The 72,089-nt window shown below is 43.4% G+C and overlaps 1 protein-coding gene and 1 non-coding gene across 4 annotated transcripts; one reads left to right on the top strand and one right to left on the bottom strand.

Annotated features, from left to right (window-relative positions):
* The first annotated feature begins 30,849 nt into the window (after positions 1–30,849).
* Positions 30,850–30,922, top strand: TRNAK-CUU (transfer RNA lysine (anticodon CUU)). The gene has a single exon. It is a non-coding gene; the product is annotated as a tRNA-Lys (tRNA).
* Positions 30,923–38,485: 7,563 nt separating this feature from the next.
* Positions 38,486–55,205, bottom strand: DDX3X (DEAD-box helicase 3 X-linked). Of its 3 annotated transcripts, none has more exons than XM_058714774.1 (17): positions 54,341–55,205; positions 51,200–51,257; positions 49,229–49,276; positions 47,322–47,454; positions 46,228–46,386; positions 46,050–46,149; positions 45,515–45,650; positions 44,189–44,274; positions 43,777–43,875; positions 43,507–43,667; positions 42,954–43,098; positions 42,731–42,875; positions 42,353–42,534; positions 42,149–42,266; positions 41,764–41,917; positions 41,302–41,459; positions 38,486–41,060 (listed from the first exon to the last, which is right to left on the bottom strand). In XM_058714774.1, exons 1-17 carry the CDS (start codon positions 54,383–54,385, stop codon positions 40,981–40,983), a joined length of 2,007 nt encoding a protein of 668 aa, XP_058570757.1. In that variant the 5' UTR covers positions 54,386–55,205; the 3' UTR covers positions 38,486–40,980. The 3 variants fall into 3 exon arrangements, with proteins under 3 accessions (XP_058570757.1, XP_058570759.1, XP_058570758.1); XM_058714776.1 differs by having other exon boundaries at positions 41,302–41,438; positions 54,341–55,204; XM_058714775.1 differs by having other exon boundaries at positions 41,302–41,441; positions 54,341–55,203.
* Positions 55,206–72,089: the final 16,884 nt, after the last annotated feature.

Below are 72,089 nucleotides of genomic sequence, written 5' to 3'. Positions count from 1 at the left end.
AGTCAGTTAAGCGCCTGGTTTCAGCTCAGGTCATGATCTCAAGGTTTCATGAGTTCAAGCCCCAAGTCGGGCTCTATGCTGGCAGCACAGAGCTTGAGATTCTCTGTCTCTCCCTCTCTCTGCCCGTCCCCCATTCGTGCAGTCTCTGTCTCTCCCAAATAAATAAATACACTTAAAAAAATGAATGAATAGATAAATAAATCTAGGCCTGGAGGTCAGAGATCCAAAGCATACGAAGGATTTGATTCACTGTTGTTCACTTGAAGAGGGAGGGAGCCACGTGGCAAAGAATGCCAGCAACTTCTATAGCTGAGTGCAGCCCAAAGCTGACCAGCCTGCAAGAGAGGCAGACCTCAGTCCTACAACCATAAGGAACTGAATTTCACCAAAAACAAGCTTGGAAGTAGACCTCTCCCTAGAGGCTCCAGACAAGAATTCAGTCCGGCTGACACTTTGGTTTTAACCTTATAATACCCTGAGCCGAGAACCCAGCCATGCTGTGCCACCTACAGAACTGTGAGCTAATAAATGGGTGTTGTTTTAAGCCACTGAGTTTGAGGCAATTTGTCATGCAGCCATAGAAAGCTAATGTGCTATGTTAAAAGGGTGTGGTGAAATAGCTGCATTCATCTGTTGCTGGTTGTCATGTAAATACATATAACATCTATGGAGGGCAAGTTGACAATATCTATGAAAATTAAAGTTGCTCATCCCTTTGACTCAGCAACTCCTTGTTTAAGAATTCATCCTACAGATACACTCACACACATGCCAGGTGATCTATAAACAAAGATATACATTGTAGCATTGTTGGTAACAGCAAAAGACTGTCTGCAACCTATGTATCTATCAATGGTAGGCTAGCCAAATACACAATGGAGTGGCTCCCAAGATGACGCCATGCGAGACACCCAGACATTGACCCCCAAGAATTATTTTTAGGTGAAAATGTAAGGTTTAGATGGTGTATAGAATGCTACTATTTGTCTGTAGCCAAAAAAATTAAAAGAGAAAAACATAACCATACATGTTCATAGATACATAGGATATTTCTGGAAGATACACAAGAAACACAAGGTTACCTTTACAGGAGGTGATCCATTGACTAGTGGACAGAAGAAGGACAACTGTTTCCATGTCACCTTGTTCTCTCTTTCCAGAACAAAGACGGTGTGTGTATTAGTTCAGAAAAAGAAATACAAACAAAAGAACAAGATTAGCTCTGCCCTTGTGGGTACTTGAAGAGAATAAAACTACATTTCTTTAAAGGAAGTAAGCAGGGGCGCCTCGGTAGTTCAGTCGGTTGAGCGTCTGACTCTTAATTCAGCCCAGGTGATGGTCTCGGTTGTGGGATGAACCCCATTGGGATCTGCACTGAAAGCAAGGAGCCTGCTTGGAATTCTTGCTCTCTCTGTCTCTGTCTCTGTCTCTCTCTCTCTCTTTGCCCCTCCCCTGCTCATATGTGCTTTTTCTCTCTCTCAAATAAATAAATATTTAACAAAAAATAAATAAGGGAGGCAAGGAGAAGGAAAGAAGGGAGGGAGAAAACTAGAAAAGACTAAGGCAAGACTTAACTGCCCCTCGCCCTCTGTTCAACTAAATATTTCTCCTTGATATCAACGCTTTGGCTCATTTTCAGACAAAGGTCCGCTTGCAAGTGCCTACAGAGACGTCCTCTGTGAGAAGGATGCCCTGCCAGTTCCTTGTGCTGAGTGTGCACCCATCTGGCTCCCAGCAGGTGCCCTATAAATACTTACCCGCCAGAATAAGCTAGCGTTTACTGCTGTTTTATCCACCTTCCCTCCCTCATAAAGGTAGGATGCCAATGTGGTTTTGTTCCGATGTTAATCGAAGATTTCTTTTTTTTTTTTTTTAGTTAAAGGCTTTATTTTTAGGTACTCTCTACAACCAAGGAAGGGCTCCAACTCGCAACCCCAGGATCAAAAGCTCTACTGACTGAGGCAGCCAGGCGTCCCCTTGGAAGATTTGTCGACATTCGCTAAAAAGTTGGAGTTTCAGTATTGGCTGCTTTTTTTCCAGCGGGCGCCAGCACGGTTAGAAGGCTGGGTAGAGGGTTTGCTCACGACCCACCAATTTTGAAATTGAGAACGGATTTGGGGGAGAACAGAGCCCGAGGTCGAGAGATACGAGATGAGGAAAGCCCACCGTAGGCCCGCTACGCTGAAGATCTGTGTCCCGCCCACCCCGACAGCTCGCACTCGCGCCCCCTGCAGGCTGGTGGTTCTATCTGCAACTCTCCGCGGTTTCTCATACCTACAACCCTTTCCACCTGTTGGCCCCTCCGCCTGGAATGCGAGCCCTTCTCTGTCTTCTTCGCCTGACCAATTCGGGCTTCTCATCCGACTCGGTTCAAGGCTTTTTGTTTGGTGAAACTCATACGATTTCTGGCCTAGGGGTCCCTCCTCTGGGCCCCCATAGCATCCGCATTCACATCCCTCTTGTCTTTGTTTCCCCTCCCCCCCCAAAGCAAACCCCGAGACAAGGATTTGGAAGCAAATAGCTTAGGTGACCCCAGGAATCACAAGTGATTTCCTTCCTTTAAAGAACTGTACTTTTGGGGCACCTGGGTGGCTCAGTTGGTTAAGCGTCCAACTCTCGGTTTTGGCTCAGTTCAGGATCTCACGGTTGGTGACAGCTCAGAGCCTAGAGCCTGCTTGGGATTCTCTCTCCTTCTCTCTCTGCTCCTCCCCTGCTTGCTCTCTATCTCTCTCTCTCTCTCAAAATAAATGAATAAACTTTAAAAAAATTTTTAAAAAGAACTGTACTTTTAAGGGCGCCTGGGTGGTGCAGTCGGTTAAGCGTCCGACTTCAGCCAGGTCACGATCTCGCGGTCCGTGAGTTCGAGCCCCGCGTCGGGCTCTGGGCTGATGGCTCGGAGCCTGGAGCCTGTTTCCGATTCTGTGTCTCCCTCTCTCTCTGCCCCTCCCCCGTTCATGCTCTGTCTCTCTCTGTCCCAAAAATAAAATTAAAAACGTTGAAAAAAAATATTAAAAAAAAAAAAAAAAAAAGAACTGTACTTTTATTCTCTTTGAGTAGGGAGAGTGAGACACAGAGGGAAGCCCAAAAGGATGAGTTTATGGGTTCATTAGCACCCTGGGCAGTTGGGGCTGAGGCCTGCTAGGGATCCTCTGAGAGGCCGGGAACACACCTCAAAACCATCACACTGGAGGACCAGGAGGCTGGGACATTTCTCTATCAACTTCCATGCCCTTTTGCTACCCCACACACACACACACACACACACACACTTCTGGTTGTGCCTCCAGGTGCTAAGGCTGGGAAGCTGAGAGGCAGGCCTCCAGGTAGAGTGGTCACCTGCCTACCAGAGCCGCAGCGGGGCTCAGGAGAGACGGGACAGGCCATTGCCAGCATCCTGCGGCACCGAGCCTAATGCTGGCACACGGAATGGTAAATTGGTTATTTTCTCCTTCCTGGCCCCTACAGACTGTAGTTTTCATCTCTGCATCCCCAGCGTCAAGCAGCACATTGTTACACATTTCGTGCTCAAAAACTATTGAAGGAAGGACGGAAGGAGGGAAGGAGGGACTGAACAAGCTTGAAGTTGATGTCAATGAGCACTGAGGGAGAAGAATGATTTTCGTCCTGCTAGGATCAAATTACAGCGGCTTTGGGGTGCCTGGGTGGCTCAGTGGGTTAAGCAACCGACTTTGGCTCAGGTCATGGTTCATGAGTTCAAGCCCTGCATTGAGCTCTCTGCTGTCAGTGCAGAGCCCGCTTCGGATACTCTGTCTCCCTCTCTCTGCCCCTCCCCTACTCTCTGTCTCTCTCAAAAATAAATAAACACACAAAAAAATTACAGTGGCTTTGAATGCCAGAATGTTGTCTACTTTAATAATTTGAAGGAACAACTTTCACAGACAAAAATTGGCAGAGGAGCGCCTGGATGGTTCAGTTGGTTAAGCGTCCGACTCTAGATTTCCGCTCAGGTCATGACCTCACAGTTTGTGAGTTCAAGCCCCGCACTGTCAGTGCGGAGCCTGCTTGGGATTCTGTCTCTCCCTCCAGCTCTCTGCCCTTCCCCCACTCACGCTGTCTCTCTCTCCCTCTCTCTCTCAAAATAAATAAATTTAAAAAACAAGACAAGTCATGAAAAGTCTCAAAACAACTTGGTAAATGAGACTGTCCATATCCACCTTGTGTCACAAGGATGAATACGCCATTATTTGTCATTTCTGTAATTTCTCGTGGTCTCAGGAAGTGACGTCCCCGTTATTCCCTTCTCAACCAGGGCCTTGACAATCCATCCCCAAACTTCTCTGTGAGTCCAAATAGACGGGCTATTTCTTTTTCATTTCCTTCTTCAGTCCAAGGGCTATTGAAAGTAACAACCAAGGCAAAAAACTAAAATGACCCCAGACAGGATGAACAAGAAGCAGCAAGTCGTGTGGAAATCAGGGCTGTGTGCCTAGCCACTGTCGTCCTCAGTTAATTGCCTGACACGCCCTCCCAGCCCAGTTCAGGGATCTGGACCCGGCAGGCCTGCCCACGCAAGTGACCTGCCCACCTGCCCTTGGGCGCTCCCACGGCCTCCGCCACTCTGGCACTCGGAATTGGCCACCCTGCCCAGGTCGCAACCACGGAAGTGGAAGGAAAATTAGTTGCTCCCTTGTCCTCTGGCCGGCAGCCAGGACCCAGGCTCCCTGATGACGGGAAGTGCTCCCCTGCGCTGTTGAAGGCCCTGACTCACCTCTCCCCCTACAATAGGTGTGGCTTCAGAAGGGACTCTACCAGTAAAGGCCTGGGTGGCCTGGGATCCAAGAGGAGTACAGTCTCCTCAGAAAAGAGCACATTCAGGGTGCCTGGGTGGCTCAGTCGGTTGGGCATCCGACTTCGGCTCAGGTCATGATCTCACGGCTCATGAGTTGAAGCCCCGCGTCTGGCTCTATTCTAACAGCTCAAAGCCTGGAACCTGCTTTGTATTGTGTGTCTCCCTCTCTCTCTGCCCCTCCCCTCCTCATCTGTTCTCTCTCTGTCAAAAATAAATAAACATCAAAAAACAATTTTTTTTTAAAAGAGAAGAGTACATTCAAGGCCTAGAGAATTCAGCTTGCCCATCGTCAAATGTAAGGCAAGCACAATGCCCAGAGGCATATGAGGAACACAGCTCTTACCACATGGGTTAGCCTAACTTGACCACCCAGCACAGCAGCAGATGTGCACCGACCACGTACAGAACTGAGCATCTGTCGTTGAAGCTGTGGCTTCCTCAAGATTCTTTGACACAGCACTTTTCCAGTTTTCCTGCTACACTTCCACTCTCTTCCATGACTGTCTTTTGTCCTCCCCTTGGCTGGGGCTGCTCTCAGGCTTCTGACCTAGTCTTCCCTAATGGATGGGTCTCCTTACCCTGTTTGTCAGTGAGTTCACCAAGCTTGGATTCAACAATCATTTTTTTTAAGGTTTTTTTATTTATTTTTGAGAGAGCAAGAGCAGGGAAGGGGCAGAGAGAGAGGGAGACAGAGAATCGTAAGCAGGCTCCGTGCTGTCAGCACAGAGACAGATGCTGGGCTTGAACTCAGGAACTGTGAGATCATGACCTGAGCCAAAATCAAGGGTTGGACACCCAACGGACTGAGCCAGCCAGGTGCCCCTCAAGGATCATTTTTTGGGAGCTCAAAATGTAGTTCACCTTTATACCACCCTTTCTGTATTTCCCAGGGGAGAACTTTCTAGAGGTTCAGTATATGTTGATCCCTACATTTCTACCTATAGCCTGACTCCCTGTTCTTGGCCTAAATCCAGGCAGAACAGAAATTTCTCTACAAGCCATGCAGCACAGGAGGGAAATCCCGGACAGCTACACTCCTCCCGGCTCTATCTCACCATGCTGTAGTGCCTAGACATTCCCATGTGGCCCCTCTGTGTGTTTGATGGCAGGGGACAATGCAGAACACAGTCTCCTCTCAGGGTCCCAAATGTGAATCTGACCAAAGGCTTCCTGCTTCTGGCTTCCCGTTCAACTTCTCCAACTTCTCACCCTTTCTCTGGCCATAAGCCCAGAAAAGTAACCTAGAGACCCACTGCCACTCCTCTCTTGGCCCTGCTTCCATGTTTCTTCCCACAATTCCTGTGGACCAGATGGGACAAATGTTGGACTTTCACTTCCTCTAGGTCACATCTTCCTACTCGAAAGCAACAGCCTGACCAATATTGATGGAAGGGGTAACATCTCTCCATCATGGAAGAACTACTGGGATCTGAACTCACCAGAATCATTTTTTTTTTATTATTGAGGTATAACTGACATACAACATTACATTAGTTTCAGGTGATTTGATAGTTGTATGTGTTGTAAAATGATCACCACAATAAGTCTAGGTAACATCCATCCTATACATAGCTACAAATTTGTTTTCTTGCAATAAGAACTTTTAAGATCCACTCTCTTGGCAACCTTCAAATATGCAATACAAGGGCACCTGGCTGGCTCAGTCAGAGGAGCATGTAACTTTTGATCTCAAGGTTGTGAGTTCGAGCCCCATATTAGGTGTAGAGATTATTTAAAAAATAAAATAAAATCTGGGGTGCACGGGTGGCTCAGTTAGTTAAGTGTCTGACTCTTGATTTTGGCTCAGGTCGTGATGTCACAGTTCATGAGTTCGAGCCCCACATTGGGCTCTGCGCCAACAGCAAGGAGCCTGCTTGGAATTCTCTCTCTCTCCCTCTCACTCTGCCCCTTCCCTGCTCATGTTCACTCGCTCTCTCTCTCTCTCTTTCTCGCTCTCTCTCAAAATAAATAAACTTTAAAAAAATAAAATAAAAATCTTAAAAAATATGGAAGACCGTATTATTAACTATAGTCACCATGCTGTACATTACATCCCCATGATTTATTTATTTTATAACTGAAAGTTTGTACCGTTTCACCCACCTCCCAACCCCCACCTCTGGCAAACATTACTCTGTTCTCTGTATCTATGAGCTCGGTTTTTTTGTGTTTTGTTTTTTTAGATTCCACATGTAAGTGAGATCGTATGGTACTTGTCTTTCTCTGACTTCTCTCAGCTAGCCTAATGCCCTCAATCCTTCCACGTTGCTGTCCCACATGGCAAGATTTCATTCTTTTTTGTGGCTCAGTGATATCCCCCTACATATATGTATGCCACATTTTCTTTGTCCCTTTATCCGTTGGTGGACACTTGGGCTGCTTCCACATCTTGGCTATTATAAATAATGCTGCAATAAACACAGAGGTGCATGTATCTTTTCAAATTGGTGTTTTTGTTTTTTTCAGGTAAATACCCAGACAGGGGATTGCTGGATTATAAGGTAGTTCTGTTTTTAATTTTCTGAGAAACCTCCACGCTGTTTTCCACAGTGGCTGCACTAATTTACATTCCCAACAGTGCACAAGGGTTCCTTTTTCTCCACATCCTCGCCAACACTTGTTTCTTGTCTTTTTGATAATAGTCATTAGAACAGGAGTGAGGATATCCCATTGTGATTTTGATTTGTATTTCCCTGACGATGAGTGACACTGAGCACATTTTCATGTACCTGTTGGCCATCTATATGCCTTCTTTGGAAAAATGTCTTTTTTTTTTTTTTTAAGCTCATTTATTTTTGAGAGAGAAAGAGAAAGTGTGAGTCGGGGAAGAGCAGAGAGAGAAGGAAAGAGAGAATTCCAAGCAGGCCCCACACTGTCAGTTTGGAGCCCGAAATGAGCTCGAACCCACAAACCATGACATCATGACCTGAGCCAAAGTCAGACACTTAACTGACTGAGCCACCCAGTCGCCCCTGGAAAAATGTCTATTCAGATCCTCTGCCCATTCTTGGTTGGATTGTTTGGGTATTTTTTTTGCTATTGAGGTGTATGAATTCTTTGTTTATTTTGGATCCTAGCCCTTATTCAGATATATGATTTGCAAATATTTTCTCCCACTCAGTAGGGTGCCTTTTCATTTTGCTGACAGTTTCCTTTGTTGTGCAGAAACTTCTTAGTTTAATGTAGCCCTACTTGTCTGTTTTTACTCAGAATTAATTTTTAATTCAGTCAAGAAATTTGGAAAAACCTTTTCCTCTGCCAAGCAAATGGCTCCTCAGACTTTCCAAGGAGAAGGTGGCCAAAATAGAAACTCAAGAGGGAAAAGTCCACTTGAATTCTTCAAAGTGTCCCCTCTGTTTCATATGGATTTTCTCAGTTACTCATCAGGACAACCTATGGGGTCATTACTATTGTTATTTGAATTTTACCCTTAGAAGAGTAAAGCACAGAGAGGTCATGTGACTTGCCCCATGTCACAGAGCCAATTGTGGGAGAGCCAGGATTGAAACCAGGTCGTGGTCTGACTCGGGAAGCAGCCATGTTTCTTCCTTCTGTGTGCACAATGTAGGCTTCTCTCTGATTCTACTCTTTCTCCCATTCTCCATTAGCCAATCTCATGCCAATTTCCTTTTTAAAGTCCTCTCCAAGGGGCGCCTGGGTGACTCAGTCGATTAAGCATCCGACTTCGGCTCAGGTCATGATCTCACAGTTCGTGGGTTCGAGCCCCACGTCGGGCTCTGTGCCGACAGGCTCGGAGCCCGGAGCCTAATTCGGATTCTTTGTCTCCCTCTCTCTCTGCCCCTCCCTTGCTCATGCTCTGTCTCTCTCTGTCTCAAAAATAAATAAAACATTAAAAAAAAAATTAAAAAAAAAAAAAAAACTTAAAGTCCTCTCTAAGACACTGTCAAGCCCCTGGCACAGACCCTCACTATTTTATTTCTCAATTCCTGCCCCAGGAATCTCTCTCTCTCCCTCTCCCTCTCTTTCTCTCTCATTTTAGTTTATTTATTTTGAGAGAGAGAGTGTGTGCGACCAAGGGAGGGGCAAAGAGAGAGAACCCCAAGCAGGCTCTGCACTGTCAGGGCAAAGCCTGACATGGGCCTCGAACCCACAAACTGTGACATCATGACCTGAGCAGAGATCAAGAGTAGGAGCGGAGATCAATAAACCACCCAGGCGCCCCCTGCCCCAGCTTTTCAATCGGCCTTTTACTGCCAGTCCTTGCCTTCAATGCATTTTTACATAAATGCCAGATTATTCCTCCTAAAACTCTGCTTTCTTTGCGTCGTTATAATCATCTTTGGCTCCACATCTCCCACCTCAGTGCTTCCTGGCTGGCACTCAGGGAGGACCCCAGCCCACTCCTCCAAGCCTGTCCTTCCCCAAACCCACAATTTCACCTTCCAGGTCAGTTCTAACAGACCCCAAACCATGCCAAGCTCATTGCCACCACCTCTGGACCTTTGCCAGTCCTGCCTGGAATTTGGCCCTCTGTCCTTTGTAAATCTTGCCCACCCCTCCCAGGTCACCTTGACCCAAACCATCCTCTCTCTCCTGACCTTCTTATGTCCTCCCCTCCAGGATCACATAGTTTGACACTGAATTGTCCCCTAAGAGACTCCTGTGTTGCCCCAGTGTGACTGTGAGCTTGCTCTTTGGGAACATGAGTGATTTCATACAATTCTTTGCAAGCCACTCCCTCCCTGACATTTAGGGTACTTTAGAAAAAGGCAGAACTAATCTTTGACAAAACAGGAAAGGATGTCCAATGGAAAAAAGACAGTCTCTTTAACAAATGGTGCTGGGAGAACTCGACAGCATCATGCAGAAGAATGAAATTAGACCACTTTCTTACACCACTCACAAAAATAAACTCAAAATGGATGAAGGATCTGAATGTGAGATGGGAAACCATCAAAACCCTAAAGGAAAAAGCAGGAAAAAACCTCTCTGACCTCAGCCGCAGCAATTTCTTACTCAACACATCTCCAAAGGCAAAGGGATTAAAGGCAAAATGAACTATTGGGACCTCATCAAGATAAAAAGCTTCTGCACTGCAAAGGAAACAATCAACAAAACTAAAAGGCAACTGACGGAATGGGAAAAGAGAGTTGCAAATGACATATCGGACAAAGGGCTAATATCCAAAATCTATAAAGAACTCACCAAACTCCACACCCAAAAAACAAATAATCCAGTGAAGAAATGGGCAGAAGGCATGAGTAGACACTTCTCTAAAGAAGACATCCAGATGGCCAACAGGCACATGAAAAGATGCTCAACGTCGTTCCTCATCAGGGAAATAAATACAAATCAAAACCACACTCAGATACGACCTCACGCCGGTCAGAGTGGCTAAAATGAACAAATCAGGAGACTATAGATGCTGGAGAGGATGTGGAGAAATGGGAACCCTCTTGTACTGTTGGTGGGAATGCAAACTGTTGCAGCCACTCTGGAAAACAGTGTGGAGGTTCCTCAAAAAATTAAAAATAGACCTACCCTATGACCCAGCAATAGCACTGCTAGGAATTTACCCAAGGGATACAGGAATGCTGATGCATAGGGGCACTTGTACCCCAATGTTTATAGCAGCACTTTCAACAATAGCCAAATTATGGGAAGAGCCTAAATGTCCATCAACTGAAGAATAGATAAAGAAATTGTGATCTGTATACACAATGGAATACTACTTGGCAATGAGAAAGAATGAACTATGGCCTTTTGTAGTAGCAACGTGGATGGACCTGGAGAGTATTATGCTAAGTGAAATAAGTCATACAGAGAAAGACAGATGCCATATGTTTTCACTCTTATGTGGATCCTGAAAAACTTAACAGAAGACCAAAGGGGAGGGGCAGGGGAAAAAAAAGTTACAGACAGGGAAGGAGGCAAACCATAAGAGACTCTTAAATACTGAGAATAAACTGAGGGTTGATGGGGGAGTGGGAGGGAGGGGAAAGTGGCTAATGGGCATTGAGGAGGGCACCTGTTGGGATGAGCACTGGGTGTTGTATGGAAACCAATCTGACAATAAATTACATATAAAAGAAGAAAAGAAAAGAAAAGAAAAGGCAGGTACTGGGGCGCCTGGGTGGCTCAGTCAGTTAAGCGTCCAACTCTTGATTTCTGCTCAAGTCATGATCTCACGAATCATGAGTTCGAGCCCTGCATCTGCAGAGCCTGCTTGGGATTCTCTCTCTCTCTCTCTCTCTCTCTCTCTCTCTCTCTCTTTCTGTTCCTCCCCCACTTGTGCTGTCTTTTTCTCTCTCAAAATAAATAAACTTAAAAGAAAGAAAAGAAAAGAAATTGAAATGGCAGGTGCCCAGGTTTCATCTCATACTTGCTAAACCGGAATCTCTGAGGGTGGGCCCAGGCAATTTTTTTTTTTTTTTTTTTTGGTAATAGCTTAACTGAGGTACAATTTATGTAGGATAAAATTCACCCTTTTACAGCATACAAGTCAGTGGTTTGTAGAATATTCACAGAGTTTTGCAACCCACTATCTAATTTTAGAACATTTTCATCACCCCAAAAGGAAATTCCAAACCCATTAGCAGTCCCTCCCCAACCCCCCGCTTCCTCCAGCCTCTGGCAACCACTAATTTACTTTCTGTCTCTGTGGATTTGCTTATTCTGGACATTGCATATAAATGGAATCATACAATATGTGGTCCTTTGGGGCGCCTGGGTGGCTCAGTTGGTTAAGCGTCTGACTTTAGCTCAGGTCGTGATCTCACAGTTCTTGGGTTCGAGCCCCACGTCGGGCTCTGTGCTCAGAGCCTGGAGCCTGCTTCGGATTCTGTGTCTCCCTCTCTCTCCCTCTCTCTGCCCTTCCCTGCTCACACTCTGTCTCTTTCTCTCTCAAAATAAATAAACATTGACAAAATTAAAAACAAAAAACAATATGTGGTCCTTTGTGTCTGGCTTCTTCACTCAGCATCATGTTTTCAAGGTTCATCCATGTTGTAGCAGGTGCCAATCCTTCTTTCCTTTTAATTGCTGAATAATATTTCATTGTACAGATAGACTACATTTTTTAAGTTTATTTCTTTATTTTGAGAGAGACAGAGACAGCACGAGTGGGGGAGAGGCAGAGAGCTAGGGAGAGAGAATCCCAAGCAGGCTCCACACTGTCAGCGGAGAGCCCAACACGGGGTTCGAACCCACGAACTGTGAGATCATGACCTGAACCGACATCAAGAGTCAGACGTTTAGGGGCACCTGGGTGGTTCAGTTGGTTGAGCGACCAACTTCAGCTCAGGTCACGATCTCGCCGTTTCCGAGTTCGAGCCCTGCATCGGGCTCTCTGCTGACAGCTCAGAGCCTGGAGCTCATTTAGATTCTGTGCCTCCCTCTCTCTCTCTCTGCCCCTTCCCCACTCATGCCCTGTCTTTCTCTCTCAAAAATAAACATTAAAAAAAAAAAGTCAGACATTTAACTGACTGAGCCACCCAGGCACCCCCAGATAGACCACATTTGGCTTATCCATTCATCAGTTAGTGGACATTTGGGTCGGTTCCACTCTGAGGCTATTACACAAATGCCTCTGCGAACACTTGTGTACCAGTTTTTGTGTGACCGTATTTTCTCACTTCCCTTGGGTAGGTACCCGGAAGTGGAATTCCTGGTTCTAGGGTACCTCTGTGCTTAATCTTTTGAGACTCTGCTAAGCTGTTTTCTACCACAGCCGCACCATTTAACAGTGCCACCAGCGGTGAGTGAGGGTGCCAGTTTCTCCACATCCTTGGCCCATGGATTTTTGCCATTGTTGCACAGGTATGACAGAGTTTGAGCACGCTGTGCTAAGCTCTGGAAGCCCTCCTTGTTTACCATCCTGAGAACTCCCCAGGATTCCTCTGAGGTGTCGGGTGGCCCGGGGTTGGATCACCTTTCACAGAGAGCCCCAGGGTGGGGATGGGGGGAATGGCATGCCTGCCAGTGTGAGCATTGCCAAGGAAACAATCATGGCAGCCCCCGTGCTGAAACTCTGGGCCCAAGAAACTGAGTGCTTAGAGAGAGACATTTAGGAGGAAGTATCTGAGGTGGAGGGAGGGCTGAGACCAAGCCAGGCCCTGACTCAGCCTTTGAGCTGCTGTTTGACCGTGATAGGGCCATTTAACCTCCCCAGGATGGCTGTGATGTGTTGAAAAACTGAGGATTGTGTCTGCTTCTCATCCCCACCCCCAGAAGGATGCCAGGAGGTTAAAATTAGCTCATTGAAAGCATCTGGTGCAAGTTCTGGGTAACTCCTATGCATTGTTATGGTATTATCTCTGTCTTGTCCTCGGGTGGGAACAGGAGGGCTTCGGTGGCCAGAGAGGCAACGCCACAGTTTTCTGGACTGATACAGCTGTTCTGATTCTTTCCGAGTGCAACCGCCATGGTTTAAATCCCTGCCCCCGTGGCTTTAATGGACTAAAATAAACAGGAAGTTTCCACTTCATCCAGACCTCACTGAGGCTTGTGTGGCATGTGACATGTGACTTCTGCTGTCCATTTCCTTTTCTCTCTGGAAGGACCTTTCAGACTTAGGCGTGGCTACGTCTGTACTCACAGCAAAGCTTCATCCTTTTTTTTTTTTTTTTTTTTTTTTGCCTACATAACTTCCTGTCCAGCAGTGATTCTAGTACTCCCCACCCCCCCACACACACACTTTTACGACATCAAAAGGACATGCGGAGAAATAAAAGGGTTAGAATTCACATCAAAGCCCAACGTCCAGAATCTTGTTGCAAATCCAGATGAAGCTATTTGTGTGGGCAGAGGCTGAGAGCTGTTACTCAAAAGCTGGGTCCCCAGGAGAAGGAAGATGGGGTTTAGTGTGTGTTTGTGTGTGTGTGTGTGTGTGTGTGTGTGTTTTGAACAGAGTGAAACCTTAGTTCCTTGAGTAACATGAGGCTGTTGGTTTTCTTGCCTTGCCGCACACAGGCTCCCTGTGCGGTAGGTCAGAAGAGAGACCCGGCTTGTCTTTGTCCCTGGGCCGAACTGGGGGGTTGTTTCCTTTCTGCACATAAAGAACAGCAAATCCCCGAAATGGGTCTATGTGGAAATAGTCACAGAGGATAAATAGCTGTTCCCATCCTACGGCAGGCCTCCCTTCTCCCGCTTCCTGGAATTGTATTCCTTGGCTGGGGGATAGACAGATAGTGTAAGTTCATTTGTGACTTTGGAATATTAAGGTGTGTGTGTGTGTGTGTGTGCACACGTTAATAGAAAAATGAACAGGGCGCCTGAGTGGCTCAGTCAGTTAAGTGTCCGACTTTAGCTCAGGTCATGATCTCACAGTTTGGGGGTTCGAGCCCCGCGTCGGGCTCTGTGCTGACAGCTCGGAGCCTGGAGCCTGCTTGGAATTCTGTCTCTGTCTCTCTGCCCTTCCCCTGCTCAAGCTCTGTCTCTCTCTCTCAAATATAAACATTACAAAAATTTTTTTAGAAAGAAAAAAAAAATGAATGGATTCCTCAGCAGCCACAAAATTTTATCAAAGCTTTGTATGCTTCTCGTGTCACCTCGTCATCCAGATCTCAGTCATAAATGAAGAAGCCCAGCAGAATCTTTGGTCACCTCCTTCCCAGAAAGCCAGTGAGAATGTGGCTAGAGGGGGCTCTGCCCTGAGGGAAAACCAGGCAAGCCTCTGCCCCGTGCCCGCTTGCAGTCCTCTGCTTTCAGACAGTGGAGCTCCAGTCCCAGCAGTGGGGGCAGGGGGAGCTCTGTTCCTGACTGGAAGAGTCAAGAGTATTTTCATAAGAAGACTGAGAAACTTCCCAGAACTCTGAGGAGCCATGAGCAAGGGTGTCCTCGTCCCCCGGTTGAGCCTACTAGGCTACCCTTGAAGAACAGAAGCCACACAGCTGTCTGGCCTGTGTCCCCACGGCCGTGTCCTGGGGATACAGCCTATTTGAGAAAGGGCTTTGAACTGGAGAAAGAAATCCACAGGAAAGATCATGGTGCACCTTCTGTTGGCTCTAGCGTGCTTAGGGTCAGCCCTCAGACTTCACCCAGCCCCAGGCTGGGATTGAGGGACAGTGAGAATTGGACTCAAGAGCTTCCACACTGACCTTCCAGAAACTTCGTCTTCAGCCCCGTTCCAGGCCCCGCTCCAGGCCCCGCTCCTTTGAAGCACAGGTGGATTAGAGGTAGCTGTTCCTCACGAGGCATCCTGCCCACCTAGTTTGACGGGTTAGGAGCCCCTCCCTCCCCAGGGGCAGTTTCTAGCCTGGCACTAGCATCCGTGCACCTCAGACTCCAGAGCTCTGTCCAGAATGTTGATGGTTGGGAGATGACTCTGGAAAATAACCGGAGCTAAGCAGCGCTTCCCACTTGGCCACCCCAGGCCCCCTGCCTGGCTGTGTGGAAAGGGGGGGACAAGAGCCTCATTTTCCAGGAAGTCAACTCATTGACTAATGATGCAAACTCAAGACAGGGGTTCCTGAGAAGGCTGCCGAAGGTCTCTCAACCATCCCTCTGCCATCGTCATACCCTAGAAACCATTTGTTACTGTGGATTTAAAAACTTTTAGCGAAGCACAAGCACTATCCTGACTTCTAATACCATGGATTCATTTTGCCGGTTTTTGAACTTCTTATAAATGGAATCATACAGTATGGACTCATGGTTTTTTTATTTTTTTCCCCCCGCTCAACATTATGAGGCTCAGCCCTGTTGTATCAATAGCTTGTTCATTCATTCTCGTTGTTGTACACTATTCCGCTGTCTGAATACACCATCTATTTCTCTGTTCCCTGTCAGTGGCAGGCACTTGGGCAGTTTCCAGCTTCGGGTTAGTACAAAGAATGCTGCCGTGACCATTTATGCCTTTGGGTAAATGTATATTTGCATCTCGGTTGGGCATATACCCAGGAACGGAAGTGCTGGATCAGAGAACGCATCTGTTCAATTTTGGTAGATACATAAAAAGCTCTAAAGGAGCTCATACATCTTCACCCCCAGACCCCTAAATCTGGAGCCTTTCCCATGGATCTCACGCCTTCAGCAGCTCTGAAACCAACGGTGATGAACTATACCCCTCGCACTTAGGTGGCAGGGGCAGTTGTTACCCCAAAGGAAGTAACAGTCAGCTAGGGTTGCCATTACAAAATACCATAGACGGGCTGGCTTTAACAACAGAAATGTTCTCACAGTTCTTGGAGGCTGGAAATTGGAGATCAGGGTGCCATCATGGTCAGGTTCTGGTGACGGCTCTTGTCCTGGCTTGCAGCCTTCTCCCAGTGTCCTTACATGACGGCAAGAGAGAGGGAGATCTCTGGTGTCTCTTCTGTTTTCTTTTTTTAAAACTCTCGTGCATAGTCGAGTTTTTATTTTGTATTTTTTAATTAATTTATTTGTTTATTTATTTATTTTTAATTTATTTTGAGAGAAAGAGCATGTGGGAGCCGAGGATGGGCAGAGAGACAGGAAGAGAGAGAGAGAAACCCAAGCAGGATCCTCGCTGTCGGCACAAAACCTGACACAGGGCTCAAACTCACAAAGAGTGAGATCATGACCTGAGTCGAAATCAAAAGTGGGATGCTCAACCAACTGAACCACACGGGCGTCCCTGTATTTTTTTAATGTTTACTTATTTTTGAGAGAGAGAGAGAAAGAGTGTGAGCAGGGGAGGGGCGGAGAGAGAAAGAGGCAGAGAATCCGAAGCAGGCTCCAGGCTCTCAGCTGTCAGCACAGAGCCCAACATGGGGCTGGAACTCATGAACCGTGAGATCGTGACCTGAGCCAAAGTCAGACGCTTAACCGACTGAGCCACCCGGGCACCCCTGTATTTTTTTTTTCTAAGTAAGCTGTATGTAAGTATGCCCAATGTGGGGCTTGAACTCACGACCCTGAGATCAAAAGTCGTATGCTCTATCAACTGAGCCAACCAAGTGCCCCTCTGGTGTCTCCTCTTATACGGACACTAATCCCATCATGAGGGCCACACTGGCATGACCTCATCTAAACCTAATTACACTTCAAAGACCCCATTCTCCATATACCATCACCCTGGGGGGGTTAACATGCATAGGGCTAGGGGCAGTGGGGAGCTTTCCAGTGAGAGGAGAGGCTGTTTCTTCCTATGTCTATCATCTGTCTAGCTGCTTCACCACTGCATCCCCAGTGTCTGCTAGCAAAGGGTCTGGCACGCAGTGTGTGCTCCATAAATAGTGTTTTGAAACCTATTTTATGGGAACTCTCAAGCATACAAAAGCTATAGAGAGACCAGCATAATGAGCCCCTCTATTCTCATTGCCCAGCTTCAACCATTATGAACATTTTGCCCATCTAATTTCACTTACCACTTGTCACGGTTGGTATTCCAAGGAGAGGGAACAGCATATAAAAGGCACAGGGGCGTGAAGACTGTATGGTGTGTTCAGCCCCCGAAGGGCCGAAGGGTGGCCAGATTCGGGAATAGACAGTCCCTGTGACTATTCCAGCTCCGGCCTTCATTGCCTTGATCTCATCTCTTCTCACGACACATTGAGCACTTCCTGTGGGTGGGCCATCCCTGAGCAGGAGTAATGGGGTGAATGAGATGTAGCCCCTCTTGTCATGAGGCTGACTCTCTAGGAGAGAGACCCACAACAGAAGAGCCATATGGCATGACACTGCTCTGGGAGGAGTCTGTGGGCACCTAGCCAGACTTGGGGTCAGGAAAGGATTCTTGGAGGAAGTGTTAGCTTTTGAAGGTCATTCTCCATTTGCCCCCACATCCATTCTTTGTTTCTCTATGCCCCTGAAAGTGACCTTTAACAGACTTCAACCAGACCGCTTTGCCTCTTTGGCCTTCAGGTGAGTTCAGCCAATCAGAAAGACAGGCAGCAGACTGAGAGTTGGGAAGAAAAACAAGTTTGAGTCTATTTCTCTTGCTTGCTGCTCCACGGTGGTTCTGGCAGTGGCTGGAACCTTCCATGGCCACAGCTCCTGTCAAGCGGCCCCTTTTCATGGCACCAGTGCTCGCTAGCCTCCAGTGACATAATTTCCTCCACCTACCCCTTTGGACCTATGGGTGTTAATGGCTTCCTGCTGTTGATAGTTCCTGGGTGCCTCAACATCCCTTGTGAATTCCCCCAATCCTGCCAACACCTTTGTCAATAGTACCTTCAATAAAAAGTCTCCCCCAAAATTCTACATAAAGAAAGTAAGGAATTGCTCACAAAAGGATAAAAACATGTTGAAAGGACACAGCAGCCAACCTCAGGGCACTCCCAATAGCCAAAGCTGGAATAACTCAAACAAAATAAATAATGACAGTATTGCATTATAACCCATAGAATAAAATGAATATCCAGAAGTCCATACTGATATTGATAACTAAATAAATTAATTAAAAAGGGAGAAGGGACAGCACTTTCTTACAGAAGAATTCCGATTAATAAATATAGAAGGAACGAAATATAAACAACACAGTAATAATTGTCCAAGGCAAGATCTACTGACAGATGCTAAAATCAGTGAGCAAAATTTGAAGAAAAACAGGATAGACACATAGTCTCAAAGTATCTTCTCCAAAATATTTTTTTTTAATTTTTTTTTCAACGTTTTTTATTTATTTTGGGGACAGAGAGAGACAGAGCATGAACGGGGGAGGGGCAGAGAGAGAGGGAGACACAGAATCAGAAACAGGCTCCAGGCTCTGAGCCATCAGCCCAGAGCCCGACGCGGGGCTCGAACTCACGGACCGCGAGATCGTGACCTGGCTGAAGTCGGACGCTTAACCGACTGCGCCACCCAGGCGCCCCTCCAAAATATTTTTTTAATCTTTATTTATTTTTGAGAGAGAGAGAGAGAGGCAGAGCATGAGCAAGGGAGGGGCAGAGAGAAAGGAAGACCCAGAATCCGAAGCAGGCTCCAGGCTCTGAGCGGTCAGCACAGAGCCCGACACGGGGCTTGAACTCATGAATCGTGAGATCATGACCGGAGCCGAAGTCAGACGCTTAACGGACTGAGCCACCCGGGCGCCCCTCCAAAATACTTGTTAATAACAATGGGGTGGGGTGCATCTGGTTGGTTCAGTTGGTAGAACGTGTGATACTTGATCTCAGGGTTGTGAGTTCAAGCCCCACATTGGGTGTAGAGCTTACTTAAAAATAAAATCTTAAAAAAAAATTATAACGGGGGACAGTAATTTTACAGTGAAGAAACGCAGCAGAAACCACCTTAACCAATGATCAGGATTAACATTGCCAGTATTAAGACACCTTGGCATCCTGTAACCCCATGATGAGACAAGAGGAGCACATCATTTCTGTGGTGTTCTTACCCAAAATGCATAACCTCAATTTTTCTAAGATCTTATTTTTTTTTTAATTTTTTTTCAACGTTTTTAATTTATTTTTGGGACAGAGAGAGACAGAGCATGAACGGGGGAGGGGCAGAGAGAGAGGGAGACACAGAATCGGAAACAAGCTCCAGGCTCCGAGCCATCAGCCCAGAGCCTGACGCGGGGCTCGAACTCATGGACCACGAGATCGTGACCTGGCTGAAGTCGGACGCTTAACCGACTGTGCCACCCAGGCGCCCCATCTAAGATCTTATTTTTAAGTAGTCTCTACACCCAATGTGGGACTCGAACCCACAACCCTGAGATCAAGAGTTGCACGCTCCACCAACTGAGCCAGCCAGGTGCCCCACATAACCTCAGTCTAATCATGAGAAAACATCAGACAAACTCAAGTCAAAAGTTACTCCACAAAGCACATGACTAAGACACTTCACGAGTGTCAAGAAAAGACTGAAGAGCTATCAGAGACTGGAAGACACTAGGAGACGTAATAGCTACATGCAATGTGGAATCCTGGGTTGGATCCTGAAAGAGAAACAGGACATTTGTGAAAGCACTGGTGACACTGAGATTAGGTCCACAGTTTAGGGAATAGTGACATAACTAAATGCAGCGTGGGATCTGCAGGGATTGAGCTGAAACCCGTTCGTTTAGCAAAGGCACCCCCAGAGATTCTGATGTTGCGTTAAAAACACTTGCATTGCAGTGTTGACAATAATTGAAGCTGCATGTAGCTCCATGGGGATTCGCTATACCACACCTTCTCTACTTTTGCATTTTTTTCCCAAAAATTCTCTAATCCCAAAGCTCGCTCTTCAATTGTTCTCAATAGCAAAATAGTAGAAAATGATCCAAATGTCCAGCGGTGAGAGAATGAATGGATTAACTACATCGTGCTCTTCATGAAATGGAATATTATACAGCAAAGAAAGCTCAAAACAGGCAAAACTAGTATTTAAGACGGCATGTCTATGTGATAAAGCTATACAGCAAGGAAGGCATAGTGGTTACCTCTAAGAAGAGGGGCTGAGATTAGAAAGGAAGATGTGATGGGCCTCTGGGAGGCCGGCAAAGCTCTGTTCTTGATCTGGAGATGGTTAGATGGGTATTTATGTTATAACTATTTATGAAATTATACGAGCATAGGATAGACACTTGTATGTATTTTTTGTATTTTTTGTTAAATGTTTATTTTTGAGGGAGACAGACAGAGCATGAGCGGGGGAGGGGCAGAGAGAGAGGGAGACACAGAATCGGAAGCAGGCTCCAGGCTCCAAGCTGTCAGCACAGAGCCTGACACGGGGTTTGAACCCACGAACTGTGAGATCATGACCTGAGCAAAGTCAGTCACTTAACCAACTGAGCCACCCAGGTGCCCCTATGTAGTTTTATAAACCAGCACTGCAAAAAAATTATTTAAAAAAAAAACAAAAAACCAAAAACCAAAAACCAGCACCGCAGAGTTTGTCTAAGCGGGAGAATAACACGATCGATTTGCCACTTATTTGTTTATTTATTTATTTATTATTTTAGAGAGTGTGCACACGAGTGGTGGAGGGGCAGAGGGAGAGACAGAATCCCAAGCAGGCTCCTCACTCAGCATGGAGCCCGACAAAGGGCTTGATCCCACGACCCTGGGATCGTGACCTGAGCTGAAATCAATAGTCGGATGCCCAACTGACTGAGCCACCCATACGTCCCCCAACTGGCCCTTTAGAAAGATTATGCTGACCTCTGGGTGGTGAGTGAATTTGGGGGTGAGAATAAGACCGGGCAGACCAGCTCTGAAACTGTTGCAGCAATTCAAGGGAGAGGCATAGATGCGTGGAGAACCCCAACCACGGGGCTGGTCCCAAGCATCGTTTTGAGCCGCAAAGTCCACATTCTGCTACTATCAGCCTTCTGCAGTGCTCCTTTAGCCCCCACAGCGGGCTGAAACAAGCGTGTCCTTTGCCTGTTTTTCAAATAGTTTACATTGGGAGAAGGGGAATGTGCTTCAGGATCCATACACTGGAGTTTGGACACACACGGCGATCACCCACCACTAGCAGCGTGGAGAGGAATCAATGCCATAATCCAATGTAAAACCCATAAATGATCCCATTCTTTGACCCATAACCCCAGTCCTGGGAATTTCTCCTAAAGGAATTTTTTTTTAAGTTTATTTTTGAGAGAGAGAGAGAGAGAGAGAGCGCATGCACACTCAAGCAGGGGAGGACAGAGAGAGAGGGAGAGAGAAAATCCCCAAGCAGACTCCACACCGTCAGTAGAGCCCAATGGAGGGCTTGAACCCACAAACCATGAGATCACAACCTGAGTCTAGATGAAACAAGAGTCAGATCTCGACCGACTGAGCCAGCCAGGTGCCCCAATCCTGAGGAAATCTTTTTAAAAAGACTTACCCACCATCCAGCTTCAACAAATGTCAACTCATGGACAACCTTGTTTCATCTATACTCTGACCCACTTCTGCCCCTCGATTGTTTTGAAGCAAATTCCAGACATCACTTCATTTTGTTGGTAAATATGTGTCTCTCAAAGGCAAGCATCCCCCTCAAGGGGCGACTGGGTGGCTCAGTTGGTTAAGCATCCAACTCTTCATTTCAGCTCAGGTCATGATGTCAGAGCTCATAAGATCAAGCCCCACATCGGGCTCTGTGCTAAGAGTTGGGGGGGGGCGGCCTGCTTGGGATTCTCTCTCTCTCCCTCTCTCCCTGCCCCTCCCCTGCTTACACTCATGCACACATGAGCACACTTCCTCTCTCCCTCTCTCAAAATAAATAAACTATAAACACACACACACACACACACACACACACAAAGAATCCCCCTCAAAAGAAGTAATTGTACTACCATTATCACACTTAAAGAAAACCACCATAATTCCTTAACATCAGGGTGCTTGCAAGAACTAGGGAGAGCAATGTCAGGCTCACAGAGAAAACTTAAACTCAAGAGTGGTGGTACTTATTGTTGAGCCACTGGTTCTTGATCTTTCTGTGTAATGGGCTCACCTCCATCATAGTGGCACTAAGATAACACAGTGTCACCACAGCCAGATGCTCTCCACATTCCTGAGAGGAGTGTGTATGTGTGTGTGTGTGTGAACGTGTGTGTGTGTGTGTGTGAGAGAGAGAGAGGGAGATCTTTTTTTTTTAACAGTAAAATAGGCAGTTAGAATTTTAAACCAAGAAACTGATTTCAGGAGCGCCCGGGTGGCTTGGTCGGTTAAGCGTCCTACTCGTGATTTAGCTCAGGTCGTGATCTCACAGCTCATGGGTTCGAGCTCAGAATTGGGCTCTGCATGACATCGTGGAGCCTGCTTGAAATTCTCTCTTGACCCCTCCCTGCGTGTGCTCTCCCTCTGTTGCTCAAAAAATAAATAAACTTACAAAATAAATTATATATAAAAAAAAGAAGAGTCATCAGCCTCCGCAGCTCCTGCCCCGCATTTTGTAGACAAGGCACTGGCTCAGGGCCCTGTCAGAGGTTACACAGCTTTTTCCTTCCTTGGTACTTTAGAGTAGCTAGCTAAGAATGTCAGGACCTCTGAAGAGGCGACATTTGGGCTGAGACCTGGATGAGCAGGAGTCAGCCATGAGAAGAAGGGAAGTTCTAGAAGGAAGGATGAACGTGAAAGGAAGTTGGTATGAGAGGAACACGCAGTGGATGATGGGAGGAACCCAATCAGGTAGAATCTTCTAAGCCATAACGGAGGCCGGGAGACCAGCGAACAAGCCAGTTATAGCCGTTCGGGAAAGAAAGGAGGTTAACTTGGACTGGGGTTTTAGCAGTGGTGATGGTGAAGTGGTCAGGTTTGGAAGTAGAACTTATGAGAGGTGCTGATGAAGGTACGAGAGAAAGAGAAAAAAGGAATGACTTCTAAGCCTTTGGCCTGAATGAGTAGGTGAAAAATCAAGCCACGTAAGGAAATGGAGGAACGGCCCTGGAGAGGTCAGGGAAAAGGGGGAAGATACAAGTATCTATTGGTATCCGCTACTATTCAGTTCTTTAGTTCAGATGATGAAGAGTATCCCATCCTTTGAATACTATAAAATCTATGAAAATACGTATGTATATTAATAAATCTAGGGGGGAAATACATATAATCATTTCTGCAGAGGCTGATCAAAACTCAAAATTCAAAATACGGGGGCGCCTGGGTGGCTCAGCGGGTTGAGCATCAGACTTCAGCTCAGGTTATGATCTCACAGTTTGTGGGTTCGAGACCCACGGCGGGCTCTATGCTGACAGCTCAGAACCTGGAGCCTGATTCAGATTCTTTGTCTCCCTCTCTCTCTGCCCTTCCTCCTCTTGTGGTCTCTCGGCCTCAAAAGATAAATAAAACATTTCAAAAAATTCAAAATACGAATGGACTAATACCCTTAACATTATTCCATCATCACGCTTAACGGCAAACACCGGAAGAATTCACAGTTATTATTTTAGCATTATAATGGAGATACCAACTGAGGTGATTGGACAAGAGAAACAAATCGGAGGTCTGATAGGATAGTTTTAAGGAAGAATTAGAATTACTTTATATATTATTTGAATGATTTCAGTACCTAGTATATCTTTAATAAATTGTACCATTTCTGCAATTTAAATAAATAAATAAATAAATAAATAAATAAATAAAAGAAACATAACCTAGCTAGTGTTGCCCTCCCCCAATTACAGGTCTAATAACTGGAAAGGAGGAAGCAGAACTATTACTATTTGTACATGACATAATCATATACCTGGAAAAGCAAGAGAATCAACCAAGAAACTACTACAAATGATATAATTCAATAAGGTAGCAAAAGGTAAAATTTACAGAAACCAACAGCTTTCCTATATACAATTACCAGCTAGAAAATATAATGGAAGAAGATACCTCACTTATAATAGCAACAAATAATACAAAATACACAGAAATAAACTTCATATGAACTGTGCAAGATGTATATAAAGAAAACATTAAAAACACTACGGGTTACAAAAAGACAACTTGAACAGAGTCATCTTAAATGTCAATGATCCCTAAATTAGTTTATAAGTTAACACCATTCCAAAACAACCTGAAAAATTTCTAGAACTAGAAAAAATGACTATAAATGGTGGGGGATTTTGTTTGTTTATTTATGTATTGGGGTGGGGGGGCAGAGAGAGAGGGAGAAAGAGAATCCCAAGCAGGCTCCACATTGTCAGTGCAGAGCCGGATGTGAAGCTCAAACCCATGAACCATGAGATCATGACCTGAGCCAAAATCAGATGCATAACCAACTGAGCCACCCAGCCGCCCCTGTGAATGCTGTTTCTAAAAAATAAGCAAGCAAAGGGTGCCTGGCTGGCTCAGTCAGTGGAGTACGCAACTTGATCTCAGGCTTGAGGCTTTGAGCCCCATGGTGAATGTAGAGATTACTTAAAAATAAAATCTTTTTTTTTCCATAAGATCTTCAAAAAAAGAAAAAAAAAGCAAGAAGAGCAAAACAAAACTCTTAAAAAAAAGAGCACTGGAGGACTGACTACATATTAAAGATACTAAAACATATTACAAAGCCTCAATTATTAAAACTATGTGGTCCTAGCATATGACTCAAAAAAGCCAGTGTTGGGGCACCTGGGTGGCTCGGTTAAGTGTCCAACTTTGGCTCAGGTCGCAATCCCACAGGTCATGAGTTTGAGCCCTGCATCAGGCTCTCTGCAATGGGCACAGAGCCTGCTTCAGATCCTATGTCTCCCTCTCTCTGCCTTTCCCCGCTCATGAGTGTGCATGCTCTCTCTCAAAAATAATAAAATAAACATTAAAAAAAAAAAAGCCAGTGTTAACACAGTAGAAATTCCAGAAGTAACCATATTTGTATAATGGGAGTTTTGCATCTGATCACTGTTGGCCGCATTGGAGACTCTTAGCTATCCTCTCAATGTGCCCAGCTACATGACACTACCCAGCCTCCTTTGCAGTTAGAGGTGGTCATGTGACCCATATTTTGCCAAAAATGGCATGAGTGATGTGTGCCCCTTCTGTACTGACACATGAAAACAGCTGGAGTGCCTCCTCCAACCTCTTTTTTTTTTTTTCTGTCTGCAAATCAGGTTTATTTGAACCACACAGATGAGGACAATGTCCTAAATCACCGGTTCCCAAATGTTAGCAGACATCAGAATCCCCAGAGAGCTTGTTAAAACACAAATGGCTAGGGACACCTGGGTGACTCAGTCAGTTAAGCATCCGACTTCAGCTCAGATCATGATCTCTCCGTTCCTGAGCTCAGGTCCCCCATTGGGCTCCGTGCTGACAGCTCAGAGCCTGGAGCCTGCCTCGGATTCTGTGTCTCCCTCTCTCTCTGCCCCTCCCCTGCTTGTACTCTGTCTCTCTCTCAAAAATAAATAAAACATTAAACACACACACACACACACAAATGGCTGAACTCCATCTGCAGAGTTTTGGATACAACAGGTCTGGGGTGATACTTAAGAATTTCTATTTCTAACAAATTCCCAGGCGGTGCTGATGCTGCTGGTCTAGAGACCACATTTTGAGAACTACTTCCCTGAAGTTGAGAAGTAAACTGGAAGGAACCTCAATCCTGAATGACTGAGAGCAAAAGTCACCCACTGACCTGAGAATATGAATTCTGAAATGGTAGGTAAGAGAAGTCATTTCTATCTTAAGCTGTTGTATTTCAGAGCCTCCTCATTACAACACTTCAGGCTTATGCTAACAAATGCAGTGTAGAAAAGATAGATGTTTCAATAGATGGTGTTGGGTCATATAGAAAAAAAATGTTGGATCCACACACCATTATCATATATCAAGATAAACTTCAAATTAATAAAAAAAAAATGTGAAAATAAAACCGTAAAGGTAGAAATATAATTATAAGAAGAAAACACAGGAGAATTCTTTTATGACATGTTGGAGTAAAAAAGAAATATGGCTTAATATTCGGAAGCCCTAAAAGAAAAGATGAAATAAAGTACACATTTAAAAAAACAAAAACGGGGCGCCTGGGTGGCGCAGTCGGTTAAGCGTCCGACTTCAGCCAGGTCACGATCTCGCGGTCCGTGAGTTCGAGCCCCGCGTCGGGCTCTGGGCTGATGGCCCGGAGCCTGGAGCCTGTTTCCGATTCTGTGTCTCCCTCTCTCTCTGCCCCTCCCCCGTTCATGCTCTGTCTCTCTCTGTCCCAAAAATAAAAAATAAAATAAAAAATAAAAAAACAAAAACAACTCTCAGGACCACCTGGCTGGCTCAGTCAGTAAAGCATGTGACTGTTGATCTCGGGGTCGTGAGTTTGAACCCCAGGTTGGGCGTAGAGATTACTTAATTAAAAACAAATGGGGGGGGGCATCTGGGTGACTCAGTCGGTTGAGTGACTGACTCTTGATTTCAGCTCAGGACATTGTATCACGTTTCGTGACACTGAGCCCCGAGTCAGGCTCTGCTCTGACAGCACAGAGCCTGCTTGGGAATTCTCTCTCTCTCTTTGTGCCCCTCCCCCTGCTTGTGCTCTGTCTCTCTCTCTCTCTCTCTTTGTGCCCCTCCCCCTGCTTGTGCTCTGTCTCTCTCTCTCTCTCTAAAAAATAAACATTAAAAAAAAAAAAGAAATAGACCAATAACACAAAAGAAAAAACGGCCAAAATCATTGTGAATAGTTAACAGAAAAAGAAATACAAATAGCCCTTTAACATATGGGAGGGTGTTTGAGCTCACTCAGAAGAGAACTATAAATTAAAACTATCCAGCTAAAAAAACAGTATCAATTACATTAGCCAAAATATAAGTTTGCCAATGCGCTCATACACAAAACTATGGAAAAAGAAGCATTCTTGTATGCTGCTGGTGGCAGTGCAAATTGATACAACTCCTGTAGGAAACTTGACCATATGTACCCAAATTTCAATGGATATACTTTTTTTTTCTTAATGAATATACTTCTGTGTACAAAATTCATCATTCAATGCAGTATTGTTGGAAATAGCAAATGATGGAAAACAACCTGTATGTTCATCAATAGGATAGTTGCATAATTATGGTATAGCCACACAATAGAATATTCTGGTTACACAACTGTAAAAAAGAATGGATTCTGTGTATTGACATGCAAAATTTCCCATTATATATTGTTTAGTAGAAAAGAGGTATGGAACAATATGGTGTGCTATCTATTTTTTTCTAAGTAAGCTCTGTGTCCAATGTGGGGCTCGAACTCACAACCCTGAGAACAAGAGTCACATGCTAGGGGCAGCTTGATGGCTCAGTGGGTTAAGGGTCCATCTCTTGGTTTCGGCTCAGGCCATGATCTCACAGTTTGTGGGCTCAAGCCCCATGTCAGGCTCTGCACTGACAGCATGGAGCCTTCTTGGGATTCTCTGTCTCCCTCTCTCTCTCTGCCCCTCCCCTGCTTGTGCTCTCTTTCTCTCTCAAAATAAATAAACTTTAAAAAAAAGTCACATGCTCTACTGACTGAGCCAGCTGTTTTCATGTGTCAGTGCAAAAGGGGCACACATCATTCACTCATGCCATTTTTGGCAAAATCTGGGTCACATGACCACCTCTAACTGCAAGGGAGGCTGGGTAGTGTCATGTAGCTGGGCACATTGAGAGGATAGCTAACAGTCTCCAATGTGGCCAACAATGAGGTTTTGCAGGGGGACGGCTAGAGGAAAACGGAGTCACAAGCTAGAGAGAGACATGTTTATTTTATTATTTTTGAGAGTTTTAATAATTGAGGCTTTGTAATATGTTTTAGTATCTTTAATATGTAGTCAGTCCTTCAGATATCTTAGTTACTTCAAAGAGTAAGCCTGTGATCGGTCTAACTGGCGTCTGGGTGGCTCAGTCGGTTAAGTGTCTGACTTCAGCTCAGGTCATGATCTCGTGGGTTCAAGCCCCACGTCCAGCTCTGTGCTGACAGCTCAGAGCCTGGAGCCTGCTTCGGATTCTGTGCCTCCCCCTCTCTCTGCCCCTCCCCATCTTGTGCTCTGTTTCTGTCTCTCAAAAATAAATAAATAAATGTTTTTAAAAAAAGGAAAAAAAAGATGAGGCTTTGAGGTGGATGATGTGAAGGGAATGATCCAGGAGAAAGGGAAATACAGATAATGCATTCATAGGTGAGAGGCCACCACAGCCCTAAGTGGTTGAGAAAGGCATAGCTAGGAGGTCAGGCCCTAAACAGGAACACTCCATACTTCCTCTACTGGGAGAGAATGGAAAACATCTAAGAGAAGACAAAGTACCAGGGTGCCTGGGTGGCTCAATTGGTTAAGCATCCAATTTTGGCTCAGGTCGTGATTCCAGGGCTCATGAGTTCAAGCCCTGTGTTGGGCTCTGTGCTGACAGTGAGAAGCCTGCTTGGGACTCTCTCTCTTTACCTTGTTCTCTTCCCCTCCCCCATTCATGTTCTCTCTCTCTCTCTCTCTCTCTCTCTCACCCTCTGTCAAAAATAAATAAACATTAAAACAAATTTTTTTAATTTTTTTTAATGTTTATTTCTGAGACAGAGAGAGACAGAGCATGACTGGGGGAGGGGCAGAGAGAGAGGGAGACACAGAATCCGAAGCAGGCTCCAGGCTCTGAGCCGTCAGCACGGAGCCCGATGCGGGGCTCAAACTCACGGACCGTGAGATCATGACCTGAGCCAAAGTCGGAGGCTCAACTGACTGAGCCACCCAGGCATCCCAAATGTTAAAAATTTTTTAAAAAAGAAAGACAAAATACTAATTTGACCATGGGTGACACCAGTTCCTCTCTTTGCTTAGGGTTTTCAACAGAGCTGTTACCAAATACATCCTTACCTTCTGTTACTAAATGTCTTTAAAAAACACCTTTGCTTTGACTGCTTGATCACTAAAACATATAAGCCTATATAGCTGTGTCCACACAACAAAACTCATTAGCTGTCAGCTCTCTCCCAGTAGAGAACACAATCATAGGGGTCATCCAGTCTTGATAAGCTAGTTTTTGGAAAGCCACAGATAGGAATATAAACCCAACTTCCCTAGAGAATTAGATGAAATCCAAGAGCTGTACCCCACCCGACTCCAAAGCAGGAAATAAATAGGATTACCTAGATTGCTACCCTGCCAAAATTGAATCGACACATACTTTATTTTTTATTATCATTGTTAAGTCTCAATTCCCATATCAAGATATTCCTTCCTATGATAAGAAACTGAAACAGACAAAAAATAGCATTAAATTTCACTTTATATATTTATACCTTATTTCCCTCCAAAATTTGGAGGCAAGTTTCAGATGCCCGTGGAAGAAAATGAAAAAAGTTGGAAGAGACAAATGAGTAGGCTAAGATTCAACCGGGGTATGGTTAATAAATGCCACAGACTTCATTTCTAGGAGTAGGCCGAAGTGAAAACTTGTATAATTTTTGTTGCTCACAAGAGAAAAACATGTTTCTTAGAAACAAAGCCTATTTATGACACTGATACCCAAAATAAATTTATTCCCCAGGTCCTATTACAAGAAATACTGTTAGCATTGCAGATCTCTTAGAAATCCACCGAACAGGGATGCCTGGGCGGCCCAGTCAGTTAAGCCTCTGACTCTTAATTTCCGCTCAGGTTATGTCTTGAAGTTCATGGGGTCGAGCCCCACGTCCAGCTCCATGCTGACAGTGCAGAGCCTGGTTCAGATACTCTCTCTCTGCCCTTCCCCCACTCGCGCACACACGCTCTCTCTCAAAAATGAAAAAACATTAAAAAAAAGAAAAAGAAATCCACAGAATAAACAGACTTACAAATTGCACACGGTAGCTTCTGTGCCTCCTGTGAAAAAGAAGGCTTTGCCCGAGTGTATGCCAATTAAAGAAGTTCTACAGGAAGTCACCACAGTACAATCCAAGGACATCGTTCCCCTGATGAAAACTGACATTAAAATTTTGTTATTAAAATTCTGGGACATTATGGTAATTAAGTTCAACGCATGCCGAGAATTAATATTCAAGTAAGACTCCCAAGTACTCTCAAAATGATGAGTTTTAAGAAGATGAAACTAAAAAGGTGTAAGGTTTCTTCGAGATTAACTGAATATTGTATTTTCTGCATCGTTACTGACTTGACTTTTGGGAAGCCTCTGTCTCCGTTCCTAACAGGAAACTTTCCAGAAGGTGCTTACTGGATCAGAAGGGGAATGCCTGCATTAAATTTACATGCATTTTTAGGGTTGTCTTCAGCAGAAGGGTTGCTCTGAAATACCTAGGCTATCATGAGTAGCAGATGGGCTCCTTCATATATTCCTACATGAACTTCCTTCACAAAATGCCTTCCTTCACGGAGGCACCTGCTCCATGGACATGCTCCACACAAGGAGCTTAATCCTAGGATGAATAAATAGGAGTGCTCCGTGTAGGAAGTGGCAGATGATTTTTCCTGTTGGCTGGATATTCTGAGTTCACAACTTAAAAATATGTTTTAGACTCGGGGTGCCTGGGTGGCTCTGTTGGCTAAGTGTCCGATTCAATTTCAGCTCAGGTCATGATCTCACAGTTTGTGAGTTCGAGCCCTACATCGGGCTCTGTGCTGACAGCATGGAGTCTGCTTGGAATTCTCTCTTGTTCTCTGCCCCTCCCCCATTCACATTCTCTCTGTCTCTCTCAAAATAAAAATAAACTTAAAGATTTATAAATATATACATATGTTTTAGACTCAAAATAGTAAAGACGTCAATTCTCTCCCAAATTGATCTAGAGGTTCAGCACAATTACCATCAAAACCCCAGCCAGATTTTTTGTAAAGAAAATCTTATTCTAGGGGCGCTTGGCTGGCTCAGTTGGTAGAGCATGTGACTCTTGATCTCGGGGTTGTGAGTTCAAGCCCCACGTTGGGCATAGAGATTACTCAAAAAAAAAAAAAGAAAAAGAAAAAGAAAAAGAAAAAAAAAAAGGAAAGAAAAGAGGGCACCTGGGTGGCTCAATTAAGCGTCTGACTTTGGCTCAGGTCATGACCTCACAGTTCGTGAGTTCAGGTCCCACATTGGGCTCTGTGCTGACAAATTAGAGCCTGGAGACTGCTTCAGATTCTGTCTCTGTCTCTCTACCCCTCCTTTCCTCATGCACTGTTTCTCTCTGAAATATAAATAAAACATCAAATAATTTTTAAAAAAAGCTTATTCTAAAATTTATGTGAAATGACAAAGGAACTAGAATAACTAAAACAAATTTGAAAAAGAATAAAGTGGGAGGAATCACTCTACCAAATTTTAAGACTTACTATATAGCTAGAAGTAATGGAATCAGTATGGTATTGGTGGAGGGATAGACACATAGATCAATGAAATAGAAGAGAACCCAAAAGAGACCCACACAAGGATGGTCAACTGAGTTTTGACAAAGTTGCAAAGGCATTTCAACAAGGGAAGGAGAGTCTTTTCAACAAATGGTGCTAGAGCAACTGGACATCCATCGATTAAAAAGGGAACCTTAACCTAAACCTCACACCTTAAAAACGGATGCAAAGTGGATCATAGATTTCAATGTAAAATTATAAAATTATTAGGAAAAATAGAAAATCTTTAGGACCAAGGCTAAGCGAAGTATCCTTAGACATGACACCAAAATCACAATCCACAAAAGGAAACATTGGTGATTGGATTGCATCAAACTTAAAATTTTTTTTTAATTAATGAATTTTTTGTTTTGTTTTGAGAGAGAGACAGAGTGCAAGTGAGGGAGGAGCAGAGAGAGTGGGGGACAGAGGATATAAAGCAGGCTCTGTGCTGACAGCAGAAAGCCTGACACGGTGCTCAAACTCAAAAGCTGTGAGTCATGACCTGAACCAAAGTTGGACGCTTAACCAACTGAGCCACTCAGGCACCCCAAAATTTAAAATGTTTTTAAAAAATTAAAAATGGGTGTGCCTGGGTGACTCAGTAAGTTGAGTCTGACTCTTTTTTTTTAATGTTTTTTTTATGTTTTTTTTAATGTTTATTTTTGAGAGAGACAGCAATAGAGTGCAAATGGGGGAGGGGCAGAGAGAAAAGGAGACACAGAATCTGAAGCAGGCTCCAGGCTCTGAGCTATCAGCACAGAGCCCGATGCAGGGTTCGAACTCTCGAACCGTGAGATCATGACCTGAGCCAAAGTCAGATGCCCAACTGACTGAGCCACCTAGGTGCCCCAAGAATCTGACTCTTGATCTCAGCTCAGGTCATGATTTCACGGTTCATGAGTTGAAGCCCCTCGTTGGGCTCAGGACAGAGCCTGCTTGGGATTCTCTCTCCTTCTCTCTGCTCCTCCCCCCTTATGCTCTCTATCAAAATAAATAAAAACTTTTAAAAAATTTAAATGTTTGCTCTGCAAAAGACCCAGTTAAGAACAAAAATAAGCTGAGTGTCCATTAATAGATGAGTGGATAAAGAAGTGGTATATACAAAGGAATATTATTCAGCCATAAAAAAGAATGAAATCTTGCCATTTGCAACAACATGGATGGAACCAGAGTGTATTATGCTAAGTCAAATAAGCCAGTCAAATAAAGACAAATACTATATGATTTCACTCCTATGTGGAATATAAGAAGCAAAACAAACAAAGGGGAAAAAAAGAAAGACAAACCAAATGAGGATTAACAGGGAGGAGGTGGGAAGAGGGATGGGTGAAATAGGTGATGGGGATTAAGAGTACACTTACCTTTTTTTTTTTTAAAGTAATTTCTGCACCCAACATGGGGCTCGAACTCATGACCCTGAGATCAAGAGTCACATGTTTTTCTGACTGAGCCAGCCAGACATCCCAAGAGTACACTTACCTTGATGAGCACTGCAAGTGTTGAATCGTTATATTGTACACCTGACATTAAAATAATGCTGCATGTTAATTACATTGGAATTAAAATAAAATAATAATAAAAAGAAGATAAATAGACAAGCTACAGACCAGGAAAAGATATTTGCAAATCATACATCTGATAAAGGACTTGTACCTAGAATATATAGAAAACTCTCAAAACTCAGCAGTACAAAGCAAACAAACGAACAGAAACAGACTCCTAAATACAGAGATCTACTGGTTGCCAGAGGGGAGGGAGTTGGGGGGAATGAAGGAAATAGGTGAAGGGGATTAAGAGGTACAAACTTAGAGTTATAAAATAAATAAATCATAGGGATGAAAAGTAACAGCATTAGGGAATACTGTTGTAATGTTGTAATAACTTTGTATGGTGACAAAGGGTAACTACACTTACTGTGGTGAGCACTGTGAATGTCCAGAATTGTCAAATCCCCGAAACTAATGTAACATTGTATGTCAACTTTACTTCAATAACTTAAAAGAAACCTCAGCAGTAAAAAATAATCAATTATTTTACAAGGGGTCACAGACACAAACATTTATTTTACCAAAGAGAATATAAGGATGGCATATAAGTACATGAAAAGAAGTTCAACATCACTAGCCCATAGGGAAATGCAGATTAAGACCACAATGAGATGCCACCGTGCACCAATTAGAACAGCCAAAATAAAAATATGACAATACCAAACGCTGGTGAGGATGCACAGAAACTGGACCTCTCGTGCATCGCTGGTGGGAATGTAAAATGGTATAGCCACTCAGGAAAATGGGTTAGCAGGTTCTTAAAGTAAACATATACTTACCATGTGATCCAACAATTGCATTTATGCCAGAAAAATGAAAACTTATGTCCACACAAAAATCTGTACATGAATGTTCATAGCAACCTTGATTTGTAATGGTCAAAAACTGGAAATAAGCCAACTATCCTTCAACGACTGAATAAACAAAACTATGGAACATCCATACCACTCAGCAGTAAAGAAACAAACTATTTGCAACAACTTGGACAGCTCTCAAGGACATTCTGCTGAGTGACAACAAGCCAATCTCAAAAGGTCACATACTGCACAGTTCCATTTATGTTAACAATTTTGAAATGACATTTTAGAAATGGAAAACAGATGAGCGGTTGCCAGGGGTTAGTGACAGGGTGGAGAAGCAGGAAGGGGTGGGGGGCAGGTGTGACTATAAAGAGGTAACACGAGGGAGACTGTGGTGATAGAACAGTTCTTTGGAAGTTGCTATAGAAATCAACATGTAGTAAAACTGCATAGAAACACACACACACACACACACACACACACACACGGCACACACAAAACTGGTGAAGTCTGGATGAGGTCTGTGGATTGTACCAATGTCAATTTCCTGGTTTTGATGTACTAGTTATGCCAGATGTTACTAACAGGGGAAACTGCGTGAAAGGTACACATGATCTCTCTGTACTATTTCACAACTTCCTGTGAATTTATAATCATCTCAGACTAAAACAATTAAAAACTTATGTTTTGTTAGAAAATATAATTGTACAAAATTTGCTCAGTACAGGAAATTATGAAGCAGCAGAAAATCATTTCATTTCAACCAGAAACAAGAACTGTCACTATTTTTGCAGATTTCCTTCTAGTTTTCTACATATTTTCCAAATAGTTGAGCTCATTCTGCCCATGCCAGTTGAAACCTACTCCTTCCTCAACCCATTAGAGCAATTATTTTCTCTACATTGTTAATAATTGTAAATGGCAGCTCAGTATTCTGAGTACTATCTATAAAATTAAACTTTCAGCCCCAATTCTAGTTAGAAGGAACAGGGTGCACAAAAACCAAGGCAAAGGCAGACTGCAGGATGTGTCTGCACAATAGCATCATATTCAGCTACAGTATAAGGTATGGGAAATAAGTTAAAAGCTGCAAAGGTAGACTAGTACCACACCAAAGGACCAACTTAATAGACCATCATTAGCTTGATTGCAGTAACTATTTTAATTTGGAATATAGAGATGCTTCTGCTATGAAGTACCTGAAACACCATCATGGTAACTGGAAGTTTTGGAACAGATAATAGAAAGTAGAGAACAGCAGAGTCCGTACCTAAGCTTGCTGCATCAAAATTGCCTGGGGAAATTAGGAACAAAAGCAAATGCAAAACAGATTGCTGAGTGAACCCCAGGGATGGATTCTATTAGGAGAGTCGCCATAGAATCATTTCCCAGATTCTTCTGTTGCAACATCAAGTTGGGGAGCCACAAAAGAAAAACTAGGTTCCAAGAGGGCAAGGAGTACGTTTGAATTCATAGCTACATTCCCCAACACTCAGCAGACCCCAACCGGTTTTTCAATGAGCCCTAAATCAACCTTGGCACTCCAAATGTCTACCAGATAACCCACTAGATCCTATCAGGTGACTGGGTCCGGAATGGAGGTTCAGAGACCATTCTGCATTCAACTAATCCACTGATGTCAGGTAAATGAGATGGTCTGTTGAAAATTTAAGTGAGTATGGAGTAGAATTAAGAGTGAAAAAGGGAGCGCCTGGGTCCGACTTTGGCTCAGGTCATGATCTCATGGTTCGTGGGCTCGAGCCCCACATCGGGCTCTGTGCTGGCAGCTCAGGGCCTGGAGCCTGTTTCAAATTCTGTGTCTCCCTCTCTCTCTGCCCCTCCCCTGTTCATGCTCTGTCTGTCTCAAGAATAAATAAACATTAAAAAAAAAAGTTAAATGTCGGGGTGCCTGGCCAGCCCAGTCAGTAGAGCACACAATTCTTGATCTCAGGGTCATGAGTTCAAGTCTCATGTTGGGAATGGAGCCTATTAAAAAAAAAAAAAGGCAAAATGTCATCTTTGGTGCAACAAGGAAAACAGGAACCCTCAAATTATAAACCATGACTTATACCTGCTAACACAATAAAATCAGGACTGAAACTGGACACACATCCACAGAAAACCTTAAGTCAGAATACAGACATGTATCACAGCACTAACAGGCCCACCTAATGATCCTTTGAAGAGGGGAAAGGAAATTAGGGATATGGTCATGTCCCCAGAGGATAGAGATAGCGTCAGTACTTCCTTCTTTTTATTGCCAAACAGCATTCCATTCCATGTATACACATTTTGTTTGTCCCTCCACCAGCTGATTGGCATTTGGGTGGTTTCCACTCTTGGGTTATTGTGAATGCTATGAACATTCGCATGCAAATAGTAAGTTGTCGGCTTGTTTTCGTTTTTCCTGGGTAGAATTCTCCTAGGAGTGAAATTGCTGAGTCATGTGGTAATTCTATGTTTAACACCTGTTTTGAGACATCTCCTCCTCTTAATGTGCTTATCTGTTTTATGGTGTTTTCTCCCATAATAAACATGTTTCCAGGTCATGATCTACTCTTCCACACTATAATTAAACATAGTGTCCTGTGTCAAAATAATCCTATTTCAAAATTATCCTGAAGAAAACTCGGTCAAGTTTTTCCCAAGGGGGAGGTGGGAATCAACAACGAAAATGAGGAAAGAAATGGAGAACAGTCACTATACAGGAAACCACATTAGAAACAGACTAAACATGCTGAAAAATAGATCAACTGAAATGAGGGCAAGATACGAAGCAAAGCAGGTTTCAACATATCCGGAATCGTGTTCAGTGAGAAGAGAAAAAAGCCTGAGATATTCCTAAAATGCAGTGAATGGAATTTCTGCTTTTCAGTGGGAAGGCAGGTAAGACCAGTGTCAACACCCAGATATCTTAGTTACTTCAAAGAGTAAGTCTGTGATCGGTCTAACTAGGTCACTTAGGAGCATAGGGGCAAGGGAAACAAGCCACCCGTCATAGAAAAAAAACAATTATATAGGTTCAAGCAGACACTGAACAATTTTCAAACATGGTTCCTAGAAGTCATTTTTGAAAAAAATTATGTGGTGTTGAAATTCAGCCAAGAGATGGTTAGAGCAAACCATTACCGAAACCAAACATTAATGAGTGGGGGAGGCAGACAGTGACAATAGCATTTAAGTATATATTTAAACAAATCGCTTAAACTACAAAAATTTAAAAAAAAAACTACAAAAATTAACATAGTATGCAAATAAACCTGACTACTATAATCTTAATACTGCTAGACTAGAAATAATCTCAATTAAGAATTAGTTCCCCCAGATAGCTTGTGTTCACTTTTTTTTGTGTGTTTATTTTTGAAAGAGACAGAGTGCGAGTGGGAGAAGGCAGATAGGGAGACACAGAATCTGAAGCAGGCCCCAGGCTCTGAGCTGTCAGCACAGAGCCCGACGCAGGGCTGGAACTCACAAACCATGAGATCACAACCTGAGCCGAAGCTGGACGCTTAACTGAGCCACACAGGTGCCCGCACCCCTCTTTTATCAGTGACTTTGAACCATCCTTAGAATCCAATTTCACTCCATTAACTTTTCCATCTAGCTGTCCTAACATAACCTCTTTCCACACTTTTGAGAGTGCAAGTGGGGGAGCGGCAGAAAAAGAGGATCTGAAGCGGGCCCCGCACTTAGAGCAGCAAGCCTGATGTGGGGCTTGAACTCATGAAATGAGAGATCATGATCTGAGCCTAAGACAGTCAACCGACAGCCACCCAGGTGCCCCTCTTTCCACACTTTTGTCTAAACTCCTACTTCCCTTCCCTCTTTCCATTCTCCAAAACTAATATGGCATATTAGGCTTCAAAATTCTGCCCTATAAATTTAGTCTTGCTACTTTGAGATGACTAACTCTGAACAATGATACCGATCCAGAATCAAGTATTTCTTTACAATACCAAAAAGAAAAAAGAAAAAAATTGCTCATCATACCGTAAAGAACTCAAAAAAGCTGTATCAAGTACTTTCCTTAGGTTTAATCATAGCCACCTACCAACATTTGACCATGTTTGACCCCCAAAACAGGAGTCCTTTCATATGGTTCAACCTAATTGCTTACAAAGTGCCTATCCAGTTCTGGTTCACATACCGTCTGTTATTGGTAGCAGCTGCCCGCAGCAGTAATGGATGCCAGCAAAGAAACTGAAGGGGGTAAGGGGGTAGCTATGCCAGACATCTCTATCATCATAACCCCAAATACTTTTAAAAAGTAGGCTCCACTCCCGTACCTACGTGAGGCCTGAACTCCCAACCCTGAGCCTGAGTCGCATGCTCTACCAACTGAGCCAGCCAGGCACCCCACCCCCCACCACCACCACCAAATATTTTGGATCCCTTAGCATTCACCATCACTTAGATTACTAGTCCATTTGACTTTTACCCAACATTCTTCCACCGTCTAAATGTCCTTCAAATCAAGTGCTTCCAAGAACGAAAGATTCCCACCCATATTGAGTTTAAGTACAAACTGATTTGCAATACAATGCAATACGTCCACGTAAGGACGGCCTAGATTTCCATTAGAGCAATCTTTTTTTTCACCTTCACCTTTTATTACAAATCCTTATGGCATCAGTCATTCTGTCTCCCAAGAGGCATCTCAAAATTAGCACTCGACAGCAAAACCAAAAAAATTACACCTTACAATTCTTCAGGCAAGAGCACAACTTTATTTTCACCTATAATAATAAACCACAATTGACAACAACAAAGGAGACTGTGCAGTTCAACTTTTTATTTTAATAAAATCAGAATATGCACAGCACATGCAGTGCTAGCATCTAAACTAATACAATAAGCAATTACTAAAGCTACAGTGACTTGAGGTTCAATCTTTACATTCAGCAAGTTTAAATCCATTCTTATGTGATTTTTGAAACCTTATTAACTGAAAACATTGCTTGCTGATAAAACTTGCTCAAATGCTATCGCTGAATGTACAAGTCACTGAATATGCCAATACAACAAAGATAACCACATGTTTGAGGATAGCAATGTGCCAGACATTCACTGAAAAAAAAAAAAAAATACACACAACTAAACAAAACTCACGCAACAAACATCTGAGAATCTGGACACTTCTTATCAGTGTTTTGAAGTGTTTCATTAATATCTTAAGACAAGTGTATCAAAACCTTGGCATGATTTAATTTCAAGTCGCCAATTTTGTTTTTACTAACATCAGAAAGTTATGGCTACACTGCCAATGCCGGGTCTGCTTAATTTGACTTAAGAGTTTAATATGACTTAACATTAAAAGCTCACACTACCCCGAAATATATAATTTCACGCATACGGTGACATTCAACATTCAAGTGCCAGTGTTTTTGTACTGTCTTTTGGTCAAGTTTCTTTAAACTTTCAAAGAATCACTTTTAGGCTTACAAAAATAAATATTTGTCAAAATGTTCAATAAATATTACATAAAACTAGCAGCAAAAAGTATCTAGAAATCTGTCGTGTGCAAATAGTTTTCTTCCCAACTATTATTCCCGTGGTCCCAAATAAATTTTAGAATCTAGTCCCATCCCCTTCCTAGACAAGCTGCGTTCAACAATCTCCAAGAGACAAAATAAGATTGGAAGTTTAAGGACACGCACACAAGACATATATATAAAATTCTCTGAATGTGCAATAAAAGAAGTACTTTGTAAAAAGTTATGGGCAAAATGTACAAGGGCCTAAACCTAGACTAATTGAAATAGCACCATAACAAATGACCTCAATACTGTCAAGTGCACCTACTTAATAAAAGTTTTAGAACAAGGCACAATACACTTGAAAATCTATTGCACTTTAGGAAATTTTTGCCGTCTTCCTATGCCACTGTAAAAAGATTGAGCGTTTTGATCACCGCATTCTGGCCACAAAATTAGCACAGAATTCAGAGTGGCAGAGGCATTTTAGTGGTGGACAATGCTCATCTTTGGCCAGATTTAGCATAAACAGACTATAAATACAATGGAAACCTATGCAACTAAAACTGACTACAACTGCACTGTATAGCAGAATTGACACCTTGTGCAGTTATGTACATATTTCCAACCTGTGTGATCTCAAAGATTTCAGTTTGTTACTCTTCTGGAGCCATTTTTACAAAGTCTATAGTAAGCCAGTTTAACATCTCAACGCAGCTTGAACAGAGTAATGTGAATCGGCATTTAAAATAAAGCCTGCTGCATTAATTCTTCCTGTTCATACCCTCTTGACCAAAAAACATCAACACTAGCATGCGTTATTAGACCAAAAATCACCCAGGGCCCCAATGAGGGCTGGTCATTGCTGTGGTCAGCCATTCTACCATTTCAATTTCATTTATGGCAGGCATTTAAAAAGTCTAAGTAGATGAATTCTCCTAAAAACCTATTTCAAGTTATCAGACCTTTAAACTTTCCCTGTAATATGCCCACATTTGGCTAGCTCATAATTAATGATCTGCCTAAACATTGAAAGAGGAATTGCTGTATTTACTTGCATTAACTTTGAAAACAGTGCTTTGAATGTATGCATGTATTCATACATCACCTCATCATGACTGGAATGGCTTGTTTAAAGACTATCAGGTTCTAAATACCTATCCAGGATAGAGTGAGCAAATCAGAACTTTAACTTAATACAGTTTGCCACATTAGAAACTAATTCCGTTAATATGCTTCAAGACGTTTGTTGTTTATTTTCCCCCAATCTGCAAGTATCAGAAAGCCCTAATGCAGGCTACCGCATAAGTTTTTTCCTTATAATATTTATGGATGAATCGATGATTCCTGTTAAGTTGTATCACACCTGTGTGCCAAGGTTTGATTTTAGCCCAAGTTCAGTAAATTTATTTTGTCAAAACAATTGATATCTTGAGCATTACTGAGCCAACAGGACATCAAAATAAAAAGTTGTCTAAAGTTAAAGGCACAGTACATTAACAAACAAATGATCCTCAGTCACAAAATTATAAATGCAGTTTGGGATGGGGGTTGGCGGGAGGGGAGTTAATCCAAACTACAGCAATGAAGTCTTCGAACCACCTTCTGAACAGGGCTGCTGATTGTTCCTTTCATCTTTTCATGTGACCTTGAGCTCCCTTAAAAAAAAAATTTCAGTGGAGAATCACAGCTGGTAATGTACTGCGAGTTCTTGAAGCTACACAAGGTATAGTCTGGCTAAGTTACATGTGGTTTCCATATTAGCTTGTTTGGCAGGGTGACCTGCTGTAAAGCAGGTTCAGTTACCCCACCAGTCAACCCCCTGGGAGTTATAATTTCCTCCGTATCCATCACTGTTATAAAAGCCTCCGTAGCCACCTAATGAGAGATGTGAAAAAGAGAGAAATTAATTAAGTCATCCACTGTTAAATACAACCATTCCCCTCCTTAAGTACTTTGACATCAAATTATGAATTCCCCTCCTTAAGTACTTTGACATCAAATTATGAAAAGCAATCTATGGGGCCAAACTTCTCCAGTGTTTTTAACTATGCTTTGAAAAAAGAGGACTACAAGAAGAAGCCCTCCCCAAAGACAGGAGGTGAAAAATGAACATCACCTCCACCAAACCCTCTGCTGCTGCCGTGGCCGCCTCCTCCGCTGCGGCTGCTGCTGGCGCGGCTGCTGCTGAAGCTGGAACTGCTGGCCCCGCTGCTTTGTCGATAGTCTCGGGCACCGAAGCCTCCGCTGAATCTACTACTGCAACGACAGAATGTGCTGGTGGTTCGAAGGAAGAGGAGATCCCACCAGACAAGCCAGTTCTTGTTAAAACCTCCCGATGGTCAATTTCTGATTTTTCGATTCAAATGATTCCCCATCCAGCCCTGTTTTCCCTAATGCGATCTTAAAGACTGTAGCCCATAAACAGCTGGCGTTAACTTTGTGACAACCCCTTCTAACACCCCTTCCCCAAATGATCCAGGCAACCGAAGAAAATAAAGCCTGTTCCACTAAGTACTTGAAAAGTTAACTTTGGACACAGCACCCACCCCATTCTTTACATGCCACCCGTATGCCTCACCTCTTAGACCGTCCACGACTGCTACCCTTGTAGTGGTGTTCGTAAGCCATGTTTTCTAACCAAGACGGCACTTCTTGTTTAGCTTCAACAAGAAGATCCAACAAATCCTTGGTAATATTTATGTTCCTCTCATTAAAGAATGAGGTGGCGAGGCCTAAACCAGTCCCAAAAAGTACATAAATTAAAGTCTTCCATAAGAGCACAGTATTCTTACTTTCCTACATAGAATAGTAAGTAGAACACTGAAAAGACCACAAGTCACTTCTATTGCTAAGATAGATTTTAACAGCATTCCTTAGTAACAGAGTTCTCAAATTAAGATCCTGAAAAGTTCTTTGCTACATCCCACTGAAAAAACCACCAGACCATCAATCTGAACACTTACCAAGGTTTCCTACACGTCCTGTACGGCCAATGCGATGTACGTACTCCTCAATATCACTTGGCAAGTCAAAATTGATAACATGTTTCACATTTGAAATGTCCAGTCCTCTTGCTGCTACCTAGAAAATAACTTTTGTTACACATGGCACACTTGAAGCCAAAGTTGAACAGCGGCAACTTGAAAATACACTTGTATTATACATACGGCTGTAGCCACTAGAATTGGGCTTTTTCCTGAGCGGAACTGGTGAAGAGCCTCTTCTCGGTCTCTCTGAGATCGGTCTCCGTGGATGCTGGTACAAGCATACCCTTCATGGTACAAGAAATCCTCCAGAGAATCTGCACCCTTTTTGGTCTCCACAAACACTAATGTCAGCGAATCCTTGCCTAATTGTGAAAAATTACCAGATATTTGTCTTTAATAGGGACTTAGTTCTCTTAACATTTAGTCAACATCTAAACAGAGACAAATAAATATACTTTTAATGGGATGTTTTAAATGGGGAGGAAAACCAATAAAGGTGATCCAAATGGATTCCCATTACCTGAGCCAGAGTGACACTAAAATTATTCGTAATTTTACCTGTTGCATTCAGAAGATCAAGCAAAAAGGACCGTTTGTCAGACTCTTCCACCCAAACAACTTTCTGTGTGATGTTCTCAGAGGTAGAGCCAACTCTTCCTACAGCCAAAAAGATATACTCATCCAAGAAATCACGAGCAAGCATCTGAAAAGAAAAAATTATCATCATCTACTGAGACCAACAAATTCCTCAGTAAATAAAACTTGCAGCATCACACAGTACCTGTATTTCCTTAGGGAAAGTAGCACTAAACATCATAGTGTGACGAACTCCCTTTGGAGGCATGGTATCTTGTTCAACTATTCTACGTATCTGAGGTTCAAACCCCATATCCAACATCCGATCAGCTTCATCTAACACCAAGTATCTGTCATAAAAATATTCAGTTTAGAATTTGAGAAGAAAAGATAGTTTTAGTACAGCTGTTTTCTATATACAATCATATATTCACTGATGGTTAAATTCCTCACACTGCAGATTTAACACACGTACACGAGACAAAGCACAGGACTTGTGCCACAAAACAAATCATTCACAAGCACACAGCAAAACTAGCTCTTACTACTTCTGACTCCGTCCCAGTCCAATCATTCTCAGCCTCTACTAAAAGGTCACCAATTTATCAACATTAAAACTACAATCAGCATCTCATAAAAGAGGGCTAAAATGAATCACTTCTGGATCTTAAAATTTAAACAATGCTGGTAAGTACTACAAAATGAATGGCCAGTAATTTAAAAGATATTACATTTTATGCATTTAAAAATTAACATACTTGCAGAAGTCCAATCCAATCTTTCCTCTTTCCATCATATCTACTAGACGTCCTGGAGTAGCTACTAACAAGTGGCATCCACGCTCTAAGTCTCGAATCTGCTGACCAATATCAGCACCACCATAAACCACGCAAGGTCGAACTCTAGATCGGTATGAAAACTACAAGCAAAGAAATTTTTACAATTTCAAGGCCAACACTTTTTCATAGTCCTAAAACAGTTCAATAGAATCAACGAGAAAGCTAAAAATCCCTGAAATGTGTACTTACTTTTCTAGCTTCCTCATAGATCTGTACTGCCAATTCTCTGGTTGGTGCTAATACCAAGGAGATTGGGTACTGTTTGCGACGCCCATACCTTCCATTTTCCTAAAAAATAATTTAAAAGTTCAACTCTTAACATCCTCTTTTAAAGGTCCATTACGACATAATTCCCTTCTGTAGTTTACAGATTACACTTGAAAACTGTTTTTCATTAAATAATTTGGAATAAGTAGATGTGCCATTTAGAAAGTTCTCAACAGCTATCTACAAAGTTCTACAATAATGGTACATTTCGGGGAGCCTGGCAGGTTCAGTCACTACAGTGTACAGCTCTTGATTTCAGGGTAGTGAGGTTAAGCCCCAAGTTGGCCATAAAACTTACTTAAAAGTATAAATGTCCCACATAACAAATATTTACCTTCATGGCCCTCAAAGCTTCGCCTGGACCATCTGAATAAATCTGACTCAAGATGGGCAAAAGAAATGCTGCAGTTTTTCCAGACCCTGTTTAAGAGAAAGCATATTCAGAGAAGGACTGCTTATTATTTTTGAATAAATATTGGTAGAGGACGGTTTTTTAACTGCCCTATTACTAATTAGTGGTTTTACTTTATACCCCAATAAATTTTCTAAAAACAGCTAAGTTAAAAATACCAAGAAATGACTTCTTTGACCCATCTGTAACAGAAGTCAGCAAACTAAGGTCCTATGTATCTTTGTAAATAAAGCTTTATTGGAATACAACCACGCCCAATAACTTACACGGGATCTACAGGTGCTTTCACACTATGACAGCAGAAACGAGTAGATTGGCAACAGAGACTACGTGGCCCATAAAAACCAAAAATGTTTATTTTGCTTCCTTACAGAGAAAGTATACCAAACTCTGATCAATAACAATGTAGTGTTCACTTATTTGCGTTTGTAAAAAGAACAGAAATTTTCCCTCAAAAATGATGTCAATTTCAATTTGTAACACATATATACAGACATACTGTATATATTCTGGTGTACAAAGGATGAAATTTTCACTCTTCCATAAGGAAGCAAAGATATCAGATAATTATATTTATTTTTAATGGGGGGGGGGGGGCAGTTGCCACCCTCCTTCAAATTGGTCAAACTTACAGACACAGCAAAACTTGTGCTCAATTTAGAGGCTATAAACCATCCCCATTCCCAAAAAGTGGGAAGTGCTTCTTTACCATGAAGGTACCTTTCTTTCCCTTGGCCACATTCCTATGGATCACAGACTATTCTGATCTTACAATTCTTACTGATCTCACGATTTGGGAGTTCGAGCCCCACATCGAGCTCTGCACTGACAGTGAGGAGCCTGCTTAGGATTCTCTCCCTCTCTCTCCAACCCTCCCCTGTTCGTGTCCTCTCCCTCTCTAAATTAATAAACTTAAAAAAAAAATGTTATAGTGCTAATTTCCCACCATTGCAATGACAATAATCTAACCCTGTTGCAACAGTTAACAGGCTGAGGGCTTTCTATAGGCCTCCCCAAGATGCCCTAATGGGAACACTAAAGATAACAAAATCCAAAGGTCTGTAAGACAAGAAATACCAGCCAACTACTCCATACCTGTATCAAAATATACCAGTTAGGCTATGTCTAGGACTCAAACTTCCCCATGAAACTTAGATATCCCATGTGGTTTTTTTGGTACTAGTTGTACAAGGGTAATCCCAATTAAGTTATTCTTTATAACTTTTTACTTTTATTAAGTAGACTTACCTGTTTGGGCACAAGCCATCAAGTCTCTTTTCTCTTTGATAATAGGAATAGCATGCTTTTGTACTGGAGTTGGGCGAGTATAACGAGTAAGCTCAATGTTTCCCATAATAATTTCTCCCATCTCAACATCACTGAACTGTCAAGAAATTCAATGGGGTTAAATTGCTAGAAATGCTATCCTGGAGCCATTTTTGTTTTACACTAATACAATAACAGGGAGGAAAAACCCTAACACCTGATTTGTACTTTATAGCTGCTTTAAATAAAACTACATTATATTTTGAAGAAAACCAGTCCTCCAGGCTTAATCTACACTGAAGAAGTCTGGGGTCCTCCTACATTTGACGCATTTTCTATTTCTAATTATTAGTAATGGTGACACTTAACATTCCACAAATCAATCAGGCAGGTTTTTAATGTAACTCAAGGATTATTCAAGTAGGTATGATCTATATTTGCTTTTTGAAAGCCCACCTTATTTTGATGTGCTGTGAGAAGATTTACACTTCTTAAAAAGTCAAGCAAAAATACTTACACTTTCAATGTGTGGAGGACAGTTGTTGCCTGTTGCCTCAACTGGAATGTCATCATATTTCTCAAAGTTAATCCCAGTGTTTCCTCCAGAAAAGAGTTCCCTGAAATCAAGATTGGTTAAGTTTGTTATATTAGCTAATGAGGCTTTATCACAATTAACATACGTTTCAAAAACTTACTGTTCCAAGCGTTCACTTGGTGGGAGTGGTTTTGACCAATCATCTTCATCTGATTTGTCACACCAGCGACTATTTCCACCACGTTCAAATTTGCCAAAGCCACTTCTGTCACCACGGCTGCCAATGCCGTCATAGTCACTCCGTCCACGATCATCAAACCTGAACAGCATAAGAAACTAATCAGAATCATTTAACCATTATCAGATTACTGTCACTACTCTAGAACCGTACTTGGAGAGAAGCTGAATGACTCATCACGGCTCACTTTTATTTGACAAATAAGGTCCTCTAATTAATCACATCAAATGTACCATTTACATAGCTTTACTTTCTAAAGGAAGTATCCTTGATTTCTATAAAATTATACAGCCTACACAGGCCTCATACACGCTGAAATTAAGAACCAAGTCTTAAATATTTGGTATCAGCACATAACTTGTACTTTCATTTAAAGTTCTCATCCAAATACATTTTAGTGGTAGGAAAAATAGCACACCAAATATCAATTGTCCCAGTTACAACTAGGATGTCATTTAAAAGGACAATCAATTCACCTGTGTGACAGACTGTGGATAAAAGGTAGAAAATAATCCTTACCTGAATTAAGATGTTTTTAGTTTTAGGCCTGTTTGCGAAAAATCAGGACACACAGGACTAACCACAGCTATTAGGCGCATGAGGTCAGTTCACCACTTGTGTAATCAAAGATATAAGGTGTTTAAAATTGTCATAAAGAATACCCACAAAAATCTCAACCAAATTAGGCCATTCACTAAATAAACTTACTGCTTTAAATATAAATAAAGCTAGATTAATTACAAAAATAACTGATTTCATTATGTCCAGGGGCATGTTCTTATTCTCCTCTAATTTCTATGGAACAAATTCAACTTAGTTCTAAGACCTCTTACAGCTAAGAAAACACGATTACACAGATATAATGCTTATTAACACATCCAAATAGGGGGTCTGTTAAGGGGGAAAAAAAGCATCATGCTTCATAGTAAGAGTACAAGAACAAGCATTTACCAAAATAAAGACCAATTCCTAAATTTCATATACACAAGGTGAAAAGATCAATAAAAATCACATACCTTCCCCTTGATCCACTTCCACGATCACTAAAGAAACTAGACTTCCCTCGTGAATCACTACGAGATCCAAAACTGCTGTATGCATCCTTATCTTTACTAGAACTCCACCCTGAACTGTCTTTATCGTAGAATCCTTCAATAAAAAAAAGCAAACCCATTTTATTGTATTAAATAGAAATTTACAATACCTAGGTTTCTGAATTTGAAGCCCTCCACTAATTTTATCTTATCTCTGTGAACTAAAAGGACAATGGAAATATTCCTATCATGGTACTAGAAGAGAACCAAGATTTAGAGCTGGTTTACAATGGCACACAGAATTTTTTAGATTTTCTCCACTGGAAAATACTGTGCACTAAACCAAGCAACTTAACAGTCTAAAAATGTTCTAAATGAATACCACCTCTAAAAAGGTCAATAGCTTTGCCTATAAACAATGATTATGGTATAGTTATATGACCACCACAATTAAATCCATTCGTTTTATAGGCATGAACAAGTTTACTGGGAAACAGTTATTGTTTCAGTGTTTCTCAGAGGTGATATTTAAGACATTCCTAAAGGTGTCAGATTACCTGATTTAATACATTATTTTCCAATTTCAATAGTAAAAAGTAGTACAATGCTCCATTCGCATGAAATACAGACAAGAATCAGGAATACGAGGAAAATCTTCATCCCTACACTGTTAGTGTGGACAGATTCCTAGGGTACAAACTATAAACATTCAGTAAGAGGGAATGAGAAAGGTGTAAATTAGCCCAAGAGGTAGAGGGTTTAAAGACGAATAAATTAAACAGATTAAACGTTTAAAAGTTAAGTTACTTTCCTTCAGCCTTAAGCCTCTACCATTAGCCGCCAGCCAGGTGATCAACACCTCAGCAAGCAATAGAGTCGAATTAGATTTCTAACAGCCCTTTCAGTTCTGAAAGGTCTGTGATACTGCCCCTTCCCTTTGATCTGTCACTGCAATGAAGAGGGAAAAGCACTAAATATACATGGGGGCCAGTTTCAGCTAGAACACTAGAATGAGAACCCATGACAATAAAGACAAACTCTGCAGGTAACTAAGAAAAATGATATGATAGTTACGAAATTATAATACAGATTTTATATACATGTATTGCCAGGGACAGTGAAGCTAATATATATAGACTGCATATGCACATGGAGGAATGATAGCAAATCACATGCTCCTGTGGACTTCTGCACCCTTCCAATTCTGCCTTCTTTATCTTTCTTCTTCTTGACCTTTAAATAGTTTTCCAAACCTTCACTTTTCCTCCAAATCTCAGATCACCTATTTCACAGAATATACAGCACCCAAACAATTGTCCCATAATGAGGTATCCACTAGTTATGACATTACAAACACAACCAGAAAAGACCAGGCGTTGTGATACATTTTAGACAAAACTTTTCAAATGAAGCACTTAAGGGCAAGGAGATGAAACCAGAGACTCACTCCCAACTTACTGGGAGCATGCCCAATGCTATAATCTGTTACCTAATCTGCAATAACACATCTTTCTTTTGACAGCTCTGCAAAACAGAAATAACTGGGTTATTACTGTGCAGTTTGGTTTACACAGTAGGACACCCACTCACCTTTTTCAAATTGAAATCATGATATCAATGATTACAAACACAGATTACAAAGTACAACACTAGTAAACTGTACAAAACCATGCCCTTGGCCAGAGGAATCTGACATAGGAAATAGAGAATTTTCCACTGTGTGACTTTAGAGGAGTTTTTTCAGAGTAAGTCCTAATAATTTGAACCAATTCTGACAGAGGCACAGGAGAGCACAATGTTCACAGACTTCCCAAAGTGCCTCATTTTTCCCTAGGCTCTGACTTCTAAACAACAAGAATTAGGTCTACCAAGTTGCTCACAAGACTTACCTTTAGTAGCTTCTCTGTTCCTTAAGTGAGGAGGAATATAGCGTCCTTCTAAAAGAAAGAATATAAAATTAAATGCCAAAACTTAAAGCTTTTTACCAAAATTTGCACTATTAAAAAAACGGTCCTGGGGGCACCTGAGTGGCTCAGTTGGTTATGTATCCAACTCTTGGTTTCCGCTGAGGTCATGACCTCATGGTTCATGGGTTCAAGCCTTGTGTCGGGCTCTGCACTCATGGTGCAGAGCCTGTTTGGGATGGTCTCTCTCTCTCTGCCCCTCCCCTCCCCACACTTTCTCTAAATAAAGAAATAAAGCTTTTTTAAAAAATGTAAAAAAAGGTCCTAGAAAAAAAATTTAGTATCTAGCCTACCAGTCTGACTTACTTGGAAATGGGGGAGGGGGATGAGTCTACTTTTATTTTAAATGGGTTATTGCCTTTTAAGAACTTTAAAAGGGGAGGGGAGGAGGAAAAAAGTTTGGTAAATAAAAATTTGACTTGGAACCTAATCATTGAAATCCACAAATATAACTTGCTACTAGTGGTTAATACAACACAATTTTTTTTAAAGGCCTGCTACTATTTGAGAACTGTCAGCAATAGTTACAACGAAAGTATAACTGTAACAACCTAAAACTGCTATGTAATAAATCCTGCAATTAGCCACTAAGAGGCTTTTTTGTTTCTAACCTGGTAAGTTGCAATGGGGAAATGATTTCAAGGAATTGAGAGTTTTAATTTGGGGCTTGCCAGAGTCTACAGTCAACTGCTGTTGCTTACAGAAGTCTGCAGGCAAGAAATACAGCCTAGATAATGGATGAGAAGCAAAAGCAAATAATGTATATCCACCAAGTAAAAGAAAGTCAACCTGCTTTATTACTAATAAATCTGCAATTTAACTGTCTCTTCCACTTTTGGGTTGAACTAAATATTAAAGATCTCTATCAGGATGATCAACTCGTAAGAGATCTTTAGCATGACAAATAAAGTCAAATCTAAAAAATACCAAGCAACTTTGTGCCCAGAGGCCTTTCTTCCCTAAAAATGAGGTCACATCCTTTACCACGTAACACAATGAAAAAACGCTTTCAGACCCTACAGCCTGTACCCATTTGCCCCCTCCCTCTTTTTTTGGTGGGAGTTAATAGGAAGAGATCGATCCTGAAGGGACCCAAAGCAGGTCTACTGCCAAATAATAAATCCCTACACCTTAATACTAATCTCTAACAAGTTTCAAACAAAACAAAACAACTCTCTGAAAAAATAAAATGAAATAAAACTTTTATATCTAACTTCTTTCCCAGACAATGATACAATTCAGCATTTAAAATCCTAACCACCACTTCAAGATCCGGTATAGCTTTGTTCTATCAGTAAGTCTCATGTTCCTCACAGGAAAGGGTTAGCTATAGCTGATGAACAAGAACGTTCCCTTTATTGGGGCTCAGTCAGTTAAGCGTCCAACTCCAGCTCGGGAGTTGAGCCCCACATCCGGCTCTGTGCTGACAGTGAGGAGCCTGCTAGGGATTGATTCTAGCTCTCTCTCTGCCCCTCCCCCACTTGTGCTTTTCTCTCTCAAAATAAACTTAAAAAAAAAAAAGAATATTTCTTTTATTGAATTTAATTCTGGTAGATTCACTCTAATAGGGATAAACCCATGCCCACTACCTCTAAGCGGGGTCAAGATTCATAATGGACATAATCAAATTCTTCCAAAGGTAATTTGTGTTGTATCAAGTTCTTTTTAATGATTATTTTTATTCAGAAAATGAGTCCCTTTTATTATTACCCAAAGGCCACAATGCTTTAAGAGTGATCACTAAGTACACTACATAATTTTACTTAACACTGACTACGTAGTAACTCTACACAGTAAAAACTGGAAGGGAAACTCTTAAGCTTTAAAATAAGTCCAATGGAACATTAAGTTATTAAAGCTCTAATATTCAAGTAATCCATAAAATGATTTACTTACTGCTTGCTGTACTTCCTCCACTCTGATTATCTGAAGAGTTCAGGTCTAGGCCAGCAAACTAGGAGAAGAGAGTTAAATGGTTAGCTGCCCGTGTGCTGAAATATTATGAAGAGAAAACTAGTCCTTCTCTGTAGCATTGACTAGCACTAGTTGCCCTGCCTGCTTCATGGAGCTGATGTGAAACTCTTAATAAGAGTTTTAACGAAGAATGCGTTTTGAAAACTGTAAAATTCTAAGCAAACAGAAAATAGCACAAACTGCTTATACTATGGAAAGCAGCACACTAACATGCTGGTGTTATCCAGTAGAAACTGGGTCAAAATTTAAGTGATTCAATTCAAAGTGAATTTTCCCTGTAACATTTTCTAAAGTAAAAGCTCCAAGAAATTAAAATTATTTTAAAATGTCAAATAGGAAAACGATTTATTTTTACTCCCATCATATTTGATAAATGTTCCTAATACCACCAACTTTCTACTTGGAATTACTTTGAACCTATAGAGCACACCTGAAAAACAGAACAAAATTTTAATTGACCATTTCTTAGTTTTTTATCCCTAAGTATTGCACAAGTATTTTTAATTAGGGTAGCACTCTGATGAACAACTCTGTGGGGGCACCTGGATGGTCATGATCTCAAGGTTCAAGCCCTGCATCGGACTGTGCACTGTGACAGTGCCGAGTTGGCTTGGGATTCTTTCTCCCCCTCTCTGCCCCTCCCATACTCTCTCTCAAAATAAACAAACTTAAAAAAAAAAACAAAAACAAACCTCTGTGAAGTAGGTACCACCTATTTATTCTCCCATTTTTAAGATTGAGATTAAGCTCAGAAGACTTTGGACGTAAATGGCATAACTGGCATTGAATGCTTTTAAACAGTAGGACACATTTCACTGTCTTTAATCTCGATTTCTACTCACCCCCTTACACTAGAAGCTCAAAGCCTCAACATTCCACAAAAAGCCCTGCTATGTTCATCACATTCTGTAGTGACCAGGAAGTACTTGCAAGCAATATCCGGGGAAAAAAACTACACCTGTCAAAAAACTTTTAAGAAAGCCACAAAAGACATCACACAGTACTGATGCCACCTGTTTGCAAAAGTAGTATAAATCTTCTGTTAAAAGCTCAAAATTGATACTGTCAAATTGTAAGCACCATCAATGGAGTCACTGAAAATTGGAAGGAGATGCTAAATCTTAATAAAAAAAAGAAAGTAAGTACAAGACTTTTAGGCACCTCGCTTCCATAATTTGCATTAGCAAAAACACGGCCATGCTTTCTGTTATTCAAGAGACTGATACTTTAAAGCACAAGAGGAACAACTCTTTTTGCACTTGTTACAGTGTAAGTTTTGTTATTAATTTTACACTTGGCAACATGAACCATAAAGCAGGATACTGTAAACTGTTAGGATTACATTGTTGCAATTTTGTTTTCAATTTGCTTGCTGCTTAATTCTAACGAGTCTACATACTTTTTGAATTATATCACAAATTTAAATAAGACTCATTCCTGCCTATAATCTTTTTAAATTGGCACCACCTATATACAAAATGTTAAAAATGGGGATAGCCTGTGCTGTTGACAACAGATTTTCTATGTGCTTCATTCAACATATGACGTATCAGCAATTTGAAGGATTTAATACAATTCATTAATGGAAGAAAAAAACGCTCCATTTATTGACAAGGAACAAGAAACAGATCGTTAAATCTGCAAAAATATATTACACACGACTACGTTAAAAATCCATCAATTTGTGTCACTAAACTTCGTTTCAGGATTGTTCTGGAGTTTGGGGTAAGCAAAAGTTTACTTAAAGGTCTCCAAACATCCCACCGAAAAGCTTATCTGTAGCATGGTGCCTCTACTGCAGAAGGATCCAGACTTTCTGCCACCGAAGCCCATCCTCCGTTAATCTACCCCCAAACCCTTAGAAGAGAGGATTCCGGTTAAGATGACAGACCCAGAGCTCTAACCTATTTCACAATCTCACTCCACAGGCAGCAACAAGTCAACAACAAAACTGTTTATTTCCCCCAAACTACATTCCGGGTATTTTTCCTGCGGCCGATTCCTGGATCAAACGTCACTAACACGGGAACAGTCATACAACCCGTGGTACCACCCAAAACAACGCGCGGCCCTCGGCTAAAGCGCCACTCACTATGTGGAGCAAGTAAGGAAAAGGGGCCACTCCAGGTCTCTAACCTCCCGGATGTCTCCCCGCCGCGTCCAATCTCTATCTAGAGCCCAGCGCTACCGCGCACGCAGAGACCCACTCCCCCCCCCCTTCCCCCCACTCCTCCCCGAATCTTCTGCGTCACAAAACTTTCCACTCCGGAAACGCGGCCTCAGCGGCCGCGGCACCCAGCGTGCGATGGCCCCTGCGGAAACCGGGCTCGAGCAAAAAGGCCTGCGGAAGGAAGCCCGGGAGGAACAAGATGTCCATTCCATCCTTCTTTCCAGGCCCACGCCGGCCCGGGACCCGCTCTCTCCCGCTAGTGGGCCGCAGCGCCACCCAGCCACCCAGCCCCACACAAAGAAGGCCGCCGCCATTACCCCCAGAGAAGGCCACCCCCCGCGCTGCCCCCTTCCACATTCCAGGGCTGCGTCCCTCCTGCTCACACGGGCGCACACACACCGCTGCTGCCGCGCGCGGACACACGCGCACGCACACACACACACGAACGCCGCAGGGTCTCTGGGACAGGAATCCAGGCTGCGAGCGCAAAGAGAATCGAAAGCCCTCGAGGCCAAAAGGGTCCCCATTCGCGCACTGCCGCGCCACTCACCTCCCCCCCACCACCCATGGGTCACAAACCAGTCTAGGTTCGCGCGTGCGCGTCTCCGCGAGAGCGCGCGCACCCCCTCCCCCTCCGCCCGCCTGCGCACGCACACACAAAAGCCGCCATTGTGCTCGGCCCGGGGACAATACCGCGGGCCAAGCCGGGGCCCCGGCCCGAGCGATAGCCATAACCAGCATTCCTACCACCTCCCCGTTCCTCCATAGCCCCAAATCACTGACACTGGCCAGCCCGAAGTATGCAGGAGATGGGAACTAAGCGTGCCAGTTAGCGCTGCGCCATAAGCCAAGTTAGGTCCAGCAACCACCCCGGTAGGCTCCTTGCACCTCACCTGCTGGTCCAGCCCGAGCGCATTTTCCACCGCCACATGACTCATCCCTGAAGAGTACCGAGAACTCGGAGTCTTCCGCTGCTAAGCGAGTGTGTTTGGTTCACCGCAATGGCCCTCTCACGGGAGAACTGCGGCTCTGGAACGCACGGCGCGGCCACCGATCTAATATACCCACTCGAAGGGCTCCTACGTCAGCACGTAAGACGTAGCCCCTCCCTCTCACACCCGAACCCCTCCTGCTGCTGTGACTTCTGCCTAGCTACTGCGCGTTCGTTTAGTCCAAACCTCGCGTGATTTCCTCAGCAGTCCCATCCCTGGCTCTTCGTCCTACCTTGGAGCTCAGAGCGCCAAATGCTGCCCTAGTTCGCCTGAGCTTCAGTTCTCCTGTCCTCCGCTAATACCCTAGACTAAGTCTTTGAGTTCTTGAGATCTCGCGATAACTCGTCGTGTCCCCTTTTGCGCCTGCTAGGAGGTCTTAAGATTTAACCTAGGCTTCTTTCCCTTTTATCTCCTTATGCCCCTAGTTTTTGCTGTTCCTTTCAACTGCGCACTCGCTCATTTCTCTCAGTCCTTGGACTTGGAGATGTCGGGAGATTTCTCCGAAGTAGTCAGCCCTCGTTCTTCCATGGGCGGCCTCCTTGAAATCGGGAGTTAGGCGAAAAAAAGCCCGAAGCCGGGAGGACGGCGGGTCACGTGGCCGCAGGTGTCGCTCTCGGTGGCCATTTTGTGGAGCAAACCTTGGCCTGAATTGAGTGCACGGAGTGCGGGGGGAGGAGGGGGGAGAGAGGACCTAAGGGGAAAGAGGGGCAAAGGAGGAGGGAAGAAGCGGAAAAGGGGGAGGAGGAGGAGGAAGGAGGGCGGAATGGTGACCGGAGCTGTGGTCGGGATCTGGGGGACCTGTGCTGGTGGCGGGACACTTAACTGCGCGGTTGCCTAGGCAGCAGGGGCGCCGCCTAGGAACGCAATAGCCCCTCCTGATCCACCCTCCTGACGCGAGCGCGCTCCTCGCGCTCCACCCCCCCCCCCCACCCGCGGTGAGGAAACAATGAGACAATCAAGCGCTGAACTTGAGCCGTCGCTAGCGTACCCTCCCGGGACCCCGAGTCCCCGGCCGTCCGTGGGAACAACGGCTACATTAACCCCTTAGTTTCCTCCCGCGGGGCGTTCAGCGGCTCAGGGCCAGTGGCCTCCAGTGCGCTGCTTCCCCCAAAGCTAGGGGACCCTGAGGCTTGCAAACGGCTTTCCTAGGGAGTGGGCACTGTCTGTGGCTGGGCTCAGTCAAGGCCTGCGGGAGGAAATGCTAAGGCGTTATCGGCTTGGGGTGGGGATGACCCTCAGGCCACTGCGGTGGATGAGGAATGGGAGGAAATGGGTTTCTGCCGTAGGAGGAACCCCTTCTTTAGCCCCCTCCGAAGCAAGCCACCCCTAGTCTTGCTTGAGTGCCACAGGCCCTTAAATAGAAGAAAATGTCTTGACTAATAGATCCCTGGCTTTAAGTGAGAAGCCGCGTATACGTGCTTCTTTTAAACGCTGTTCCCCTCTCTTCTAACCCTCGGACTGACAAATAATACGCGGTTTTTTCACCATCCCTCAAAGGGTCTTCTGCCAGAATTCAAATAGCTCGGGCTCGTCACATACATTACCACATAACTTCTCTCCCTTTCCAATTTTTAAAGTTGAAACTGAAATTCTGACGAGATCGGGAGATAATATTAACACTTGTGTCCTGAGGCCAGTTGCTTAACTGCTTTGGGTCTCCGTTTCCTCATCTATATAAGGAGTCAGCTGGACTACATAACCCTGTAAAAGACTCAGTTCCTTTTTATGTCTACTGTTTGTTACCGCCCCCCCTTAACCGTGCCGAAATAACAAATCCTATCTAATATAACCTAAACCTAACAACACAATTTCAAAAAACGTTATCTCACTGTAGAACAGAAACAAAACGATGGTAAACAATGCTCCCGCACAAGGACACTAACGTGATAGACACCTGCCCAGCATAGTCACAAATGCAAACTGAAAGTGTTTTCGCAACTCAAGTACCAGGAGCAGCGTTGCCGTTGGTGCCCTGCTTTTCCAAAATGATGAACTCTGTTTGAAACAAAACAATACAATCTTTTCTCCATTGTTACGGTATTTACAATACTAGAGAATTCGGGGTGTATCTAAAACTGAGCAAAAATATTTTGGTTTATATGTAAAATAGTGTTCCAGGCTTTAAATCATGATGAACTAGTTTTTCACTTTCGATTCTTTGCAGTAGGGGACTGACCAGCATTGTAGAACAACTAGCATGCCTGGTCCCTGACTCTAACTGCCAGTAGCCATGCTAGTCATGGTGACAACCAAAAATGCAGATTTCCACAATGCCCCCTTGAGAACCATTAAGTTTAGTGATCCTTAAGTCCCCTTTTGGCCCTGAAATTCGTGAATTCTCACGGAGAATTAGGTGTTTCTGTTTGGTTTGGCTTCAGCTTCCTTTTCATATAGACCAGGGTAAACGGATTCAAAAGGTAATGGTTCTGACAGTTCAAACTGCATCTAGCAACAATGGGATGTACTGATATCCCTGGTCCTGGACTTTCTTTTACTTTTCAGTACAGCCAACATACAGGGTACTGCCATGGGAATACTTAAAAAGAATTAAAATATACAGCAGTTTCCTATTTTCAATTAACCCCTGCTCATAGGCATACTCAGTTCAAACCACCAGGGTGTTTTGTTAATCGATATGTTATCACTGGAATATCAAATTGGAAAGGAAGCAGGGAAACATACAAAGCTTTGTCTCCAAACACATTCACTCTGAAAAAGAATGATGTGCGCACTTGAGGTAGCTAAATGAGCCAACTTTCATAGCCCTCCAAAGGACTTTTCCACTAAGCAGTCATTTGCATATCTTCTCCACCCAGCCGTCATTTGCAAATTTCATTTGAAGTGACCTAAAAAGGGTTAGGAAAAGCTGAAACCAGGGAAACTTTTTTTGCATTCTCACTTCCTTACACTCCCAGACAATGTTAAGTTGATGGCCCATAATTGAGGCAAATATACGATTTGCACCACGCCCACCCCCCAATCCTTTGAGGCAGGTGAGCAGACAAAAGCCTAGAAACTGCGGATCCTGGAACCAGCAGTTCAGATTCCTGCTCTACTGCTTACAAGCTGTGTGACTGGGGGCACTTACTTGACATCTCAGTACCTCAGTTTCCTTGTCTATCAAGTTAGAAGAAAAATAGTTTCTGTCTCGCAGCACCTGGACGGCTTAGCCGGAACAGCGTGCAACTCTTGATCTTGGGGTCATGGGTTTGAGCCCATGATTACTAAAATAAATAAATAAATAAATAAACTAAAAAAATCGTTTCTGTCTCAAAAGGTAGTTGGAATTCAAGGGCTAGTGCCTGAAAGTGCTTTGCAAGGAGTAAGAGATTAGTACGTGATAGATACATGTACATATACACTTGTCTTCCTCCCGATTGTCTCAAACCACCGGCTCCCCGCCTCCCAGCACACACCCAGCAGAGTGAGTTGCTCTGGCACAGGACTCCCGAAGCACCCACTGCTCAAGCCACTGTTACATTCACCGTGTTGTACTGCGGTTGTGTGTGAGCCCACGGAGGAGAGGGCACTTGTCACACTCCAGGACAGCCCAATAGTGATGATGAGTAAATAGTGCAAATGCCCGCCTTGGGCAAGTTGTAAGGTAGGGCATGTTAAGGGGTCTAAAACCATTATTTTGCTTCCGCAAATGGTTTTAAGTAAATTTCATCACTATTCTGTGAGACTGAGATAAACCGAAATCACATTGTCGTGATCCAAATAATGTGCCCAAGTAATTTAAAACCTTGCAGAAAAATAATCAGACTATTATGCAGCTTGAAGAAAAGCAGTAGGAAAAGGGATTCTAAGAGATAGAAACCTCAGAGCCTTTAGTGAACCTCAGGATTACCAGTCATTTTCCTGCAAGGTCCAGAGGAAAGGTCTCCTGGGTCTAACTGACCCATACTCCCTTTAGTGTAGAATAAAGTTCAAGGAGGGCGGAACTCCCTTGTAATCAGAAGGATAATTACAGGTGTGGAGGTAAAAGCAATGCCCACTGAGTCTCCTTTTATGTTTTAAAGTGTAATAGCCTTTTTGAGTTTTTGTTTCGGGCTCCCAATAAAGCAGATCAGCTTCCAAAGCCAGGTAGTTTACAGTACAGTTAACCATTGAACTGCGCGGTCTATTTATTCTTTTTTTTTTTTTTTTTTTTTTACAATACCGTAAATGTATTTTCTTTTCCTTGTGATTTTTTTTTAAAGTAAGCTCTACGGCCAACATGGGGCTTGACCTCACAACCCCGAGATCAGGAGTCGCATGCTCTACCGACTGAGCCAGCCAGACGCCCCTTCCTTATGATTTTCTTAATAACATTTTCTTTTCTCTAACTTACTTTATTGTAAAAATACAATATGTCGTACATATAACATATAAAATGTGTTAATCAACTGTTTATGCTATCAGAAAGGCTTCTGGTCAACAGTAAGCTATCAGTAGTTAAGTTTTGGGGGAGTCCGGAGTTACACAGGGATTTTCAACTGGTCGGGGTCAACTGTGATTAGGAAAATGTTACTGTGAAGGCTGATAAAAGTTCTAAAGGGAAAAGAGGAGTCTTAGTCTTTGAGATATTGCTGTACACCCTTATTCTCTAAGGGTGAGAGCCGATACATTCAAAACTGGGCGTGTTTCAGACAATTATTTATCCCCAGATAGCAAATCTGGCCTGGAATCCGCTTTCCTCCCACAAAGATGTTAAGATGAAAAACAAAATTATATCGGAGGGATTCTTCTCTATCACTAACGTTGCTAAAAATATTTTCAAACAGAAAAATCCAGTGTACCTCTGCCTTCATTCATGTAAAGCGACTAGGCGATACAAGGGATAAATAGGGAAGTCGTGGGTAGAGGCTCTGAACCAGAGGGAACAAGGGCAGTGAGACTGCCTTGCCTTGAGAGAGAAGGGGGGGGACCCTGGGAAATACAACGAAAAGGGCCACATGCCTTCAAGATTCCATGCTGCATCTTAGGTGATGGCATTTTTAGCAGTTTCTCTCTCTCGAGCGCGGGTGATGCAGAACTTGGCCATAATCTCACAGCGGTCCTGTGTTGGACTTATACACTCTGTGCTTCGTAACATGAATTAATTCTTTTCCCTACACCTTCCTACTTGGCGATTATTGCTGTCGTTATCTTACAGACCTTGGTTGCTACTAGGTTTAATCGTTTTTAAAGGTTTTTAGACCTTTTCAACTTTTGAATTTTTATTTCTTTAAAGACCTCTGGTTATGACTGTCAACGATATTGTGATTTAGAATAAAAAATAGATATTTGGTCTTCGACCCCCATTCCTGGCACAGAGCTCCTAAAACCCTTGGAATTTCCTGTGAGGAGAGTGAGCGATAAAGGGCTTTTGTTATGTTAACGAGGTGACATCTGGAAAGTGCCAAAGGAAGGGGGCTGGTTGGTGGGTCGGACGTTTCAGTCCCACCCCACTGACGTGAGAGGGGGTGGGGAGCTGGAGGTTAAATTCAATCCCCAATGGCCAGTGATGTAATCGTGCCTACTTCATAAGCCTGCATAAACACCCAAGAAGACTGGTTTGGAGAGCCCGGTTTGTGAGCATATGGAGATGTGGGGGGATTGGAGGGCCTGGAAAGGGCATGGAGCTCTCTGCCCTTTCTCCCCTACCTTGCCCTATGCGTTTCTTCCATCTGGCTGTTCCGAGTTATCCTTTGATAATAAACCAGTGACCTATTAAGTGACATATTTCTCTGAGTTCTGTGAGTCGCTCTAGCAAATTAATCAAACCGAAGGTGGGGGTTGTTGGAACCTCCAATCTATAGCTGATTAGTCAGAAGCACAGGTGATAATCTGGATTTATGGCATCTGAACTGGGGTAAGGGGGCAATCTTGTAGGACTGTGGGATCTGACGCTGTCTTCCAGGTAGATAGTGTCAGAAAGGATCTGAATGTAGGGCTCCCAGCTGTGTCACGGGATTCTTTGATGGTGTAAAAAAAAAAAATACACATTGTAATTGGAGTCAGAATCCTACTGTCCAACCCACTGTACTCTATTAATGCAGAATTGTGTGCTTAGGCAGAACCCCGGACCCTTTTCTGCGAAGTTTTCCTTCATGTTGGCCATCCTAAGGTTATGAACCAAAAAGCAGGAAAGATTCGTCATGGAAATTCAGTTTAATTACAGTCTGTGAGTGTCACCACCCACACAGGGCAGATGAGCCCTCCTGGAATGTGGAGACCAGCAGGGAAAGTGCTTTGGAACTCTTTTCCTTTTTCTGGGAAGATGGGGCTGCATTTTCAACGGTCTGTTTTTCTGTGCCTGTTTGGAAGCATTGTTCTAAATTCTTCACATGTGTGGTTAGCTCATCGAATCCTCACAGCAGCCCTAGAAGGGAGGTACGTGCCCCCAACCCAGGATACAGACAGAGGGCCCAAGGACACGCTGTCATTCACAGGCGGGGTGGGGGAATGGGTGGACACCGCTGGGGATCAAGCCACGCCCATGAAGCCAAGGCCCCTCCTACACTTCAAACTCCGCAAGGTCTAAACAGGATTCCCCATTACCTCCCAAACAACTTGTGCCTCTGGTGTTTATCTCAGATAGTAGAATCATCATTTCTCCCACGCAGACTTAAAACCCCAGTGATATTTTGGACTCCATTTCTCTTCTGAGCGTACCTGCTGTCCATAAACAGACCCTTCCTCCTTCCCACCTTATGCCTCTCAAACTGGTCTCCTTGTCTCATTGCCTAGTTCAGGCTTTTATTTACTTTTACATCAGTAGTGAGCAATTTCTCGCGCGCGCGCGTGTCAGTTTAAGAACAATATACACGTGGGGCGCCTGGGTGGCGCAGTCGGTTAAGCGTCCGACTTCAGCCAGGTCACGATCTCGCGGTCCGTGAGTTCGAGCCCCGCGTCAGGCTCTGGGCCGATGGCTCGGAGACTGGAGCCTGTTTCCGATTCTGTGTCTCCCTCTCTCTCTGCCCCTCCCCCGTTCATGCTCTGTCTCTCTCTGTCCCAAAAATAAATTAAAAAAAAAAAAAAAAAAAAAAACGTTGAAAAAAAAAAATTAAAAAAAAAAAAAAAGAACAATATACACGTTTATAAGAATTCTCCCTGATAGTTCAAGCTTTGCTCAAGCCTGCTCTTGATTATCCCAGAAACTTCCTCACTGCCCTTCCTGCCTCACTCTTTCCCCTCTGCCCAACCCTTTATACAGGTCAAGATTTTCTTCTTTTTTTTTTTTTTTAAGTTTTTAAATGTTTATTTATTTTTGAAAGAAAAAGAGCACACGCAAGTGGGGGAGGGGAAGAAAAAGACAGAGCACACGCAAGTGGGGGAGGGGAAGAGAGAGCAGGACAGAGGAACTGAAGCCGGCTCTGTGTTGAGAGCAGAGAGCCCGACCCAGGGCTCAAACTCACAATTCGCGAGATGATGGCCTGAGCCCAAGTCAGACACTTGACAGAGCCACCCTGGCGCCCCGGCCCAAGGTTTTCTTAAAACAGTCCTACTGTGCCACTTCCCTGTTCAAAACACTCTGACACCTCCCCCCAGCTGACTGCATTCAAGGTCTGATCCCATTTTCTCCTGTCCCCCACCATTCCCCCACCCCTCTCTGTCCACCTTGCCCCCTGTCACCACCCCCAGCACTATCTCGTGCTTTAAGCTCCTCCACTGCACCGCTCATTATTCTTTGAACATACTCAGCACTAACCCTGCCTCTGATCCTTTGTTCACAGTGTTCCCTCCTCACAAAATCTACCCTGCAGATTTCAGACTGGCCAGCCCCACAGTCATGTGAGCCCATGTCTTAAAATCTAGTGGTTCTATTTCTCTGGAGAACCCTGACCAACATACTTTCTGCCTGCTTTGTGCTCTTACACCCTTTTCCCATTCCCAATGTTGTCTGTCTTCCGTAATATGCGATTGTACACAGCTCGCATTCAGCAAAGGCTAAGACAGTCTCTTCTCATCTGTGGATCTCCAAGGAGTCTAGCGCAGCTTAAAGGTCCTGCCCTACCCAGAAAAGAAATGCCCTGGAGCAGAGGCAGAAGAACTAGGGAAAGGGAGGTCTTGAATTGTGTCAAAGGAGAGAAAGCCAACCCGGAAAGCAAACACACATACCAGGGATTATGAACTCAGATGCCTTGGGGCCAGATGGGTCATGTGGATGAAGGAAGTGCTGAACTGGAGGAGTGACCCGATCCATTATGTCCCTACAGGAATGCAGGTTTTTCAGGAGAAGCTGAATGGGGGTGCCTGGGTGGTTCAGGCAATTAAGCGTCTGACTCTTGGTTTCAGCTCAGGTCATGATTTTACAGCTTTGTGAGTTCAAACCCTGCAATCGGGCTCTGTGCTAATGGCACAGAACTTGCTCGGGATGCTCTCTCTCCCTCTCTCTCTCTGTCCCTCCCCTACTTGCACTGTCTCTGTCTCTCTCAAAATAAATAAATAAACTTACAAAAAAAAAAAAAAGAAGCTGGATATCCAGGTTTTTATGTGAAATGTCCTGATTTTTTAACTGCTGACAGCTCATTCCTATTGTTTCTAGCCACTGAGTGTGGCTAGAAAGCTTCAGGACCATTGGTACTCTTCTAGTTTGTTAAGCTAGGTTGATGGGTACATGAGGATTTGCTTTTCCTGTATTCGTGCCCCACAGATATATTGTAAATATCCTTTTATCCATATTCCAAATTGAAACTGTAAACCTTTTGTGTGAATTCAATTTTGCAGCCGCCTTCTCATTCCCATCCTCTACTGTATGTTACTTTTGCAAAACTTGCAGAGGAAGGTTTGCAGCTACACACCTTCCCTTGAATAATAATTAGATTAGTTAAGTGTTACTTTGTGCTGAAAATAGAAAAAGGCAGCAATGCCATTTCTTCCACAAGAATTATTCTATGAAAAGAAACATGTTGCATCTCACCACCTGCCGCCCACTCTTTCCTCTCTGGAATGTGTTGGAATCTATCAGACATTACCTTTCATACAACTTGATCTTGAATAGAATAATATTAATTATTCTGCACAAACCAAACTATGACTTCCAACATACACCTCTTCCTCTCCATGATTTTGATGGAAGTCTATATGTGTGTGTAATAGGGCACAGCTGACGCTCAGTGTCTAAGAGAGATCTACATTCTGGCACCATGGAAATAGAGCTGTCTTTGGTTCCAAAACGGTTCAGCCTCTATTTTGAATGAAGCAACCATGACTCACTTGCAGTCTGGAACAAGTTACTTTACCGTTCTGTGTTTCAGTCTCCTCATTGATAAAATAAGGGTAATGAGAGCCATCCCCTAAGTATCACAAATGGGTAACAGGACATTATTTTATCTGGGTGGAGGAAGAAAACCACAGAGGGGGGAAATATCAAGTCAAATCATTCGTTTAGTCATTCAAATCATTCTTCATTCAGAAGATGTTTATTGGAAAAAGAAAAAAAAAAGATGTTTATTCAACACCATGCTAAGGGCCAGGCATGGGGGGGGGGGGGGACAAATCAGTTTAAAACATGGCCTCTGCCAGAGCACCTAGGTGGCTCCATTGGTTAAGTGTTTGGCTCAGGTCATGATTTCATGGTTTGTGAGATCGATCCCCACATCAGGCTCCATGCTGACAGCGCAGAGCCTGTTTGGGATTCTCCCTCTTCCTCTTTCTCTGCCATTTCACTGCTCATTCTGTCTCTCTCTCTCTCTCAAAAATAAATAAAGTTTAAAAAAAATGGCCTCTGCCCTCACAGAACTGGGAGACAAGACATACACACAGAAGGATCATTAATCCAATATGAGGCAATATGTAGTAAATCTAGACTATGAGAGTGTGAGCTCCTCTACTGCAGGACCCGTGTTCTGTTCCATCTTAGTAAATGTGGAGTAAATGCATGAGTGGTACCAAAAGTGCAGTAGCTCTTCTAAGGAGGAAGATATGGTGGGCTAGAAAGTTCTGGAAGCCTTTAAATTTGGAACTTGAGCCAAACCTGGAGACACGGATAAGATTCAGATAATCAGAGAGGAAGGGAAACGTGGTTTCTGGCGGTGGGAATGAGGGAGAAGACACCTAGTATGTGGGTATATGGGGCCTAGGGAGTAGGAATGGCCAAGGAGCTTTTGGAAGCAGTGAGTTTGGGAAATGGTGGCTGGAAAGGCTGGTTCATTTATTCACTCAGGAAAACCCACAACGCAGAGATACAGTGGTGGATGAGCAAGGCACCAGTCCTGGATGTCATGGGGCTGCCCATCTGTTGACCATGGTGTTTAAATGTGTGTTTAGAAAAATAGCAGGAGATTAAAAGGTAGGTTGAAAAGGTCGATTGGGACAGATTATGGAGAATAAAGCATTTGGGCTTTATTTGTAAGCATTGAGCAGCAACTAAAGATTTCTTTTTTTTTTTTATTAAAAAAAATTTTTTTTAATGTTTACTTATTTTTGAAACAGAGAGAGACAGAGCATGAATGGGGGAGGGTCAGAGAGAGGGAGACACAGAATCTGAAACAGGCTCCAGGCTCTGAGCTGTCAGCACAGAGCCCGATGCGGGGCTCGAACTCACGGACCATGAGATTATGACCTGAGCCGAGGTCGGATGCTCAACCTACTGAGCCACCCAGGCACCCCATAAAGATTTCTTAGCAGGGGAGTGACAAGAGGAAATGCTTCTCCACGATTTTGATGGAAGTCTGTCCTTGTTGCTGTCTTAGCTTGGACTACTATATTAGAATACCGGATACCTTATAAACAACAGGCATTTATTTCTCACAGTGTTGGGAGGCTGGAAAGCCAAGAACAAGATGCTGGCAGATTTGGTGTCTAGTGAGAGCCCACTTTCTGGTTCCTAGATGACACCTTCTTGCTCTGTCCTCACATGGTGGAAGGGGCAAGACTGTTATCTGGGCCTCTTTTATAAGGGCACTAATCCTACTCATGAGAGTGCCACCCTTAGGACCTAGTCACCTCCTCCAAATACCATCACTTGGGAGATGGGCTTCAATATATGAATTTGGTGGTGGGGGGATACATTTAATCTATCACAGTTACGTACAGGATGATTTGGGGCAGAAAGAAACTGAGACTGGATAGCTGGATGTCAAAGTGTCTCTGGAGCAAACTGCAGTAGAAACAAGAAGGAAGGAGAAGGGTGCCTGGGCGGCTTAGTCAGTTAGGCATCTGACTTCAGCTCGGGCCATGATCGTGTGGGTTCATATGTCAACCCCCACGTCGGGTGTCTCACTGACAGTGCGGAGTCTGCCTGGGATTCTCTCTCTCCCTCTCTCTACCCCTCTCCAATTTGTGCACTTGAGTGCATGCACGCGCGCTCTCTGTCTCTCATTCTAAAAAAAAAAAAAAATAGAAAGAGAATGTAAGGGGGGGGGACATCACCCAGTGAGAACTGACATTGATTAGGCATGAACACAAAACCACTCAGGTTTTGAGCCTCAATTATTTGTGATAGTAATGATTTGATCAGTCCTATATAAGCAAGATCAGGCCTTACACTTTTAAAAATTCTTGGAGCAGAACTGTGCCCTAAACCAAGGGTTCATTCTTTTCTTCTCACCAAAGTATCTCTAGGTTCCTCCTGAATGTGTCACAGGACATATTTTTCTACTTACCTGGGTAGAGAACATCATACTCTATTTGGAACATAGGCCACTGTGTAATAAATCTCATCTTGTCTTCTTCGAAGAGTCAGTGCAAAATGAGGCAGCTTGTCATGTGAGTCAAGTCTTTTAAGCTTCTCAGATGAACGTTGCTATATTAGGACCAAGGACTGTTATGCAACAGGCCCAGCTACACCTTTCCTTGATGCGTGTACTTCACACTGAAGACCACCTGTTGAACTAACAGTTGTTACTTTATTTTTGAAAAATGATCACATTCAGGGGTGAATTGTCTGTTAATCTCACAGGGTCCTCAGTTTTGGTACTGGTTATTTAGGGATATGGAAAGAATATTCTAGAAAATGAACCAGCGGTCATTTTGATGAAAAGAATGGATGGAAATGTTTTTACACGATACACTATGACCTGTATAGAGCTAGAATAATGCTAGGACTTCAAGTGGTCCATAACTGACAGTTCCTCAGAAGCTGCGTGAAGGAGACAAGCAAGGAGCAGCCTTGCTGGTGCCCTGTCTTGTGCTCCATGGCCTGTTTTTCATCCCTTGCCACACTCTGATGGAAGGCCTGTGCTCCATGTCCCTCTCCCCACAAAACTGTGAGCCCCTGGGGGCAACCATATTTTACTCCTTTTCAGATCACTAGTACCTGGTATTAAACCTGGAACATAGTAGGTGCTCAATAAACATTGGATGGACAGATGAATGGGTAAAATATGTATTTGCCCTTATTTGGCATGGAATACAGGGCAGGCTAGGAGATCACTACTATTATTTGTTTAACTTTAAAATAAAACCACACCAGGGCTGCCTGGGTGGCTCAGTCAGTTGCATGTCCGACTCTTGATTTCATCTCAGATCATGGTCCCAGGGTTAAGGGATCAAGCTCCGAGTCAGACTTTGCACTGTGCATGGAGCCTGCTTGAGATTCTCTCTCTGTGTGTGTCTCTCTCTGTCTCTCTCTCTCTCTCTCTCCCCCTCTGCCCCGTCCCCCCACTTGCATTCTCTCTCTCTCTCTCTCTCTCTCTCTCTCTCTCTCTCTCTCTTTCTCTCTAAAATAAAAAATATAAGTAAAAAATAAAACCACATCAGGACGCCTGGGTGGCTCAGTTGGTTGAGCGTCCAACTTCAGCTCAGGTCACAAACTCACAGTTCATGGATTCGAGCCCCACATTGGGCTCTCTGCTGTGAGCGCAGAGCCTGCTTTGGATCCTCTGTCCCCCTCTCTCTCTCCCCCTCTTTTGCTTATGCATGCCCATGTGCGCTCTCTCTCTCTCTCTCACTCTGTCTTTCAAAATTAAACATTTAAAATAAATGAGTAATTAAAACCACATCAAAATTTAAAACTTTGTACTCCCAAAGACCCTGTTAAAAGGATGAAAAGGCAAGTTAAAGACTGACAGAAAATATTTGCAAATCACACATCTAACAAAGGACTTGTGTCTAGAACATATAAAGACCTTTCAAAACTCAATGAAAACAATCCAATTAGAAAATGGGCAAAAGATATCAATAGATAGTTCATTGAAGAGGATGGCCAACAAATACATGAAAAGATGGTCAATATCATCAGTCATTAGAGAGATACAAATTAAAATCACAATGCAGGGGTGGGGGGCACCTGGGTGGCTCAGTCAGTTAAGTGTCCAACTCTTGATTTAGTTCAGGTCAGTATCTCACGATTCATGTGTTCAAGTCCCACATCAGGCTCCACGTTATCAGCGTGGGATTCTTTCTCTCTCCTTCTCTACCTCTCCCTAACTAAAGCTCATGCTGTCTCTCTCAAAACTTTAAAAAAAATTTTTTTAAACAAATTGTTTTAAAAACACACACACACAGGGGCGCCTGGGTGGCGCAGTCGGTTAAGCGTCCGACTTCAGCCAGGTCACGATCTCGCGGTCCGTGAGTTCGAGCCCCGCGTCAGGCTCTGGGCTGATGGCTCGGAGCCTGGAGCCTGTTTCCGATTCTGTGTCTCCCTCTCTCTCTGCCCCTCCCCCGTTCATGCTCTGTCTCTCTCTGTCCCAAAAATAAATAAAAAAAAAAAAAAAAAAAAAAAAAACACACACACACACACACACACACACACACACACAATGAGGGGTGCCTGCATGGTTTAGTCAGTTAGGTGACTAACTCTTTTTTTTTTAAAGAAAATCATTTTTTTAATGTTTACTTATTTTTTAAAATTTTTTTAATGTTTATTTATTTCTGAGACAGAGAGAGACAGAGCATGAGTGGGGAAGGGGCAGAGAGAGGGGGGGACACAGAATCGGAAGCAGGCTCCAGGCTCTGAGCTGTCAGCACAGAGCCCGACGCAGGGCTCGAACTCACAGACTGGGAGATCATGACCTGAGCCGAAGCCGTATGCTCAACCGACTGACCACCCAGGCGCCCCAATGTTTACTTATTTTTGAGAGATAGAGCACAAGCAGAGGAGGGAGGTAAGGAGAGAGAGGGAGACACAGAATCCAAAGCTGGCCGCTTAAGCGACTAAGCCACCCAGGTGCCCCATGACTAACTCTTGATATTGGCTCAGGTCGTGATCTCGTAGTCATGGGATTAGGGCCCGCATAGGGCTTGGCACTGAGCATAGAGCCTGCTTAAGATTCTCTCTCTCCCTCTCTCTCTACCCCTCTCCCCTTTGCGTGTGTTCTCTCTCTCTCTCTCTCTCTCTCTCGTAAATAAATTTAAAAAAAATAAACCTAAAAATTAATTTACCATATGACCCAACACTTGCACTCAGGCGTTTATCCCAGAGAAATGAAAATTTATTTTCACATGTAAACTTCTACACAAATGTTCATAGCAGCTTTATTTGTAATAGCCAAAGACTGAAAGCTATCCAAAATGTCCTTCAGTGTTCTAGCTAAGCTATGGTACATCCATACCATAGAATAAGACTCAACAATAAAAACAAATGAGGGGCATACTGGCTGGCTCAGTCAGTAGAGCATGTGACTGTTGATCTCAGGGTTGTGAGTTCAAGCCCCACGTTGGGTGTAGAGATTACTTAAAAAAATTTTTTTTAATAAAAAAAAAGTACAGCTAAAAAAAAACAATAAAAAGGAACGAACAATTGTTATGCACTGAACATTTGTGACCCCCCCCCCAACAAAGTTCATGTGTTGAAGCCCTAAACCCCAATGTGATGGCATTTGGAGATGAGGCGTTTGGGAGGTCACTAGGTTTAGATGAGGTTATGAGGGTGGGGTCCTCATGATGGGATTGATGCCCTTATAAGAAGAGACACCAGGGGTGCCTGGCTGGCTCAGTCAGTAGAGCACACAACTCTTGATATTGGGGTCGTGAGTTTGAGCCCCACGCTGGGTGTACAGATTACTAAAAAATAAATAAATGCTTTTTTTTTTAAGCCAGTCTCAAAAGGATAATACTACATGGTTTCATTTGTATGCCATTCACAAAATAACATAATTCTGGAGGTGGAGAGCAGCTTACTATTGCCAGGGGGAGGGAAAGGGTGTGTGTATGGCTATAAGGGAATAATTGGAAGGGGCATTGTGGAGACGGGAGAGCTTAGGGTCTCAGCAATGGTGGTTTACACAAAGTTACATGTGTAATAGCATTGCATGGAGCTACACACACACATACACACATATACACATACATACATGCATCCACACATACACATACACACAAATGAGTGAATGTAAACTGGGTGAAATCTGAATAATGTCTGTGGATTGTACATTCCCTCACTTTCATTGTGTACTTTAGTTATGCAACTCCTGTGAATCTATAATATTTCAAAATTAGAAGTTTTTAAAAAAAGAAATCAGTCAGCATTTCTGACTTGCAACTTTGTTTTTTCTTTATGTGAGCCCTCTCTTTTAAATACTGCTTCTTACATCATGATTTGGGAGAACTCGAGGCAATTAAAATATATGTACAGCCTTCAAATGTGCCTTTAAAGTTGCAATTCTTTTGTTATTGTTTTGTGGTGGTAACAGCAGGAGCAGCTTTCTTTCTTTTTTTTAAGTTTTTAGTTATTTATTTTGAGAAAGAGAGAACATGAGCAGGGGAGGGGCAGAGAGAGAAGGAGAGAGAGAATCTTAAGCAGGCTCCGTGCTGACAGTGCGGGGCCCAGCTCAGGGCTCGAACTCACGAACCATGAGACCATGACCTGAGTGGAAACCAAGAGTCAGACATTTAGCCGACTGAGCCACCCAGGTGCCCCTGACAGATTTGTTTTAAAGGCCCAATACCAATTCCTTCCCTCCTGGTTATTGGAATCATTATCGCCTTCCTCTTTGGTAAATTCTTCGGACAAATGTTGACTGACGTTATTTTCGGAGGATCCTGGAAAACTAATAGAGTGTCCAGAGATGTAAATTAGTGAGCAATGTACATGCTGAGCTTTCCTTTTGTCCTTTCCCCCAAAGGTTTATTGGACAATTATGCTTTTCAATGAACCTAACTTTAATAGCAGGCAGGGCTCCTTACTTGGTAGTTAATTGACCATCACAGTGTCCTTGTATCATATCTTGACCTCATCACAGGGACAACTGGAGAACAGTCTTAGTCTATTCTGGCCACTCTAACAAAATACCACAGACTGGTGGCTTATGAACAACATGAATTTATTTCTCACGGTTCTGGAAGCTGGAAGTGCAAGATCAAGTCTCTGGCAGATTCCCTGGTTTCTGGATGATCATCTTGCAGTGTCCTCACAGGGAAGAAGGGGCTAGGGAGCTGTCTGGGGTCTCTCTTTTCTTTTTCTTGTTTTTAAGTGTATTCATTTATTTTAAGAGAGATAGAGACAGTGTGAGTGGGGGAGGAGCAGAGAGAGAGGCAGAGAGAGAATCCTAAGCAGGCTCTGAGCTGCCAGCACAGAGTCCAATGTGGGGCTCAAGCCCATGAAACCCCAAAACCATGACCTGAGTAGAAACCAAGAGCCAGATGCTCAACCAGCTGAGCCACCCAGGCACCCCTGGCCTCTTATAAGGGCACTAATCCCATCATGGGGGCTCCACCCTCATGACCTAATCACCTCCCAAAGGCCCTGCCTCCTAATGTCATCACACAGGGGATAAGGTTTCAATACACAGTAAGATCCATTTCTCCTACATCCTCCACTTTGAGGGGACCCAATACCAGTTGGATGGGGAAGCAGAGAGAAAAGAAAGGCAAGTCCCCTTAGAGGAAGTATTTCTCAAGAAAGACCTGAGAGTTGGTGGCTCTGGAAGTGGGATCAGGCCCCTTTGTGGTTTGCTTCTTCCTTCCCCACCATCACTGTCACCATTATTGCTTCCAAGGGACGGGCCATTGGTCCTCTAACCCAGCAAGGCCAGGAAAGGACTGGAGTGAGGTAAACCACTGCTGTTGTCTCCTGGCTTCTCTGGCTGCCCGCTTATGTCCTCTTGATGCCCTTCAGGAGCCCAAGAGAAACCAACTGTCACAGCTCAGTTCACAAGCACCTTTGTCACTTCTGAGTCCCTCCTCTGTGTGAGGCCCCTTACCAATAGGGTTTATGCCACACAGGGTTCTGATCAAAGCCTTCCAAAACAAAAAAGGTTTGTTATATCCTCCTAGATGAACCTGGTAAAAAGATCAGAAATATTTGATGTTAATATACACGGTATCCCTAAAGTCTGGAAACATAGGGTTTTGGGTGTTTTGGTTTTTTTTCTGAAGATGTCCTTGATGACACTCTGTATTTTTGCCTGTTTCCAGCCTGGACGAATACCCTGTATAGTTAGGTAGGGTGTAACTCAATTACAACATGAATGGAACTGTTTTCAGTCGCTATTTATAGTATCCCTGTGGGTTACCTGACTCCAGGCTACTCAGTTTCAGGACTTCTAACTCATAGATTCATTCATTAGGCAGACATTTTTGAGTGCCATCTGTTTCTTTCTTTCTTTTTTTTTTAATGTTTATTTTTGAGAGAGAGACAGAGAGAGACAGAGTGTGAGCGGGGGAGGGGCAGAGAGAGAGGGAGACACAGAATGTGAAGCAGGCTCCAGGCTCTGAGCTGTCAGCACAGAGCCCAACGAGGTGGGGGGGCCCGAATTCACGAACCTCAAGATCATGACCTGAGCAGAAGTCGGAGGCT

The sequence above is a fragment of the Neofelis nebulosa genome, chromosome X (assembly GCF_028018385.1).
Source record: "Neofelis nebulosa isolate mNeoNeb1 chromosome X, mNeoNeb1.pri, whole genome shotgun sequence".
NCBI lineage: Eukaryota > Metazoa > Chordata > Mammalia > Carnivora > Felidae > Neofelis > Neofelis nebulosa.
The sequence above is the reverse complement of the archived record's forward strand: the minus strand, read 5'-3'. Positions and strand labels throughout refer to the sequence as shown.

Excerpts from the sequence above, each read along its gene's own strand:
- DDX3X (XM_058714774.1), bottom strand. The coding sequence starts at position 54,385 with ATGAGTCATGTGGCGGTGGAAAATGCGCTCGGGCTGGACCAGCAG. Across the intron at positions 51,258-54,340 it reads CGCTCGGGCTGGACCAGCAG|TTTGCTGGCCTAGACCTGAA; the intron begins GTGAGGTGCAAG and ends CTCTTCTCCTAG. Across the intron at positions 43,099-43,506 it reads ATTGGATTGGACTTCTGCAA|ATACTTGGTGTTAGATGAAG; the intron begins GTATGTTAATTT and ends TTTTTATGACAG.